This window comes from Callospermophilus lateralis, chromosome 11, assembly GCF_048772815.1.
Source record: "Callospermophilus lateralis isolate mCalLat2 chromosome 11, mCalLat2.hap1, whole genome shotgun sequence".
Lineage (NCBI taxonomy): Eukaryota > Metazoa > Chordata > Mammalia > Rodentia > Sciuridae > Callospermophilus > Callospermophilus lateralis.
In genome coordinates this window covers 61,330,177-61,399,159 of record NC_135315.1, presented here as the reverse complement: position 1 = coordinate 61,399,159, position 68,983 = coordinate 61,330,177, and the positions used below count along the sequence as shown (strand labels likewise).

The 68,983-nt window shown below is 48.7% G+C and overlaps 4 protein-coding genes across 10 annotated transcripts; 2 read left to right on the top strand and 2 right to left on the bottom strand.

Annotated features, from left to right (window-relative positions):
• Window positions 1-1,750: 1,750 nt before the first annotated feature.
• On the bottom strand, window positions 1,751-6,414 carry Rnf112 (ring finger protein 112). Of its 3 annotated transcripts, XM_076871009.1 has the most exons (15): window positions 6,361-6,414; window positions 6,153-6,193; window positions 5,968-6,039; window positions 5,009-5,294; window positions 4,625-4,831; window positions 4,343-4,474; window positions 4,060-4,164; window positions 3,749-3,799; window positions 3,381-3,437; window positions 3,224-3,298; window positions 2,986-3,106; window positions 2,701-2,870; window positions 2,567-2,620; window positions 2,336-2,410; window positions 1,751-2,221 (listed from the first exon to the last, which is right to left on the bottom strand). In XM_076871009.1, the coding sequence occupies exons 1-15, from the start codon at window positions 6,412-6,414 to the stop codon at window positions 1,751-1,753; spliced, it is 1,971 nt and encodes a 656-aa protein (XP_076727124.1). The 3 variants fall into 3 exon arrangements, with proteins under 3 accessions (XP_076727124.1, XP_076727125.1, XP_076727127.1); XM_076871010.1 differs by lacking the exon at window positions 5,968-6,039; XM_076871012.1 differs by lacking the exon at window positions 5,968-6,039 and having other exon boundaries at window positions 2,989-3,106.
• Window positions 6,415-27,785: 21,371 nt separating this feature from the next.
• Mfap4 (microfibril associated protein 4) lies at window positions 27,786-31,210 on the top strand. Of its 2 annotated transcripts, XM_076870554.1 has the most exons (6): window positions 27,786-27,830; window positions 28,141-28,225; window positions 28,517-28,671; window positions 29,254-29,350; window positions 29,426-29,608; window positions 29,956-31,210. In XM_076870554.1, the coding sequence occupies exons 1-6, from the start codon at window positions 27,825-27,827 to the stop codon at window positions 30,201-30,203; spliced, it is 774 nt and encodes a 257-aa protein (XP_076726669.1). In that variant the 5' UTR covers window positions 27,786-27,824; the 3' UTR covers window positions 30,204-31,210. The 2 variants fall into 2 exon arrangements, with proteins under 2 accessions (XP_076726669.1, XP_076726668.1); XM_076870553.1 differs by having other exon boundaries at window positions 29,254-29,608.
• Window positions 31,126-36,121, bottom strand: Mapk7 (mitogen-activated protein kinase 7). 3 transcript variants are annotated; one of them, XM_076870550.1, is made up of 7 exons: window positions 35,971-36,121; window positions 35,452-35,752; window positions 34,659-34,824; window positions 32,955-34,033; window positions 32,193-32,854; window positions 31,721-31,854; window positions 31,126-31,553 (listed from the first exon to the last, which is right to left on the bottom strand). In XM_076870550.1, exons 2-7 carry the CDS (start codon window positions 35,681-35,683, stop codon window positions 31,400-31,402), a joined length of 2,427 nt encoding a protein of 808 aa, XP_076726665.1. In that variant the 5' UTR covers window positions 35,684-35,752; window positions 35,971-36,121; the 3' UTR covers window positions 31,126-31,399. The 3 variants fall into 3 exon arrangements, with proteins under 3 accessions (XP_076726665.1, XP_076726666.1, XP_076726667.1); XM_076870551.1 differs by having other exon boundaries at window positions 35,452-35,688; XM_076870552.1 differs by lacking the exon at window positions 35,971-36,121 and having other exon boundaries at window positions 35,403-35,593.
• An 18,741-nt stretch (window positions 36,122-54,862) lies between these two features.
• Window positions 54,863-68,425, top strand: B9d1 (B9 domain containing 1). Of its 2 annotated transcripts, none has more exons than XM_076870825.1 (7): window positions 54,863-55,049; window positions 56,621-56,689; window positions 59,356-59,467; window positions 63,815-63,911; window positions 64,293-64,355; window positions 67,699-67,766; window positions 68,139-68,425. In XM_076870825.1, the coding sequence occupies exons 1-7, from the start codon at window positions 54,987-54,989 to the stop codon at window positions 68,246-68,248; spliced, it is 582 nt and encodes a 193-aa protein (XP_076726940.1). In that variant the 5' UTR covers window positions 54,863-54,986; the 3' UTR covers window positions 68,249-68,425. The 2 variants fall into 2 exon arrangements, with proteins under 2 accessions (XP_076726940.1, XP_076726941.1); XM_076870826.1 differs by having other exon boundaries at window positions 68,105-68,192.
• Window positions 68,426-68,983: the final 558 nt, after the last annotated feature.

Here is a 68,983-nt window from a genome sequence, read left to right as displayed (position 1 = left end):
CTCTGCCACCTCCGCAGTTTCCCGGAGCTGCGCCTGACCAGTCAGAAAAAGAACCTGAATAGGAGCGTCTCAATTTCGGCAGAGCTGATCTTAACAGCACAGCATTGTCTTTTGATTCCTGAGGATAGCACCAGACTGGACTTTTAGGATTCCCCTGCTGTTTCATTGGCCAGCTGGACAGTCTTATCTGAGATGCCCCAGCTCTGGGTTTTCATCCATAAAATGTAGGGTTTGGCTGCAGTGACCACCGTTGTCATCCCGAGATGGAGAGCTGGAGTTGGGAGAATCAGGCCAGCGAACTCTCAATTGGCTGAGCCCTACAGAATGGGTCCTGGGCTCCTCTTTCCTCCAGGGTCTTAACCAGAATCTCCCTGCTGTGGCCTCTACTTGGCCCCCTGCTAAGACAGATGGCAACTGACTGCGTATTGCCAGGGTCTTGAGGGGCTTTTACTCAGAAGAAAGACAAGATCAGGACCCTAAGTCCTAGTGACAAGCCAACGAAGGTGTGGCCATGCATTTGGCCTTTGTTCGGAGCACTTCTGCCACCACCAAGCAGGGACCTCCGACACTTGTTAGATTGCTGTTGAATTCTAGTGTCCCTTTCCCATCCACGAGTTTCAATAATGGAACTCCTTGGTTTGCCTCCTTCTGCCCTGAAGAGCTCCAGGATCTGAATTCTTATTTCAGTAACATACTGGGAAGCTGACATTCAGATACACACATTTTTATTTTTAATAAAATAAAGGGTCATGTTCTCAGCATTCGTTACAGCTTAATAGCCCAAAAGTCTTCCTAGTAGGACTTTACATCCCCCAGGGAGAAGTTCCCGCTCTCAAGTTCCTTGTGGGGCCTGACACTGAGGGAGTTGCAAAGATGGAATAAAGTGGTCTCTCACACAAGCTCAGGGGAGAAAGTGTCTGTTTAAGGAAAGAATCTGCACACTTTGTTTTCCTTTGCAAGACTTTGACAGAATCTGGCATAGACTTATTAGCACAGAATGCGATTGAAGTGTGATTCTTTGGCATTTAATCGATTGTGGTGAGGGCATTCCACAAAGAACATGGGCACTTCTCCATCTGAATAGGCTTGACAAAGGGCATAAGCCCAAGAGAGGCCTGCAGAGAGGGCTGGGTGCAGGGGTGGCTCAGGATGCACAGACAGACATCTAGCCACAGAGCAGAGGGCAGGCAGACACCTTAATCCAGCTGCAGCAGCTATGGGAAGAGTCCCGAAAGCAAGTCTGACTCTTCAGGGGTTTAGGCCTCTCTCTTATACCCTGTCTCTTTGGCTCAGTCCTGCATCCCCTTCTTCTCTCCCAGCCCCTTGTTAGTGCTCCTGCCTCCCGAACATCAAGGTCAATCATCCTGGGGCCTCTCCCATCTAGGAAAGGACAGGGGTAGACTTCTAGGATGGTATCTGCTCAACCCTCCTATAATCCAGGATCGTCCAAAGAAATAAACAGGAGTCAAGTTTACCTAGGACTAGGAGGGCAGCAGATCAGCAACCATTACTGACCCAGGCACGATGCTCTATTCACTGCCTCCAAGTACTGCCTCCTGACCCCAGGAAGCACCTCCAGATTCCTGGAACCATCCTGAGTCCCCAGCTCAGCCAGCTCCCTGGACACTGAGCATTCAACAGGGGCAGGATGGTACTTGTGGGGCCCTCAGAACCCCTGGATCGGTCCCACCCCCACTACTTTCTTCCCCCACTTGACATCTCTCCTGCCCTTTAACATGTCCTAGGCTGGTCACTCTTCCTGGAGAAGGGGCTCTCTGTCCCCTCCGAGCACCCTTTCATCCTCCTCCTTCTCCATGCAGCCCACAGTGGCAGCCAGCCCAGCGCCCACACCACCCCCAACCACAGCAGCCCCTGTAGCTCCCACTGCCGCCCCGGCTGCCACCATCCCAGCCTCTGCAGCTAACGCAGCTGCAGCCATGCCCGCACCTACCACGCCCCCTGCTAGGCCCATGAGCCCGGCCCCTACGGCACCCCCCACGGCAGCCAGATGGCCACAGAAGCGCATAGTGTAGGAGTCCATGAAGGCCTTGGCCTTGGCTTGCAGCTCAGCCTCCAGAGCTTCCAGGGTCTGCTCTCGCTCCTTGCACAGTAAGGCCACACCATGGCGGGCCAAGATGGCGTCCTTCTGGGTGGAGAGGAGGTTCCGCATGGTGTCAGGCAGGACCCGGAGAGCAGAAAAGATGCGCTTGGTGGCTATGTCCTGTTGTCAATGGGGAGGAGAAAAGATGTCCTAATCAGGAGACCCAGGTGTCCCCTCCCCTCTGTGGGCCCTGCTGGCCAAGCCCCAGCTTCCCCTGCAGGCCCAGGGGCTTACCTGCTGCCTCACATACTCCTCAAATTCCTTCTTGGCAGCTTCCACTTTCCTCAGGTCGTGCAGCTGAGCAGCCATCTGTCCACGGGAAAGCCCAGGCTGCCTCCCTCCTTCCTCCTCAGCCAGGGTGCAACCTGTTTCCTCATCTCCACTCCCAGGGCATCTGAGTCCCCCCACCCCTTGCCAGTCCTCCCTCACAGACCGCCCCCCCGCATCCAACCCGGGGCTCCGTACCTCCTCCGGAGAGCTGAAACCTGGCCCCGTTCTCCCCATCCAGCCTGAGAGGTTCTGCAGAGACACCACCACCGCTGGGTCAGGGAGAGCAGGGGCCTGCGGAGAGAGCTGGGGTCTCCGGGGGGTTTTCACACCTTGATCTCCTGAGCTAGCTGCTGCCCCGTGAGCAGGCGTCTGTCCCCCCTGGCCACTGTGCGCCCCTCGCTCCAGTATCCCTGGCAGCGGCTCTTTGCGTGCTGGGGAGCTGTGCTCAGAACATCAGAAACGTAGGGCTGAAGAAGGTGGCAGAAATCCTCATCTGCATCTGAGGAAGAAAACTCGTCATGCTTAGGAGATTGGGGAGTTTGCAAGGAGAGAGAGGTTGGGAGCTGGGAAAGCTTGGGAGCCCCTGGGAGGTCTCTGTCCCTCGGGACACTCACCACCTCCTGGGCTTCCTTGGCCTTTGTTCACCCACTGCCTCCCTGGCTTGGGCAGGAGGTAACAACGGGCTCGTTTCCCTAGCAGCAGCTCCTGGACCTTGGGGTATTTGCTGGACAATCTCTGAGAGAAGGATTGAGGAGAGCATTCCACGGTGAGTTCCCTTCCAGGACCCTTAGAGCCCCTTTGTCTTCCGCCCTGTAGTGGCCCCTTCCAATCCCCTCCCTCTGCACCACTCACCTGCAGGATATCACCCACGTGCCCCTGCCCTGCTTTATTGGAGATGGATGAGTCACGAACTAAGAGGTCCAGATGCTAGAAGAGAATATACCCTTGACACCCAAGCTGGGCATGTGGGGGGTGGGGGTGCTGATGTTCAGAAAAGGGGGTCTTATACCTGGATTGGCACCATCCCATAATGTTTGCCCATCACTTCGGCCACGTGTACAAACATCTGGGATAAGCACAGAGAACACCAGGGTTGGGACTCTCTGAAAGCTCCCATCTGTCTCAGGTCCTCTCACTCCACCCCCACCCCGGGCTGCCCTGCTATAGGAAACAATCTTGCCACTTCCCCAATCCAAAATCCCCCTGCCTCTCTCCAAAGCAGGCATCTCGTGCTTCACCCCTACCCTCGAACCCTTTGACCTAGTTCATGTGTCGTAAAATTCTAGACCAGAATGAAAGGGCATTAACTTCCTCTTGTCCAGCCACTGGCTCTGTGGGCAATGTAGGTGACACCTCCAATATCAGAGGCCTCCTCACCTCTAGGTAATCCAGGTCTGTGTCCCTCAGCTCCTGGGAGGTATTCAGGATCTACAAGCAAGGGCACAATAAGATGCCAGGGGCCCTGTAGAATGGGTTTGCCTTCCAGCAGGTCTTTTTGATTCCACCAGACTTCAGCTGCCCCCAGGGACTGTCAGCCCTTTGGGAACATCTGCCCCTCTCCATAGGCAATCCCAGAATATGCAGGGACCCACAGACACCAAAGCCTGAGAGATGCCCTCAGCTTGGAGGGGGCTGAGCTGGAAAAGGGCACATGGGGTGGGGAGACCTGATCTCAGCACCTCTCTCACCTGGTAGGAGCTCAGCATCATGGTGAGAGCACAGAGCTTGATCCTTGTTTCCCTGCTCAGTTCAGGGCTCATCGCATCCCCTGTGTCCACGAGGAACACAGCCACCTACGCAGGGGGTTGAGGAGGACAAGCCAAGGGTTCAGCCTGGCCTCGCTCCCTCACGTTCTTCCCCCTGACCCAGGCTTCTTGTCCTCACCCCCAAAGATTTCCTTCTTTATTCCCCTCCTCTTGGTCCATCCCCCCTCTTTCCTCCCTGACCCCCTTCTGCCCTTTCTTCTCTTACCTTCTTCCCTTCTTTCCCCAGCAGGAAGGGGTGACTCCACATCCATATGCCCCTGGTAAGGCCATTGGCACCCCACCTGAATCCCTGCAAGAAACCCTCTCCTCCTCTGGGCCAGCTGCCCTCACTGGACTCCTGCAGGGAGAGAAGGGGGGGTGCATCAGCTGGTCCATTCTATGTCCCCAGAGACTAGGCTCCAGAATCAGCTCCTTTCCCAGAGCCAACCTGGGACCACCCCCCCCACCTCGCCACCCTCCACCTCCTGCCTGCCAGCCCTGCCCTCACCAAGCCCGGCAAGCCTCGGAGCAAGTGATCAAGGAGAGAGGACTTCCCTGAGTGCTGCTCCCCCAGGACAGCAAGGAGGCACACAGGGGTGTCCCTGGCCAGGGGGTGCTTCAGGCAGCGGTTGATGGCCCCCATCCTAAGGATGAGGCCTCCAGAAGCATTGATGCGGACAAGGAGAAGTGGCTCCGCCCTCACGGCACAGGTCTCCTGGGAAGGGAGAGAAGGTCTCCCTGAGCAGCCTTAATGGGACCCCAAGTCTGGAGTGCTTAAAACTTGGTGCTTCATCCTGATATTCTAAAACAGGGTCAAAGCCACCCATGCCTCTTGGATCTGATCCAGAGGTCTCCATACTCCCCGCCCACCCATGAGGCCTAGTCCCCGCACCTGCAGCACAGGGGGTAGAGGTCGCTGTGGCAGGAGCTTCATCTTCTCCCCCAGACTGCGGAGTCCCTTCTTCTGCTTGCAGATCTTTCTGCACTCGGGGCAGCAGGGCGGCTCACAGCCTGGGACCCGGTGTGTGCTGAAGCACCGAATGCAAAAGTCGTGGCCACAGTCCAATGAGATGGGCTCACGAAGTCTCTCCAGGCAGATGGAGCAGGCGGGCAGCTCCCGGGGTGCCGTGGGACGGGGCCCCAGGCCCAGCTCCAACTTGGGAAATGGTGCATGGGACCTGGGGGCAGGACATAACATTCAAAAGCAGGATATTTTATTAGATGCATAGGTTTTGGGGGGGCAGGCTGACACCTTGGGGGTGAAGGTTTCTCTGTGTCACCTCCATTTCTCTCAGGGTTCTCTATGGACTTATGGAGCTGCTCCCAGACAGGCCAAGATCTACCTGTTCCTTACTCACTTGTACCCTAGGTTCTGGCAGCCCCAAAGTGGGAACAGCAGAACAGTCGTAAAATAACACCCAAGAGGAAAAAAACCTGAATGGAACCCTGGCTCTGCCAGCTCCCAGCCATGCAACTGTGGGCAGGGTCCTTCCCGTCTCTGGGTCCCAATTTCCTAATTGTCCCAATGGAGAGATTAGGAGTCCCAAGCTCATGGGGTGTGGAGATAATCTCCAGGATGATAGGTGAGCAGCAGTCTGCTCCGTGCCTGGTGCCAAAGCTCAGGAAAACCCTCTCTGCTGACCTTTTGCAACAGGGACCCCCTCAAGAAGGTACTGATGTCAACAAGCCCCCCAAGAAGTAAGAAACTCTACAAGCCCCTGCTGCTGGGATAGTCAAGAGAGAATGGCAAGGTCCTGGTGCCCAAGCAGCCCATTCTGCAGCTGAGCAGATGGATCTGGTTCTCACAAGATTTCTTCCCCTCTCTGAGCTGAGCATCTGCCTCCCAAGCACCCATCTGCTTTTCCCTGCCCTCCCTCCACAGCCTGGTAGATCCAGCCTGGCACTCCTTCCCTAGGGATAGCCCTGTGGGTGCTTCAGCTGGTAGCTGCAGGGCTCCATGCTCCTGGACCAGCCCTTTCCAGCTGACCTGCCAGGCCCACTGCACCAACCCCTGCCCAGCAGGCCCCAGCACTCACCAACTGTTGCTGCTGTTTCCCATGAAGCTCCGTTTTCTCTCCTTGGAGAGAGGGAGGGGAGGCAAAAATTAGGACAAGATCCAGACTCCTGTCTTCATGCTGGGTTTCCAGGATGTCCCTCCCCCTCCCTCCCAGGCCCATCCCCCATCCCAGGTGGCTGCTTCCCACCCCCACCCAATCTCCCCAGATTTTAGGACTGAAGACTTGCCCGTTTGCCAAGCCGATGACAAAAGGAAGTGACTGACAAGGTGGGCCTCGGCATGGGAGGCTGGAGCAGAGAGGGGGTCCAACACAGAGAGAGGCCCACCAAGACCTTCACCGGAGGCAAGGATGGCTTTTCTCCCGGAGGGCTTGCTGGGCGGTGGCAGGTGGAGGGTGGGGCAAGGGATGGTTTCCCCAGAGGAGCTGACTCCCTGTCAGAGCTGGAGAATAAATGTGACAGTCCGGAAAGAGGAGGCTGCTGCTGGACTCACCCCAGGGGGAGGAGACAGGGCTGCGGGTACCAGGGCTCTGGAGGAGGGAGGGACAGAGCCCAGCTCCGAATCCCTGGCAGAGGCTGGGATGCAGGCGAGTCGAGGTGGTGAGTCGCCATGGAGACGGAAGGGAGAGATAAGGACAGGGAGGGGGAGGGGGAACGGGGAGAGAGAGAGAGAAGCCATGTGGGTGCACTGGCAAAAAGGAAAGGGGCTCAGAGTGGGATCGTGGGCCAGCACTGCCCCTACCGGGCCAGTTGGGGTCCTTCAGGGCCACAGAGAGGGATGCCCAGAGACGCTGCTGAGAGACACAGGAGAGAGGGCAACCGGAACAACATAGAGACAGCGAGGCTATTGGTCCATTCATTCGTATAACCTACTTTCACTGAGCACCAACTATGGGCAGAGCTGCACGGTGCCACCACGCTGTGCACGGTGCCACCACGCTGCATGTGGCTTGTACATCCCACCACCCTCCTCCAAGCTTACATCACTGATGCAGCTTTCCTCAGTACCTTTGAATGCTGCATGTATCCTGTCTATGTCTTTCCCTATCAGTGTTTTTTGTTCTGCTTCAAGCTAGTGAAGAGCCACCTCTGGACCTTCTACCTGCCTCTGGACTGGACCCCTCACCTTCTCCCATCCATTTGGCAGTATATAACCAGCACAGATGCTCCCAGCATCAGTGACCCCACACTGCTCAAACATCTTCCATGGCTCCCTACTACCATCAGATTATAATTCAAACTACCCAGCCTGCACCCCCAGGCCTGAATCTTCCTCTCTAGTCTTCTCTCTCATCCTCTCACCTCTCACCCTGCCCTGGTACCTTTGCTCCGTGTTCCCTCTGCCTGCTCTTCTTCTTCCCTCCTAAGACATCCTCCCCACACTTAGTTCAGGTGCCTGGAGACTTCTTGCCTCCCAACTGGATGTGATGTGCCTTCAGGTGGTTATGACTTGGAAACCTAACTTGGGACAGGTTTGGTGCAGCCCAGGCTGCCTGATCTGAGCCGGATTACCAGCTGGAAGGCCCTGATTATTTTACTCTGCCTCTCTGAGCTCTAAGATCACTTGCCCAGGCAGGGGAATTACTGGCAATTCCTAAGGGCTGGGATGCAGAGGAGTTAGGGTGGGGTGGGATTCAGAACCTGGAGAAATTCTGTAAGAGACAACCCCCAGCAGGCAGGGATGCCCCAGGAACTCAAAAAAAAACAACACAGGAAGGGCCACATTGAGCCAAGCCTGGTCTTGCAAGGTACACAGGCCACTAAGGACTAAGAGATGCCTTGAGTGAGAATGGAACCCATGAGGAGAATCGTGGGAAGGAGCTCCTGGGTTTCAAGAAGGCAGATTGACCTATGGGGAGGGAGGGAATTTGAGGCTGTAGAAATAGACTTGTTCATCATTTCCTCCATTCTTTTATTCATTTACGCAACAAATAGCGGTTAGAGTCGTGCAAGGTGCCAGGAATGTGGCCATAAGCAACTGCCCTCAAAAACTTGTACCGACTCCGAGAAATATGGGCCTGCTTGGCCAGCCATACCACTCACCTCCATTGTTTGCCCATTGGCCATTATTTGTTATCCATTGTTCCTGCACACATCTGTGTGGTGGGCCCAAGGAGGGCCAGAGCAAATCGCTGTGTATCCCATTAGTCCACAGCTCAGCAGCTGGCAGGTCAGAACTCCTCCCTGGAAGGAGAGGCCACTTGCTGCAGGCCTCACATTCGTGCAGTACTTCCTTCTGCCCACAGCACACAACCTGGCCCATGGTGCCTCTCCAGAGTCAGTCTCCAGATCCTGAAGAGGAGCTCTCTCGGTGCCTGCTCTCCTTCTGCCTCCTTCCTCCTGGTAGACAGTTTCCTGGTGGCATAGCCCAGGCTGGTAACCGTTTGGCCTCATGACCTCCGGCTCCAGCTTCCGGGCTTGGAGGAAGTGAGAAGGCAGAGTCATTTTTGGAAAAAATAAGCTTCAGAAGCCAAAAATACAGTCTCCCAGAATGTGACCCTGAGGTGGGCAAGAGAAAGCTTCTCTCTCTCTCTCTCTCTCACACACACACACACACAAATACAAGCATCCATGTGCCCAGTCACCTCCCACCAATATCCTACGTAAGTTCTCACATCGCACAAACCATTCCACCTACGCCACACTGTGTGTGTATCTAAACTGCAGCACTCACATACTCATCTGAACAGTCACACACAGACTCACAACTGCACTTGCACATCTACATACACTCACATGCTCCTGTATACATACTCGCAAACACAAATCTGTTGTTATGGTTTGGATCTTTAATGTCCCCGAAACAGTTCGCATATTAGGCACTGCAGGAATGTTCAGAGGTAAGATAATTAGATTATGGAAGCTGTATCCTCATCAGTGGGTGAATCCATTTCCTAGATAATAATTCAAACTGGGTGGTAAATGCAGGCCGGTGAGATGTGGCTGAAGGAGAGAGGTCACTGTGGGCATGGATCTGGGCTGCATCTTGTCCCTTGTGCTCACACGAGCACTCATTGCTTTCTCTCTCTCTCCCTCTCCATCCATCCATCCATGTTGCAGATATTTATTGAGCACTTACACTTATGAGGCCATGGATTACACTGATGAACTTGAGAGAACTTCTGGTCTACCAAAAAAGACAGAAAGGCCAACAGCAAGTAGTGTGTGATAAGCTCTATGATGGGGGAAAGCGGAGAGACAAGGAGGAGAATCAAGAAAAGGCATCTTGCTCAGACACAGGCAACTGGGAGGACTTCCTACCCAAGCCACATCTGAAGGATGAACATGAAAACATGTTCAGGCAAAGACATGGGATGAGCAGACATTTCTGGTGAGAGACGAGCCCAGGCAGTAACCCAGAAGTATAAGATAAACTAGCGGGAGGGTAGCTTGTGAAGAGAGGAGAGGTAAGGGAATGGGGACCCTCTTATAGGTACATATATGAGGCATCATCCCTCATTCCCTGCGCCCACAGTCCTCTTTGCAGGGTTCAGAGGCCCACTGTCCTGTCAAGCTAACAGCCTCTAGGTGTTGTTGCAGGTGATGAGCTAGAGGAAGATGGGCTGAAGACCCTCAACCACCCCAGCGCCCATGCCAACATGGCTGCCTCCAAGCCTGAACCCTCACCCTGGCCCTGTGGTGCAGCCTTCTCTGTTCCTAGTGCCTGCAATCTTCCTGCTCCCAGACCCGGGGTCCTTTTCTGCTCTTGTCCTGTCTTTTACTATGGCTATGTCCAAGCCAGGCCTCCACAAGTGAGCAACAGAGGCCAGCCCAAGCAGCTGGGGCCAAAGGGATAAGACCTCCTTCAGGCATATGAGGAGGGGTCTTAGAGAAGCAGGACAAGATCTAGGATCAGGGACAACAGAATTCAAGGTAGGCACCAGCCATCCCAGTGGCTGCCATATCTGGCTGGCACTTTTAATTTCAAATACAGATCAAGATAAGCTGGGTATGGTATAGAATTCCTGCTGGTGTGTGTGAGAAGAGAAAGCAATGTTTCAACTCTGACAGTCCCTGCCAGGGGTCCTCAGTGTCCCTTCCCATCACAGGTGGCCCCAGTCCTGCCATAGGACAGCCCTTTTAGGAATTGAAAGGACCATTCCTGGGCACAGTCCAAATATCTGAAACTCTCATGACTTAGGGAAGGCAGCTATCAGCTCAGACTCCCCACAAATAAAGCCACTTGTTCTCAATGCACCCTCAAGGGCCATGATGACAAGAGGGTACCTAGTTTCAATCATGGTGTTCAAGCTGCAGCAGTCGGTAGGAGCAATCAGTAGAAGGGATACTGAGGTTCAGTCCCTGAACTCTACAGCTGGGCGAGAGACAGCTGTAGAGAGCCCAGGGTCCTGCTCTAGATAATGCACCCATAAGTGTGTCTTCTACTCAGTGTCCTGCTTACAGCTTCTCGGGACGTCCATCAGCAGTTGGAGGAAAATTTGATTTCCCCAGATCTCCTTTCAAAGCTCCCCACCACCAATCTGGTCTTGAGCTTCCCGAAATAACTATTAAAAATAATAACATAAGGGGCTGGGGTTGTGGCTCCGTGGTGGAGTGCTCACCTAGCACATGTCGGGCACTGGGTTCGATCTTTGGCACCACATAGATAAAATGAAATAGAGATATTGTGCCCATCTACAACTAAAAAATACATATTTTTTAAAAAAATTACAGGGCTGGGATTGTGGGTCAGCGGTAGAGCACTCGTCTAGAACGGCAGGACCCAGGTTCGATCCTTAGTACCACATAAAAATAAAAGGCATTGTGTTGTGTTCATCTACACCTAAAAAATAAATATTAAAAAAAAACCACATGATTTTCCAACATTCGCTTAGCAATTTAGGTTTCACAGTGTGTTGTCATGGGAGCTATGACCTCAGTCACTTTTCACAGTGCAGAGACTGGTATCCCTGTTTATCCAATGAGGAAACGGAGGTTCAGAGACTCAGCAAACTTCCGGTCACAGTCCTGGAAGGAGAAATCAGACACCTGGACTCCTAGGTCTGTGCTGTCCCCTTCCCCCGGGCCTACTGTGTGCTGAGTTCCCTACCTCCACATTTTGTCTGCCACTCCCCATGCCTGGCAGGCCCTCACCATTCTCTGCCTGCCTACATGAGACCCATCCTCCAGGCCCAGCTTGGCTCAGATTTCCTGCAGTTGAAGCCAGAATTAGACAGGCAGTCAGTATAGACAGGTGTAGATAAAATGGAGGTCATAGCTCCCATGATTGCTTTGATAGTCAGGTTGATCAAGGAGGCCAGTTTTGAGTGAGTCTGGCAAGTTGGAGACTGTCCCCTGAGGGACTGAAGTGTTAATTCCTTCAGAGCCCTTCCTCCACCCTTATTAAGAACCTCCCCCTGCTCCAACCAGTGGCTAAGGTAACCTATCCCAGGAATTGCCCCTCCCTACAAGGAGCTATAAAGTTGTTAATTAATGTGTCCTTGGCTACTCCATCCTGCCCTTCCCCCTTCAGCCCACCTATTTCCCACCCTTGGTCTGTCCCACCCAGCATTCCTGGGCCTAGTCACCAACTCAGGAAGGAGAAAGATAAGGGGAAAGAGAGCAGGAGAACAAAGGAAGCCTAGGACATATAAAAAGGGCAGAGCACCTCGCTTCTGGGGATACCAGGATACCAGCTATGGCCTCCTTCTCCCTCCTGGGAGAAGTCTATGTTACCCCTTTTTAAAATAAATCCTGCTCTATATGCTTGCCTCAGCATGCTCCTCTAATGTTCAAACTTCAACGTGAGGAAGCAGAACTCGTCACTGATAACTGAAGGTATCACGGGGAACCTTCTCGATTCTTCTCTCTCCTCCCCTTTGTTTTTCAATTATAAAATGCTTTTCTATATATGGAGGATGGTGCTGGACACGGGGATATTATGATTTGAATATGAGGTGTCCCCCAAAAGCTCCTGCATTAATGCAGGAATGTTCAGAGGTAAGTGATTAGATTATGAGAACAATCACCTGATCAGTGTAAGGTCAGGCTGTAGCAGCGGGGGGGACCCAAAAGAGGCACATTTTCAAAGGCCGATGACCAAGGTTTTATTGAGATCTTGCTCCCAGGCAGAACTCTATCAGACTGGCAGAGCAAGAAGAGGATCTGAAGAGAAACCGCGTGGGGGCTCAAGCGGACTGGAATTTTATGGGGCTTAGGGCAGGAAGGGAGGGCTTGGGGCAGGAAAAGGGGATTTTACAGTCCCTTGTCCCACTGGAGTTGGTAGGGGGAGCTGGCTAAGATCCAGGATTGGCCAGGAGACCCCGCTGATTGACAGTGATTGACAGGCGGTTCCGTCAGCGCCTGATTAATGGCTCTTTGGAGTGCATGGGCTGCTTGGTGCTTTGTTCCTAAGTCACCTTCATCGACCAGACAATCAGTGAATTAATTCATTTGAGGGTTATTAACTTGGAAGGACTAGTTTTCCGGATGGTTAACTATAGGCAAGTTTACTGTGGCTAGAGGAGGTGGGTTCCTGGGATCACGCCCTTAGGGATTATATTTCATCTCCCTGACTCTCTTCCTTCTCTCCTTCTGCTTCCTGGCTGCCAGGAATTGAGCAGCTTTCCTCCACCATGCCCTTCTGGCATGATGCTGTGTGCCTCATGACAGGTCTGGAACTATGGGTTGGCTGACCATGGACTGAAACCTTCGAACCCTGGAGCCAAAAGCAAACATTTCCTCCTCTAAGTTTTTCTGATCAGGTATTTTAGTCACCGTGCTGAAGAGCTAACACAGAGGGCTACAATAAATAAGATACAGCCTGCCAATTAAAATTCAGAGGAGGCCATGGATTGGAACTGAGCTTCTGCGCTAAGCCCAACAAATCAAGTAACATCGAGTTACTCACGCCACCAAGCTGAGACTAAGAGATTTTTCTGATCTTTCAAGAAATCAGGAGAGAGAGGTAATAGCCAAATCTCCAAATGAGCCAGTTTTAGTACACACAATAATGTCATTCCCCTCTTCTGCTTTAAGCATTCAAAGAAAATTAACTTTGAAACAACCAATCCACTTTTGGTTCTATTTATTCTCTCTTCAACCCTTTTCTGCCTATAAAGCCAACCTCAAGCTCAGCTTGATTTTAAAACGGCAAATAAAAGCCAATTCAATCTTTAAGTATTTTGTAATTGTGTCTTTTGGTGGACCCCGACCTCAGGAACTCAAAGGCTATATGCAAACGAGGAAGCATCAGCTGCCCTCTCAGTGAGACTCAGACTGGTATGGAGGAAGCCCAGGGAACTGTGGGAGCCCAAAAGGAACTCTTCACCCAGACTTGGGAATCATGTGGCTTAGCCTTGCTGGTTGAGGGGTGGTTAACTGGGAGAAATGTGCAGGGGTGGGATTCTAGGCAGAACAGCATGGGCAAGGGCCTGGCAGTGAGTCTCCAAAGTAGGTTCAGTGTGGGTATAGTTCAGGTGCCAGGCAAAGCTAGAAAGAGGGAAGAGCAGAGGCAGGGCAAGGGGACTGGGGTTGCAATCAGCAGAGAAGAGATCAAGCGGACACACCTGGCAGACTTTGGATTTTATTTTCATAACAGTGGGAATCATAATTTTAAATAGGGATGCATATGACCAGATTTAGTGTTTAATTTGAACCTGGAATGTTCCCCAAAGTCTCATGTGTTGAAGGCTTGGTTCCCAACTGGTAACACTATTGAAAAATGATAGAGACTTTGGGAGATGGAGCCTAGTTAAAAGGTGGGTCACTGGGGACCCTTCTCTCTCTGCTTCCTGGCTACCATAAGGAGAGCAGTTTTTCTCCGCCCTGCCCTTCTGCCATGATGTTTTTGTTTTACCACAGGCCCATAATCAACAGAGCCAAGTGACCAGGAACTGAAACTTCTCAAACTGTGAACCAAAATAAACCTTTCTTCCTTTAAGTTGTTATTCTCAGGTATTTTGTCACAGTATGGAAAGCTGACCAAGATAGTGTTCTTGAGCCATGACCCTGAGTGCCCACCACCACCAGACAAGACCACTTGGCATGAGGCATCTTCAGTATTGACTAAGTCCTCCAGCCAGTCCTCTAGTGACAGACACCAGGAGTGTCACTAACATTTTTCTATAGCAGACAGTGCTCTGACAAATATTCTTTTCCTTCCACCATTTTCCACCTGGTGAGTCTAATTTAGGGATATCCTCACCAACACACAACATCACCAAGCATGACTTCCAGGACTGGCCAGGATCGGCCAACCCACCTCATCACCAAGCATGATCACCGAGCAAGGAAAATTGCTGATTTCTGCCATTTTCTTCAGTATTTCTAGTTTGTTTTAGTTTTGAGGTTTTCTAACTGCCATGTTTCCAAAAATAGAAGTTGGGGTGTTTTTTAACTAGAAGGAAAGAATTAAAGCAACCTCAATGTCTAACTATAAACAAATAGGTTACAATTAACCTCTTAGTGGACACCTAGAAGCCTTTCCATTAAATTGGATGTACTCCTGATTGGAAATAAAGGTCTGTTCTTGATTCTCATACACAGAAGAATATGTGGACATCTCTGTTGAGTGCCAGCCACCAGCCCCTTGCCTGAAGCAGACACAGCCCAGGCCTCATTCTGATAGCCTGTCCCACAGAGCTGACTGCAACACCAGAGTTGTCTGCCATGCAGGCAGTGAGAAGACCCCACAAGCAGCCATATCCATAGAGGATCTCCAGGAAAGAAGAGGACAAACAGAAAGGAGACAATAGGGATTCCAGGCAGAAAGAAGATCTTGGATACTTTCAGTTTGAACAGTTTCCAAAATATTAATAAATAAAGTAATAAATACCATAACAAGGTTGCAGAAGCCCAGACATTTTTTTAAGTTTATAATGAATGTCTTAACCAACAAAGAATCTGCCCGGTAATAAAGGTCTAAGCTCTAAATTTGGGGCCCTTGGTTAGTGAACTATGATAATTTAAGTTGTTATTCTCAGGTATTTTGTCACAGTGTGGAAAGCTGACCAAGACAGTGTTCTTGAACCATGACCCTGAGTGCCCACCACCACCACCCTTTCGAGTCTGCTAGGACTGCACAGCAAAGTACCACAGACTGGATCAAACAAGAATTTATTTTCTCACAATTCTGGATATCAGAAGTCCAAGATCAAGGTATTGCCTCTTTCCTTTGCTTGGATGGGGCAGTCTACCTGTGGCCCTTCCTCTATGTGTGTCTGTGTCCTGATCTCTTATATGCACAACAGCATGCTGGATTAGGACCCACCCTCAACACCTCATTTTAACTTAATTTCCTCTTTAAAAAGACCTATCTCCGAAGAGAGTTGCATTTGAAGGTACTAGGAAATAGGATTTCAACATATTGATTTGGAGGGCAGTACACAGTAGACCCGAAGTGGATAATTAGCATTTGAATGTGGAGAGGCGGTAGGGATAGGGTAAGGATCCTTAGAGAGGTATCAGGGACCAGAAAGGCCCTGGAGGCTGAGAAAGTTGGCCTCTGTAATTTAAAACTACATGGGGGAGGGGGCAGGGGACACTAAGCCCCAAAGCAGAATTACAGTAGAGTTTTTGAGCTCTTACTGTAGCAATTGCAAAGAGAGAGGGATCCGAAGGTGAGGAGAAAAAACTGGGGACCAGTGTATGAGGGATGGGGGGAGGGACAGGAGGCATATGGAGAGGAGATGGGAGCCTTCTCCCAGCAAGGCTCACAATCCCCTGAGGTAAGATCAACCCATAACTCTCACTACATACATTTTACAATGACGACACTGAGACTTGGAAAGCTTAAGTGACTTTCCCAATGCTCACAACAGTTTCTTACAATTGAAGTTTCAACTGCTAAAACAATCAAGCCGGGGGTGGCCCTTCAAACACTTGCCAAGCAAGTGTATTGAAAACAGTAGGGAAGACAAAATTCAAATAGGGGGTATCCACCTTCAGAGGTGCAAAGCCCAGGGGATGGGGGATGGGGAATGGGGAAATTGAGCCAGGAACCAAGGACAGGTAAGTGGGATTCTGAGGCAGACAGAGATGGATGTGCAAGTTGGGGGGCACTAGCTAATGTTGGGGACAGCGGGTAAAAAGGGTGAAGCTAGAAGCCACCTTATGTACTTTTTTGGATGTTCCACTGGCTGGTGGCAGGGGTAGGAGAGGGTGTCCCAAGCTGTGGCAGCCAACCCAACCTTACACATTACCTCTCACTTTCCAAAGAATTGACATTGCGCACCATGACCCTAGATCAGAACACCCAGGCAGTCATCCAGGAAGTTAAGAAACATGGCTGGCTGGCCCCTCTGGTGCAACCACACACACACACACACACACACACACACACACACACACATCAGATTCTGCCCAGCTGAACCCAGGCCCCCTAGACCCCTCTGAAGTGAGAGGCGTCCCATGCAGCTGGCCTAATGGGCAGATAGCCAGAAGGTCTGGAGCCAGGGAGCCAGCTGCAGTCCAGGCCTCTGCATATGGCCCTCCACCAGCCAGCTGGCCTGCACCCTCCTTCAACGCAGACCAGATCAGCAGGATTACGTAGGGCACTAGGCAACACCCAGGCTTTGGCTCCAGAGAGCCTCGGTTCAAATACTGAGCTGAGCTACCCATTTCAGAGCTGAGCTGCTTCCATTGCTAAGCCCAGTTTCCTCAGCAATAAAACTGAAGCTATGATTACTCCCATGCAGGGGCATGGCAGAAAGCCTGGTATACAGCAGGTGCTCAGAACATGCTATTTCTGGACCACTTGCTTTACTGTGCCTAGATCTCCCCAGTCACCAGCAGGCCCTGCCTTGTGTCTCAGACCTCCTTCCCCAAGACTTTACCCCTTCCTCTTTATTAAAGGAAAATCCTAGAAAGTTCTATAGCAGCAGGACCTTAGGGAGTTAGCCTAAGGACAGATGCCCAGCAGAAAAAGAAGCATACTTCCCATTAGGTTATTACACTGATAATGATTATCATGTATTTAACTGGCCTCCTATTATATACTAAGTTCTTCATCTGATAGAATCTTCAACCTTCCCTGCCCTGTTCTTCCAAAGGTAGAAATAGTGGCCCCATCTTACAGATTAGGAAACTGAGGTCAGCAGCTGCAATAACCATGCCCTTAGCAACCTATCACACAGCATGTTGGTTGACCAAATGAGTGTGGAGTCACTGTGAAGTTAGGCAACAGGAAAAGAAGAGCTGATCTCAGATATCCAAAGGCTGAAATTTGCTTCTGCTTCCTGACCATGAACCTGATAACAGAAGGACTAGGACCTCTCTACCTGCATCAGATGGCGCTGGCCTGCTGGACTCCATCTGATGACCCAAGCCAATGAGGAGGGACAAGGTCTGTCAGAAGCCTGAGAAGACTTGGAAGTGATCCACAAAGTCCAGGCCACCCATACACCACAGGGACAGATGACCCAGTCCTAAGAATCTCTGGTTGCCACCCCTTCCCCTGCCTCTTACCAATCCTTGGCAGCCAGACTTTTTTAAAGATGCAAATGATAATGCATCTCTCCCTCCCAGGAAAAGGGAGCCTGCTGGAGTGCCAGGAATGTTTTCTCTCTGTGATGGTCCCCAGGTACACACATAGAAAATCGATCCATTGCACTGTTTGTAAGTTATACCTAATTACAATTTTAAAAGGGAATTCTACTTGCAAGAAGATAAGAGTAAGTGTATTTCTTCCTATTCCTTGTGCTAAGTGCAACTAAAAGCCCTGGATGTCATGTATAAAACAAACATAAGAAGACTAAAAGGTGGAAAAAAGAAGGCAGAGTGGCTGGGACCCAGGACCCAAAGATAGACATGGTAAAGACTTCCTTAGGCTTCTTTTGATCTCATTATCCCAGACCAGGTTCAGCAACCAGGGACTACCAATGGGCACATACAGGAATAATAATATTTTTTGAAAGCCCCTATATAGCCCAAAGACCAGGAAAAGTATGACCCAACAAGCAGAAAAACTCTTTGAAAATAAATACCCTCTCCCAGTCAAATGCTGCAGGAAAGATTGCAGCCTCACCCTATCCATGCCACAGGCTGGGTAGGGAGCCAGACCTTCCCTTCCGCAAGCAGGAACAAGGGATAAACACCCCTTGCCCCTTGTTGGCTATCAGAAGAAACCAAGTAGGGAGCAGAGACTTTCCTCCCAGAAATGACAAGTGAACCCCCCAACTACAGTGTTGGTGGAGACTGTGGGGAGCTGAAATTCACATACCATCCAGCAGTACCAGGGAGCCCCCCATTGAGTATCAAAGGACTTCTGCCTGCCTTCCTCTGGCAGCACTGAGTCAAATACCACCCCTTCTCCTGCCAGAGGGTGTCAGAGGAAAACAACCAAAACAGGTTTAAATAAGACCCAGTGTTTCCCAACGTAACATAAAATGCCCAGGTTTCAATCAAAAAAACCCTCATCAAATCAAGAACCAGGTAGATCTCAAACTGAAAGACAAAAGACAATCAATAGATAACCAACATTGAGAGAACAGATGTCAGATAATCAGATAAAGATTTTAAAGCAGTCATGAAAAAATTCTTCAATGAGCAACTGCAAACGCAGCTGAAACAAATGAAAATATAGAAATATAAAAAGCCTCAGCGCAAAAAAAAAAAAAAAAAAAAAAAAAAAAAAAAAAAAGTACAGACACTATAACCGGATGGAAATTTTAGAACTAAAAAATACTAAATGAATACCAAAATAAAAAGTCCAGTGGATGGGTTCAACAGTATAAAAAAATATACCACTACCAAAAATATAATTTGTAGGATTATAAAACCTTTAGGAAAAAGTTCAGGGCCCAGGACTAGGCAAAAAGTTTTTAGACACTATACAAAAAAGCACAATCTATAAAAGAAAAAAATTCATAGATTATATTTAATCAAAATGAAATGTGTGCTGTATGAAAGATCAAGCCCATTATGAAGATGAAAAGACAAGTCACGGAGTGAAAGAAAATATTTGCAAATCATTTATTTGACAAAAGACTGGTATCTAAAATAAATCCCTGCCATACAAAAGCATGTAATGCTAGATCATGGGCAAAAGACATGAACAGGTAATTCACTGAAGATATATAGATGGCAAATAAACACATGAGAAGATGTTCCACATCATTAGCCATTAGAAATTCAAATTAAAGTTACGATGAGACACCATTATACACCAATGAGAATGGCTAATATTAAAAAATGACAATACCAAATGCTGGTAAGGATGCAGAGCACTAGGAATGTTCACTCGTTGCTGACTGGGAATGCAAAACGGTATTGCCACTTTGGAAGATTATGTGACAGTTTCTTACAAAACTAAACATACTCTTTCCATATGAGCTAGCAATTGTGCTTCTTGGTATTTATGCAAATGAGTTGATAACAACATATGTTCACACAAAAACCTGTACATGGGTATTTATAACAACTTTATTCACAATTACCAAAACTTGAAAGCAAACAAGATATATAGATGAATGGATAAACTGTGGTATGTACAGACAAGGAAATATTACTCAGTGCTAAAAAGAAGTGGACTATCAAGTCATGAAAAGACATGATGAAATCTTAAATGCATGTTACCAAGTAAAAGAAGCCAACCTGAAGAGGTTACATACTATATGACTCTAAATATATGACATTCTAAAAAAAAAAAAAAAAAAAAAAAAAAGGCAAAACTATTAAAAATACCAGTGCTTACTAGGAGTTAGGAAGTAGAAACAAAGGTAGAGAGTAGAGGATTTTTAGAGCAGTATACGTTAATAGCACACACATTATTATATATTTTTATTATATATTTTTCCAAACCCATAGAATGTACACCACCAAGAGTGAACCCTCATTTAACTATGAACTCTGGGTGACAACCATGTGCCCATATAGGTTCATTTATCGTAACAAATGTGCCATTGTGTACCATGTTGATAGTGAAGTAGGCTGTGCACATAGGAAATCTCTGTGCCTTCTGCTCCATTTTACTAGAACCTAAAACTGCGCTGAAAATAGTCTATTTTTTAAAAGGATTAACTGTTGAACCATGCATTTACAATAGCTAAACTTTACAACACGTAAAGCACACCCAAAACAGGCTTTAAAAAGGAGCAACTGAGAAATTAGAATAACATGATAGCTAATTTTTTAAGTCAATGGAAGTCTTAGAATTTAAGGATGTGTTCTAGAAATTAGAATTTAAAAAGAGATGGGAAATGTCAGGGATGGGGGCCAAGGGATAATTTGAGACATACAACATCCAACAAATAAAATTATCAGAACAAGAACAAAAAAAAAAAAAAAAAAAAAAAAAATGGAGGGGAAGAAATAGCCAAAGAAAAAGTAATAGGGAAGAATATTCCCAGAACTGAAGGGCACAAGTCTCCAATTAAAAGGCCAACACAAGTCTCCACAAAAAGGCCAATCCAAGGTTTATAGAACACCAGGACTGGAGACCTCTGTTTTTTTCAATACAGTAGCTTTGAATGCCTCCTTTCTCTCCAACTGTGTACATATATTAATTTGATTATTTTAAGAAAATCTATGTTTTCTTCTCAATATGCAGCACCCACACTTCAAAGTAAAATCAGGCACCTAAATTATGTATTTCAACATAACCTTCATCCCAAAGGCCTTCAGGATCAACTTCAAACATTTTAGCCTGGCAAATAACACTCTCCTCATCTCCAACCTGCCTTTTCTCTGGCCCACACGCTGAACTCTTGTCAGCTAACCTTGCTTCTAACTATTAAAAAACAAAAAAGTGAGAAGAGATATCAACCCTCTCCTAACGTCCCTCAATTTAGAAAAGAGAAAACTCAGGGCAGGAGGGTATTTTCCCCCACCACAAAAATTCTGGGCCTGGCCCTGGACCAGGAACTGACCATTACTATGAGCCTCTCTAGCTGTCATACTCCAAACTGTAACTCCCTATTTTAAATTTTTTCAGTACTTATAAATTAACATTACTTATTTTTGTGTTTTCTTTCTAGCTCTAGGAAGGGCAAAGTGTGTATTTTATTCTCTATCGCCTATGTAGAGGTTAAAAAGTGCCTGGGCATTGAAGGTACTTGTTATGAGCTGAATTGACTCCCTCCAAAATTCATGTTGAAGCCGTAACCCCCAGGACTGCAGAGGGATACTATATTTGGAGACAGAGCTTTTAAAAAGGAAATTAAGGTAAAATGAGGTCACAAGAATGGGCCCAAATCCAATCTGACCTGATATTCCACAGCACCCACCAGGCCCCTAGGGGATGCCACAACCTTGTCCGGCCAAAACAAGAACCATGCAGGCCCCAGGTCCCTGCTCTGCCATCCTCCATCCCTCCAACTCAGACAGCCCCAATCTTTCAAATCGTCTCTTACTTTGCCGCAGCTGCATCCTCCTGAAGGGGGCCCCTGGGTTTGGGCAGCTCAGCCAAAGACTTTCCTGGCAGACATTCCCATCTCTCTTGGAGCCCCCTTGTTTGGCCTGGGTTGGAGGGACACACCCTCTACCTCCCCAAGTGCTCTCTGCTGGGATGAGTGCCTTTCCAAAGCTCCCCTCCTCAGGCTTTTCCACTCTGGGTAAACGTGAGCTGATCATCAAAGGAGGAGTTTGGCTGCCTACTAGCAAGACCTATGGGGGAGCTGTCAGCACCTGCAGACATGTGGGGATGTGCCCTTAGCTATTGTCTGAGACAACAGAAAAGTTCCATTCCACAGGCTGATGTGCTTTGGAATAAACCAAAGGGAGATCGTATGTCAATCAGGGTCCTTGAAGGAAACAGAAGATGAACTCAACTGTTCTATTTTGTTTTTAAGAAAATGTAATGAAGGCACTGTTGACTTGGGTGTGGGCAACACAGGGTGTTGAAGCATCCTGGGACTAGCAAAAGTGAGACCATTACCATGCCAGACTGGAGGGATCAGGGGAGGACACACAATCACTAGAGCCAGTGAAAGGGGTTATGGCAGAGCTATAAGCAGGAGGTGGAATGGGTGTGGGGCCCCGGAGAACTATTGCCAAAACTGCAGTGCCTGGTGGGGCAGGAGCCAGGGAGAAACACCCCAACCCTTCTCTTTTCCCATTTCTTGCCAATACTTCCCTTGGCCACATCCAGCTGGAAGCCAGGGGCCATGTGAACCCCAGTGGTACACTCCACACAGGGCGGCTCCCCAGCAGAGTAGACAGTGAACCAAGGAAGGCAAGAAACAACCAGCACAAGCCGAATCCAGGGACAAGAACCATCCAACTTGAGCAGGTGTCCCACCAAAAAAAAAAAAAAAAATTAAGGGCCATCAGAATATCCTAATCCATCTGGCTTTGACATTATTATGTATAAATGACATAACAAATATTATGGAGGGTAGTTAGTAAAGTCCTTTTTGAAACCTTGCATTCACTTCCCCTCCTAATCTCACACTAATTTTCTGCATCAGAATATGTGTGCTATACTTATGGGGCCCCCTCTCCCTGGATCAATCTAGTTCCCCATCTCCAACCTACCTTTTCTCTGGCCCACATGCTGAACTCAGTCAAATCAGAACTATTTGAGCAGTATCTAATTAAAGGACAATATAATGAGGTGTTAACACTCTATAGTGTGACATTACAGAGTGTCCTTCAAAGGCTTATGTGTTAAAGGTTTTGGCCACCAGCCTGTGGCACTATTGGGAGGCAGCAGAACCTTTAGGAGATGGGGCCTGGTAGAAAAATGTTAGGTCCCTGGGAATGTGCCCTAGTAGTGGATACTGGACCCCAACCCCTTCCTGTTTCTCTCTCTCTCTCTCTTGGCTTCCCAGCTGCCATGAGGTAAATAATTTTTCTCTACCAAGTGCAGACATTTCCATCTCTCTTGGAGCCCCCTTGTTTGGCCTGGGTTGGAGGGACACACCCTCTACCTTCCCCAAGTGCTCTCTGCTAGGATGAGTGATGTACTGTCTTGCCACAGATCCCCAAAGAAATGGGACCAAATGACCATAGACTTCTGAAACTATAAACCAATATAAACTTCCTATAAATTGATTTTTTTCCAGTATTTTGTCACAGCAACAGAAATCTAACATAAAGCAGGTGTTATAGTTCGACTATGAAACATCCCCCAAGCATCCTTGTGTTCATGCAGAAAGTGAAATGATTAGATTATGAGAGCTGTAACCTAATCAGTAGATTGTTCCATTTGATGGATTAATAATTTGAAAGAACAAACTGGATGCTAACTATATATGTATTTATGGAGTGTGGCTGGAGGAGGTAGGTCACTGGGGACATGCCCTTAGGGATTATACCTTGTCCCCCCTTTTCTCTCTCCACTTCCTGTCCAGCCTCCAGGTCCTGAGCTGCTTTCCTCAGCCATGCCCTTCCACCATGACGTTCTACCCCACCCCCCTTAGGCCCAGAGAAATGGAGTAAGCCAACCTTGGACTTAATCTCTAAAATCATAAACCCAAAATAAACTTTTCTTCCTTTAAATGGTTCTGGTCAGTTATTTTGGTCTCAGCGACAAAAGGCAGATTATCATAATAGGAGATAGTCCCTTATCTCTAGTTTGGTAATACCACCCATAGATCTGAAGGGGCCTAGGAAGGAAGCCATTGCCCACACTGGGTCTGGGGACTGCGGAGAAAGGTCACTCTCCAGGACCTGAGACCTCTGGCTGAGGAACAAGCCAGCTTGCTGGGACCCAAAAAGAGATAATGAATACATAACTTTACTCGCCTCCCTCCCCCCAAATCTTGCTGGCCCTTCTCATTGACCTGACCCAATCAGAAGTCAGAGGGCTGAGACCAGCCACCTGGGGCACAAAGCAGGATGGAGAAAGGTGGACAGGTGAATGAAAGCTGTCCCAAACAACCCAAACAAGGCCAAGGAGGTGGGTGTTTTCCTGTTCTGCAATCTGGCAGACTAACATAAAGTTCTAGGCCTGTCCATGGAGCAGCATCACCCTAACACTGTCTCACCACCAAGGGGCTGCTTCCCAGAGCAAGTGCAAATCCAGCCCCAGTGCAAACTCCCAGCAAAGCTTCCCAACAAAGTCAGAGTGGGCATCTGTTGCCAGCAATGAAAGAATTCTGATTTAAACCTGTTATAAAACCTGAGATAAAAATCTTCATGGGGCTAGCAATGTAGCTCAGTGGTAGAGTATGTACTTAGCATGCTTGAGACCCAGGGTCCAATCCCCAGCAACAAAAAACAAAATAATTTCATGCATGAGTTGGAGTCTTTCACACACAAAAATAATAATAATAAAAATGATGATAATAATGGGCAGAGCAAACCAGTTATCAGGAAAACTAAGAACCAAGCTCAGGCAGGATTTTACAATCTGAGCCCCAAGCCAGGACCACTTAGTAGTACATATGCAAAGCCACTACCAATCAGCCAGAGACCCTGAGATCCAGGCCACTGGGATCACCACCACAAGAATAGATTTTTTTCTGCTTCTGCTTCTCAAATCATCATTGCCCAAAATGAAGTCCAGGGCATTGGCTTTTCTGGCTATACCAAGGTCATCTGCCTTATGGGGAACTGCAAGAACACCTGGGGAAGTGAGCATCAGCATTCTAATTAGGAGGGGAGCCCCTCAGACCTGGGAAGTTTGCCATGCTGAGTAGCCAACAAGTAATGTCTGCGCACTATTCACGTGACCTTTTCAATAGGCTCAAGTATGTGATTTTAAACCGTATCTTCAAAGCAGGATTACTGGCTCCTGGTTACTGCCAAATTTATTTCCCCAAAGAGTTAAACTAATTACAACCAGCAAAGGGTCTGCTTTTCCATGTGTGCATATATTACCGCTGAAAAGTTTTAAAACTAGTTTAATAGATGAATATGATGGATAACTCACAGCTTAATTCTCGTGCTCTCTTATTTTCCCCGTGCTTTTTACTTTATTGTATTCTCCAAAATTCTCTCATATTTGACTTTGGACACATTTTATTGTGTTTTGATAACTGAGGTTTTTTTTTTTTTCATTATTTTTCTTTTTGTAGTCTTGTACTAAAATTATCTGGCATTTGCTGAAAGAAGAGATTAGGATTAGCTGTAGTTGCGTTACAAGAAAAAAAAAAAATCAGAAGCTTAAACTAGATAGAAGTTTCTTTCTCTTCCACATAAGAGAGGCCTAGAGAAGAGTAGCCCAGGCTGGTCTTGGAGCAACTTCATAAATTCAGGAGGGACCCAGCTCCTCCCTGATCACTTCTGTCATCCTGATGAGAACTCAGCTCCACTGTCCAAGGTGGCAGCAAAGCTGTGGGACAGGGGGAAGGAAGAAGAGGGGCTAGCCACCTACCTCTACAACACTTCAGTTTGCATCTTATTGGCCCAAACTGAGACGTGTGACCTCATCTAGCCACAGGGGAGGCTAGACATGAGCCAAATAAAAATCAGGATCTTATTCTTTAGGACTAAGGGAAGAAAGACATTCATATGAGAACAATATGATGTTTATAATGATGACAGTGATTAGCTAATCTTTTCTAAATAATTACTATAGTAGGTTAAATACTGTGGGAGGCCATTGATTCAAATTAAGCTCCTACACTAAGCTTAACAGACCAAATCAATATGGAGTTCAACCACAATATCTGAGCTTTAGTTAATTGCAAGAGGCTCTGTAACCAATTAACCAATTGAGCTGTAACCAATTAAGCTGTCTCTACACCACACTTTTGTTTCCTATAAATGTTGTCAGAGTATGTTATTGGAGGGAGTTTTCTGAATCTGCCTTGGTTCTGGGAACTGCCCAATTCACAAATCATTTTTGTTTTGTGTTGCTTTGTTCTCTTTCATTTCTAATTGCTCAAATGAACTCGATTGAATTTAATTAGTTTAAGATTTTCCTCTTGACAAGTAATTGTGGGCACTGTTCTTGGCACCTGACATGTATTATGTAATCCCTACCACACCCCTGTGAGATAGATACTATTACTATCATTGCACAGAGAAGAAGCCAGGGCACAGAGAGGCTAGGTAACTTATCCAAGGCTACCCCTAACAGGTGGCAGAACCTGGATTTGAACACAGGTAGCCTGGCTCTAGAATCCCTAGATCAAGACACAATAGCGAACAGAGGTATCTCCTCTACCAACAATCAGAGAACCAAGTTAATGAGGCCAACTGAGGTTCTTCTAAGTGGCTTATCTACTAACTCAGGAGCAGAGACGAGACCTAGGTCAGAGCTGCTGTCTCACTTTGCTCTGAATATTTCATGTGTGCATACATTCAACTAATTTTTTTTTCATAACATATATTACACTTGCAATCCACTGTCTGAAGCCTGTGTTTGCTACTGGCTGGCGGGAGGGGGGGCGGAGGCCCAGAAACTGTATCCTCCAGCAGTGGGTATAAAGCACAGCACATAGTAGATGCTCAAAAAATACTTGTTATGAGTGAATTGGCATCAGCCCTACTCTGTGCCAGGCTCTAGGATGGGTACTGGGCATGCAGATATGAGAAACACAGATCCTGCCCGTGGCTTCTCTTGGAGAAGAAATGGAGACAGATGAGCACGGGAACAGTGTAGGCAAAGACACAGGGACCTGATGGTGAGGGTTTGGGTGTGACCCATGTTGTTTAGTTGTCATAAGCAATAAGTGATAAGATCCTGAAGTCCTGAAGGGAGGCCTGCTGTAGGCCAGAGCCAGACTGGACATTCCTTTCAAGCCCAAGGTAAAAAAATTTAGCCTCAGTTCTGAGGCAACAGGGAGCCACTGAAGGTTTAAGCAGAGGAACACGGAGCAGCCATCTAGGGCAACTCTTCTGGTGTGCGGAGGAGGGAAGGAGAACAAAAAAGTAAAAGCACAGAGATCTGTAAAGATGCTGGAGCAATAAGCAGCCCTGTCAGAGGAGGGAATGGGAGAGAAAGATGGTTGGGAGGCAGAAAGAGACGGAGATTTGATGAAAGGCAAGAAAGACTAGGTGGGCTCTCGGGGTGGAAGAAATAGGAAACTGGTTGAGAGGGGCCTCAGAGCAAGGCTGAGGTCTCAGGGTGGGTACCAAAGTGAGGGTTTGGAAAAAGGAAGGAGGGGTGGGGCTAAGAGAAACAACAGTGGCCCAGATGGGAACTGTGGAAGGGGAAAGGAGGGGGCCCAAGTGGCCAGAGCAGGGGAGTGGGGCTGGAGAGGGGCCCTGGCTCAAGCTGGCGCAGACAGAGCATTTGGCCGCCTGCAACCTTGTGCTCATGGCTTAGAAATGTCCCAGTCCTGCCAGGAGACGGCCTGGCCCCTGCTACCCCTGTCCCCCACCAGCCCACGCAGACTCCCACATCAGAAGCTCTCAAGCTCTCCCACCCCCAGTCTTCTGCTCCCCTAGAGTGGGACCCTCCTGGAACCCAGGCACACCTACACCCCCAACCTCCCCGCTCACTCCTCCCCCTGAATGGCTGATGAAACAGCCCAGGACGGGAGGGAAAGAATAAACAGACATCTGCAGGGGGGGCCTGTCAGGAAAAGGGGTGGACTGAGGCAGGCTGGGGCCAGCTGGGGGTGCCAGGGGCCCACAGGTCCAGCCGGCCGTTGGCGGAGTGGGATCCAGGCAGCAGTCTGAGCCCAAGCCAGGAGGGAGTTGACTGTCTGGTTTGCAGTGCTCTGCCGACAGGCCTAATGAGACCCAGGTGGTCCCCTGGCCCCTGGTAGTGTAAGCTGATGCTGGTCGTGTGTGGAGGGGGGTGGTTCTGCAGCTTCGGGAGGCGGGGCCGGGGCGGCTGGCCAGGGGCCCAGCACATAACTCCAGGCAGCTAACAGTCTGGGACGCAGACACCAGCAGCTCTGAGCCGAACTGACAGCATGAAGGTACTGGGACCAGGGTGGGGGGTTCGTGGCATCAGAGGGCCCAAAGCCACTTGGCCACTCGTGGGGAGAAGTCATTTGCCAGAGAGGGGACTGTGAAGGCAGAGGGGAATCTCTTGCAAGAAATTCTTTTAAGCTTAAAGGGTAGACAGCCTTTCCTGAGAGTAGGGTTGCTTGGGAAGACAAAGAGGGACCAAAGGACAGGAAAAGGTTTCAGGCAAGGAGCGGCATGTGTAAGGGTGCAAATGTAAAGAGAACAGGGGGTGCCTGGGGCTGGGGCCAGGGCTGAGCTGACTCTGTTTCCTGCCACCAGGCCCTCCTGGCCCTGCCGCCGCTGCTGCTGCTGCTGCTCTCCACACCTCCCTGCGCCCCCCAGGCCTCTGGGATTCGGGGAGATGGTAAGCAGCCCCCCAGTCACAGATGCAGCACCGTGACCAATAGGCTGGGCTAGAAGAGGCTGTTCGGAAAGCCAGGCCTCAGCGCTGAGGCCCAGCTCTGCAAGGTTGTTTCCTTCTCCACAAAGTTGGGCAGGTGGATGAAATGATCTTTGGGCAGTCCCCCTCAAACAAATCTCATGATTTCCCACAACAAAGCCCTCTGGCCCCAGGGACTGGGACAAGCCATGGGTGCTACGGTATTCTCTATGCTGTAAGCCTCTCTCCTCACTGTCCCCACACTCTTACTCCTAGCTCTGGAGAAGTCTTGCCTTCAGCAGCCCCTGGACTGCGATGACATCTATGCCCAGGGCTACCAGACAGATGGTGTGTACCTCATCTACCCCTCAGGCCCCAGCGTGCCCGTGCCTGTCTTCTGTGACATGACCACTGAGGGTGGCAAGTGGACGGTGAGTAGGTGGTCCCAGTTGTGTGAGCCTCAGTTTCTTCATTGTAAAAATAGGGATGATGATACCCAAGGCACAGTTTCTGAGTAAGTGTCACTAATTGCTTAAGATACACTAACACATGTGACCATCACAATAGTCCTGGTAGTTGCTTTTCTAGATGAGGAACTAAAGCCCAGAGGTGAAGTTACTTGCCCTAGATCATGAAGCCAATACCAGGACTCACACCCAGGCACCTGAATTCTAGAATACCCCCCTTTATTTATTTAGGCAGTGCTGGGGATTAAACCCACACATCCCATGCTAGGCAAGAGCTCGACCACTGGGCTACACCCCCAGCCCTGATCACCTTTCCTGACTCTCATGAAACTGCATGAAGGGCCCAAGTAGGTGCCAGGGCACAGCCGTCCCTCAAAGAGGAGCCTGGTGGCAGTGTGCACCTTGTTTTAACAACCTTTCCAACTCTCAGTCCTTTAATCAACTAGTCTCACATTGCAGAGTCCATGCCTGCGTGGGCAGGGTAGGACAAGGCCCCTACCCACTGGACCTTCAAATCATTCCCCTTCCTTGTCCTCTCGGCTCCAGGTTTTCCAGAAGAGATTCAATGGCTCAGTGAGTTTCTTCCGGGGCTGGAATGACTACAAGTTGGGCTTTGGCCGTGCAGACGGGGAGTACTGGCTGGGTAAGGCATGGGCCTGGTGGGAGGGGGGACTGCTCCACAGTCAGGTCCTTGCTAACCAGCTCCCTTCCCCCACAGGGCTGCAGAACATGCACCTCCTGACCCTGAAGCAGAAGTATGAGCTGCGGGTAGACTTAGAGGACTTTGAGAATAACACAGCCTATGCCAAATATGTCGACTTCTCCATCTCCCCGAATGCGGTCAGCGCTGAAGAGGATGGCTACACCCTCTATGTGTCGGGCTTTGAGGATGGTGGTGCAGGTATTGCCTCCTGAAAGCTTTAGCAAGGACTGCTGAGGGAGATGGCTGGGCCGGCCCCCTCCAGGGCCCTCCTTCAGCCCTCCTGGGCTTGGAAGAGCCACAGCAGGCTCCAAGCCAACTCCAGCCAGTGTGTGCTTCAGCCACCCTGGCCCTGCTCCAGGCAACCCTGTGGAGGAGCAGCTGTTTCTCTGTGCTGCAGAGGCCCATCTACCCAACATTTGGCTCAGAGAGGGTGCCCCCGTCCCACCATAATGCCACGTATGTCCCTCACTGTTGTCACCCTCTCCCTGCTAGCACAGAGCTCAGCTCCCTGCCTCAGCAGTCCCGTCCTTCCTCCTCTCTGCCAGGTGACTCCCTGTCCTACCACAGCGGCCAGAAGTTCTCCACCTTCGACCGGGACCAGGATCTCTTTGTGCAGAACTGTGCAGCCCTGTCCTCAGGAGCCTTCTGGTTCCGCAGCTGCCACTTTGCCAACCTCAATGGCTTTTACCTGGGTGGCTCCCACCTTTCCTATGCCAACGGCATCAACTGGGCCCAGTGGAAGGGCTTCTACTACTCCCTCAAGCGCACCGAGATGAAAATCCGCAGGACCTGAGGGGCTGGCCCCCTCAGGCTCTTCCTCCCCGGCAACCCCCATCACTATGAATACTCCCTCTGATCTCTGATGCCCTGGGACCCCTATGTTGCTTCTGCTGCTCCCTGAGCACCAGCTTCTCAAGAGGCCTTCTGACTCTCAGCCATGGCTGATCCCTATCACACACCCTGGGGCAAATATTTCTAAGCCAGGCCCTAGGAGCTCCCTTTCACCTGCAGCTAGCTACCAGCAGCACCCAGCCCTTTTCTGAGGTACAGTCACCCAGCCTGGACCTGGCTAGCCTCCATGAGACTGAGCTGCCTACACCCTGTCCCAATAGCTGAGAGCCAGGAGCCACCTCCCAGGAATGCACTTGTGTGTCCCACTTTAGCCAGCTTCTCTACTGTGGGCCCCTGTGTCTGGGAATACTCTAGACCAAGCAGTGTAATCTGACCACCCCTGGGTGTATGCCAGGCCATTCATGCATGACCACTGCCACACCCTGGCACCCCCTCTGGCTATTTGCAGAGTACCTTCCATCCTTGGCCTCCCTATCACTAATGTTCTCCCCTGTGGTGAACATCATGGACCTCACAACCATACTGCTTCTACCACCTGCCTGTCCTAGCCCCTGCAAAGCTCAATGACAAAACAGTATTCACCACAGGTACTGTATGTCACCCTGAAGTAGACATGGGCAAGGTAGGCATGGAAATGAGGTCCCCAATGGGGGGCACCCAGGGATTGAGGTTTGGCCATGTGAGAACACAGAGAACAATCTATGGGGCTGAAAGTGGGCAGGGCATGCAAGGCTCAGTCATGGACCTAAACAAATTGGCTTTGTGCACAAAAAATATTGCTTGGGTCCCCAACTGGCTCCTCCTTATACCCCTATTGGTGGTATACTGTCCCCATCTCCAAAAATGACACTTGGAGTCAGGCATTAAAAGGAACCTTGTATTTCACAGGCCTCATTTTGATGTCAAAAAGACTGTGTAATAATATTACAATAATAAAAATACAATACTGAAAAGGATTGCTGGGTGGAGTAGGGGTCTCCCAATCCTGTCATGGCTCGGTGGTGGCTCAGGTGGCTGCTTAAGGCTGAAGGGTGGGTCTGAGATGAACCTACAAAATAATCCAAGCTGAGCCTCACCTGCTCCCATGGGCCCTGGAGCTGGGTCCCGGAGCTGGTGGCAAGGCAAAGGCTGTGGGCCTTAGGGCTCCTGGAGGTCAGGCAGGTCAGCCAGAAGCATCGGGGAGTCCATCTGAATTTCACGCTGCAGGGACTCGATATCAGCAGGGTTCATGCCATGGCCCTCAAGCCAGTCAGCAAGGAGAGAAGCTGAGAGGGAGGCAGAGTCTGCCTGGCTGCAGGGAAAGGGAATCAGGAATGGAAAAAAGAGAGGTTATAGCTAGCCTCAGCCAGCTTTGCACCCATCCCCATCCCACACCAGGATGTGTGGGATGTGGAATTCTTCCACACCAGGAGCCCCTCCCCACCGCCCCATTCCAAGAGCTGGATCCAGTCATCTTACCCATCCTGTGGCCCGTCAGCCACGCCCATGTCAAAAGATTGGTTTAAGAATTCCTCCAGGTCAAAGCCAACACCATAGCCAGCCCCACTGCCCTTTGGAGTGCCTGAGAACACAGGGGGCAGGGGGTCCTCCACCTGTGGGGGATGATGGCAGGTTACAAACTAGCAAAGGCAGACTGAGGTGTGCAGGGTACCCTATCCTGAGGCTGCTGACCACCCTGTTTGAGTATCCCAGTCTCAGTAATCACCAAGTGCCAGCTAAGGCCCATCTCAAGACCAGGTATTTTCCAGAAAATATTTTTGTCTCCCAACAACCTCTTCATTGGTATTGTTCCTTCTTCTAGCAAGAGGACAAGTTCAGAGACATAAAAACCCCTTGTTGCTCAGTTTTCATGGAGCAAGGACAACTTCCTGAACCCATTTTCCCTGGGCGCAGATCCAGGTGTCCCCAAGGTCTGGATCTTTCCTCTCACCTGGGACTTAGACAGCTGCTGGGTCACCAAGTTGACATCGGGTGATTCTGATGTAGAAGGCTGAGGTCCCCCCCCAGGGTCTAGAGGTGGTGGGCCAGATGAGAAGTAAGGCAGAACTCCTGGAGCACTGGAGCCAGGCAACCCAGGGGGTGGCACAAGTGACTGGGGGGCCAGAAGGCTACTGGAGGTGGCAGTCTGGAGTGCAGCAGGAATAGGTATGGGTCCCGGAGGGCCAGCAGGATGGGAAGCAGGACAAGGAGGTGGGCAGGGAGGCTGGGGTGCAGGACCTGTGGTGGAGCCTGCAGGTTGTGGAGGAGGACCTGTGGGCTGGGCTATGGGACCAGGGGGTGGACTGGTGGGCTGGGCTGGGGATGGCCTTGTTGCTGGGGCTGGGGCTGGGGCTGGGGGCTGGGCCATGCGAGTCCAGCGCTCTAGCAGGCTTCGATCATTGTCACTAAGCACCAGTCCAGCCAGGGGGTCAGTGGAAGGGCCCCCCGAGGTCCCAGCCCCCCGCTCCTTTCGCTCCCGCTCTTGCCGCCGCTTTTCCCGCTCCTTGGCTCTCTCTTGCCGCCTCCGCCGCTTCTCCTCACGTTCTCGTTGTCGCTCCTGGGCCGTCACTGGCTTCCGTGGCTCAGGAGCCTCCAAGGGTGCACTAGGGCCATCTACAGGGAAGTTGAACAGGTAAGAGCCTGCAGCCATGTTCAAGCCAGAGCCCCCCACTAGCACCCCACTCCCCAGTCAGTCACTGTACCCATAAGGTACCTTTCAGCCGGCTCCGCAAGGACTTGAGCAGGGCAGCTTTGAGGGCTGCCTTGGTATTGTCTGAGATGGCGCCCTCTTTCTTCGGTGGGGCAGGCTCACTGGCTGGTGGAGGTGGCTGCAGGGTCAGATCAATGGTATCAGGTGCAGGGCCAGGGCATGGTGGTGGGGCTGGTGGGGGCGACTCCATGGCACAGTCCCCACTGGGAGCCCAAGGACTGGGCATCTCAACATCTGGACAGCCAGGCTCACTGGCCACAGGCTGCAAGGAAGGCTGGAAGCGGATCTGTTGGCGGATGCCTTCCCTTCGTGCATGGAAGTCCTCAATCTCTGCCACAATGGCCTCCTTAATGCGTTCCCGGGTAAGGGCTTCACGGTCAAAGGCAAAGTCAAAGGGTGGGGCACAATCAGGCTCATCATCAGGGTCATGGTACTTGGCCAGGAAAGGATGGCGAAGAGCAGCAGCTGCTGAGATGCGGGCACTGGGTTCGAAACGCAGCATGCGACCCAGCAGTGAAAGAGCCTGGCGGTCAGCACCTGGGTACACTGTCTCCCAAGGCACAGGCTGGCGTGGTGGCAGACTCTGGATATAGGCCCGCACCCTTTCAGCCCCGACAGCTTGAATCACAGTTGGCGATGGGGTACCCAACACCATCATAATCAGTTGAAGCTGGTGCACGTAGTTTTTGCCTGGGAAGAGCTGGCGCCGGGCAAGCATCTCGCCAAAGATACAGCCCACAGACCAGAGGTCGATAGCCTGTGTGTACTCATGTAGGGACAGCATGAGCTCAGGGGCCCGGTACCAGCGAGTGGCCACATACTCAGTCATGAAGTACTGATGTTCAGCAGGGGAGGTACACAGGCCACGGGCCATACCAAAGTCACCAATCTTGAGCTCACAGTTCTCATTCACCAACAGGTTAGAGGGCTTGAGGTCACGGTGGATGACCTGAGCTGAGTGCATGTACTTGAGGCCCCGCAGCAGCTGGTACAGGAAGTAGCGCACATGCTCCAGTGTGAGTGGCTGTGAGGAGTGGATGATCTGGTGCAGGTCGCTCTCCATCAGGTCCAGGACCACATAGCTGAAAAGGAAAAGGTGAAAGAGGCATGTCCTAGCCTACCCACACCATAGAGACAAGCCCCATCCTCACTAGACTCTCCTGACTCTACACAGACCATGTTACCCTGAGACCCCAAAGAGCTGACAGCATGGTAAAGAAGCAGCAGCACACCAGGTTCTAGATTGCTCTATAACTTTTCCACGAACTTGGTTAAATCACTTTTCTCCCCAGACCTTCTAGTTTCCCCATAAAAGATGGGGTTCAACTATATCAGGACTGGCGAGTAGGTTTCATTTTGGAGATAACTCCATTGTTTGGTAGTGGCTGCTTGAAGTACTATGTTGAAAATTGTGAAGATTTGTCCATTTTCTGTAAGAAAGTATTCTGTGATCAATCTGCTATAGGGGTAGGAAGATGCAGTAGGAGTATGAACATCTTATGTCTGCCTTCCTATATAGTCTATAATATAAACTGTAACATTTGCACTCTTCTTGAAGAATAACAGCAGTCCCTCAAAATGCCCTAAAGGAGCACTGGCCTGGAACCATGTGAATTTTCTAGCCTGTCCTTCCAGAATTTTAGCAATAAGGTCCCTGCCTTCTGAAACAGTCCCAATTATGCCTCCCTCTCCTATCCCACTCCTTACACAGATTTGAATTCTCCATAGGGTACAGTGGGCCTCAGGATGTCCTTGATAGCAATGATATTGTCATGTTTGAAGTGTTTGAGGATCTTCAGCTCCCTGAGGGTCCGTTTGGCATTGGTTACCACATCAAAAGCATTCGGGATCTTCTTGATGGCCACCTGCTGGCCTGGAGAGCAGGGAAAAGGCAGATACCAGAGGGTACCTTGGAGGAACTGCAGACCCCTCTCAACACCACCCTTCTAGGATGCAAATAACAACAGCTACCATATACTGAGTACCTGCCATATGCAAAGAACTTGCTAAGTACTTTACATTATCAAATTTTACCTTCACAACTATCTTAGGAGGCATGAACTAATAGCTCAAAGTTACAGATGAGAAAATTTGGCCCAGTAACTTGTAGCTTGCACAGTTAGTTGGTGGGAGTGCTGGCTCTAATGCCTGGGCTCATTATCCCTCCCTACACTTTCTCTCCATCTCAGATCTCACCATTCCCACCATGCAATCTCTTGCTCTGGAACACAGCTCTCTTTTAGACACCAAGGAACAAGCTCTCCATCTTGACCTAACCGGGCTATCATTTTTCGCAGGAGAAATGGGCTGAAAGTACAGCAAAACCAGAGTTCCTGAAAATGGTGCCTAACTGGGATCCTGGCACCTAGTCAGTAAGTGCTGAACTGAACAAAAATTCACAGCCCAGCTTTCCTTCCTGGAAACCTGGCTGAGATCGGGCAGGTTTCTCACCACTTCTGGGAACCAGTTTCCACATCTGTGAGAGGCTCAGGAAGCTCACCCGTGAGGCGGCGGCGAGCAGAGGACACCACCCCGTAGGCTCCATTGCCTATGGTCTCGATGATCTCGTACTCATCTCCCACGTCAAAGGTCACATCAAAGGAGCGGGCTTTGAGCAGAGCTAGGTTCTTGGCCGCAACAGAGGCAGAGGTATGGACGGGTTCTGCCTTCACCGGCCCGGGGGGCTCCCCAGAGCCGTCCTCGCCGTCTTCCTCCTTTAGGGGCTCGGCCATGATGCCTATATGGAGACGCTTGGTGAGGAGAGGTCCGCCCCCCGTCGGCCTCAGTTTCCCCTCTGTGAGCTGGGAAGCAGAACCGGAGAATCTCTAAGTTCCCCAAACCGAGCACGGCGGCAAAGGGGGCAAAAGAGAGAGGCTGGCAAATAGCAAGCATCCTGCAGCGGGAGTTGGAACCCCGAAGCCCAGAGCCCAGGTCGGGGTCCGAGTTGGGGGAGGGTGCGGTACGGTCCAGGAAGAAAGGGAGGGGCGGGGCACCCGGGTTTCCTCGGGGCCATACTCACCCAATGGCGCCTCACCCTCACGCCTCCTCAGGACTTAGACTTATGGAGGTCCCGGGGCTCGCCGACCTCCGGTCCCCAGCGGAGGAGGTCTCCACGACTCGCTCGCTTACTTGTTCAAGGGCCGCCACCACCACCCCAGCGTCGCCCGCTGCCCAGCCAGGGCCCCCCCGACCCCGCCCCCCAAGACCACGCTCCCTCCAGTCTCTGACCAATCGCTGAGCAGCCTCCGAGGAGGTTCCCACCCCTTCAATTTGCTGCTCCCAATCCGAGTTTATCAGCTAAGGAAACCACGCCTCCATCCTTGCGCGCCCGCGCGCCCGCGCGTGCCCGCCGCTGTCCAGCTCGCCGGCGGGAGCCGCCCAAAGGGGGCTCAGCACTTCGCAGGGGTGCGCTCCCCTCCCCGCGCCATCCTCCAACGCATGCGCGCTGGATCCTCGGGCGCCGAGTGAATGGAGGACAACGCCCCTGCACGTGTGCGCGCGCGCTCCCGTCAATCGGCTCGACCTCCTCGGGCCAATCACAGCTAGTCCTGCAAACTCTGGGAAGAGCCAGGCCCCCAGGAGGGGCTGCGAAGCCTAGATCTGTTACCTTGACAACTAACTCCCGAAATCCCTCTCCTTTTGGCCCCTTTTTCCTTCTCAGTACTCATGCCTAAGGCATTGTGCCCCCACTTTATTGGTCCCGGGAGTGACCCATCTCGTCCAACCACTGAGATCCCAGTCCTCCGGGATTCTAGAGTGACGGGCCTGATGTCTCCACTGACTTCCGGTGGCTAGTCTCCACACCGCTTCCTGCGAACCTGTTCTCCGCTCTCGGGTCCTTTTGGAGCGTTTGTCTCATCTGGTGATGACAGCGCTTTGGGAGAGGCGTAACCAGAACCCGGTGGTTTATTCATTCACGGAGCATCTGTAAGGAGCACCGTTCTCTGCGGCTCTGGGCGGAGGAGACAAAGGCGGGGCTATGTTTTCAGCAGGGAGCTCAGAGTAGAGCTGTAAGAAGCGATCTGGGAGTTGGAACTCCAGAGATGATTGGGTTTCCACTAAGTGAAATGATATAGAAGGGCCATGCAGATAGTAAAAGTGTGGAGATCGAAGAGTGGAGGGATACGAGCTTTTTACAGACTCTTTGACCGGTAAATGGAAGGCTGCGGATACAAGGATGGAACCCAACTGAGTCAGTGCCAGATTGAGCACTTATTCCTTAGGTCGCAAATGAAAGGTCCAAAGGTGGATCCAGACCAGAGGGATTTGTTTACATTCTCCACTGTTTTTTTTTTTTTTTTTTTTTAACTTTTCATAAAGTATACATAAAGTTCCACATATAATTGTACAACTCAGTAAACTTCACAGAGTTAACACACTTACTTATTCCGGCCTCGCCACCACCGCCTCAACCCCTGGTGCTGGGAATGAAACCCAGGGCCTCAAGCCGGTTAGGCCAGCCCTTTACCACTGAGGTTCACCCCCAGTCTCTTCTGTATTGCAGTCAGATTTAAAAACAAAAAAATAACGTTACCAATCTTTCAGAAGTCCCTTCTCTGAAAAATATTGTTGTTACTTCTGTTCTATACTTGTTTTTGTGATTTGGCTTTTTTGTTTGGTTGGTTGGTTGTTTTTTGTACCAGCCATTGATCCCAAGGCATTTAACCACTGAGTCACATTCCTCAGCCCCTTTTTATATTTTATTTAGAGACAGAGTTAGCTAAGTTGCTGAGGCTGGCTTTGAACTCCCAATCCTTCTGCCTCAATTGTAATCCCAAGCAGCTGGGATTACAGGTGTGCACCAACCTGCTCAGCTTGTGGAGTTTTTTTTTTTTTTTTTTTTTTTTGCACTGAATTTTAAGTGACTTATCAAGATCTGTGTGTTAAGCTAGAAACTTAGACATTGCATTTTTTTTTTTTTAACACAACATCAGGGAAAGTATATTTAGGAGTATTTGGGAAGCCCCAGGGTAAATAGTATTTGGTATTTAGACATGTAAACTGTAGGGGTAAATTATCATATGGGTCTTCTGAGTTGAGATTAAACTGTAGGGCTGGGGTTTCGGCTCAGCAGTAAAACCCTTCTCTAGCATGTGCAAGATCCTCACTACCACATAAAAAAATAAAGGATTGTGTTGTGTCCATCTACACCTAAAAAATAAAATATATTTTAAAAAATAATAATAGTAAATAAATAAAATAAAGGTATTGTGTCCAACTACAACTAAAACACTAAAAAAAAAAATAAACTGTGAATTTATTTCTGACAGCATAACAAAAGCCAAATTATCTTACTTGATTTCCATTAAACATTAATAAATCATGCCCATGGGAAATGGGCAATTTCTATCACTAAGGTCTGACAATATTTCTTTGACACTCTTCCTTTAGATGAGAAATTTGACACTCTTCCCTAACTCTGAAATATGTGCAGTACAAGGCCCAGCTATGTCTCTCTGTTTAAGTAGAGGGCATTCAAAACCAGAAAACATTAAACACATTTTTTTTCCAGGGGACCAAGACGATATCTGTCTGATGATCCTGTCTGACCCAAGAATAAAATGTAAAGTGCCAGAAGAAATTAATAAACAGGTATCCTTTAAATACTTCATAAATATTTCATCTAGCCTGGATATACAAGTGGCAAACAGTTCTACACTCCCTGGTTAAAAACTCCCTGATTCCCGTTTACTTTTCAAAACACTATGAGCTAATTTGCTTCTACCCCCACTAGGCCCTGATTCTGTCCTAGAAAAGTCATCAATTATCTTCTCTAATTATAGTCAAGCCCAAAGGACATTCTTTAGTCCTTGCCTCATGGAACTCTCAGTTGCATATGACATAACTTACCACTTCTTTTTTTTTTTCTTTAATTTTATTTATTTATTTATTTTAGTTGTTGATGGGTCTTTATTTTTTATTTATATGCGATGCTGAGAATCAAACCCAGTGCCTCATATATTCAAGGTAGGCACTCCACCACTGAGCCACAACCCTCGCCCACAACTTACCACTTTTTTAAGAGAATAATTGAGTCTACTGAGTTAATATTAAACTGCAGGGGTAAATTATCAATAATGCATTCATAAGTTTCAAAATTCTAAAAAGATTAATACAGTGGAAAATCTTGGTCCCACTCTAAGATTAGAAAAAAGAAATACAAATATAAATTCTTACCCACCTTCCCTTTTGCATATAAAATTTAGCATATACAGTTTTCCTGAAGATCATTCCATGTCAATAACTAAAGAGATCCTTTACTTATTTTTAGATTTTTAAATTGGTTCTAATTAGTTATACATAACAGTAGAATGCATTTTGATACATCATACATAAATGGAGTATAACTTCTCTCTGTTTTTAAAATAACAGCTTTCAGAGATTATAATTCACATTCCTTTAAATTCACCATTTTATTGTGTACAGTTCAGTGTTTTTTAGCATGTTCACAGAGATGGACAAACATTGCCTCTGCCAAATCGTAGAACATTTTCATCATTCCAAAAAGAAATCCATTACTAATCACCCTCCTTCTTCTGAACCCCAGTCCTGGGCAACCACTGAACTACTTTGCTTCTCCGTGGAATTCCCTTTTCTGAACGTTGCATATAAATGGAATCATGTAATAGATGGCCTTTTGTATTTGGATTTCTTCACTTATGTTGTGTTTTAAAGGTTCACTTCCGTTGCATTATGAATCAGTACTCCATTACTTTCTTGAGTGAATAATTTTCCATTTTTTATCCATTTATCAATTGATGGACTTTTTACTTTTATGAATAATGCTGATAAAGAAGATCTGTGTACAAGTTTTTGCTAAGATGTATGTATTTAGTTCTGGGTACATACGGAGTAGTAGAATTGTTGGGTCATAGGATAATTATATTTAACTTTTGAGGAACTGTCAAGTCATTTTTCCCAGCAGCTGCATCATTTTGCAATCTCACCAGAATATTTAAGAGCTTCAGTTTCTCAACATTCTCACCAACACTTGTTATTTTTCTCTTTTTGTTCATTACAGCCATCCTAGTGGGTGTGAAGCAGTATGTCACTGTGGTTTTGATTTACATTTCTCTAATGACTAAGAATGTTGAACACCTTTTTATGACTTATCAGCCATTTGTCTTTGGGAAAATGCCCATTCATCATCTGTTCAAACACTTTGTCCATTTTAATTGGGTAATTTACCTTTTTGTTGTTGAGTTAAAAGAGTTCTTTGTATGTTCTTGATATAAGTTCCTCATAAGATATATGATTTACAAATATATGTTTCTATTCCTTGGATCATCTTTTCACTTTCTTGATAGTGTCCTCCATAGCACACGTTTTTAATTTTCAGTTAAATTAATAACTGTTTAATTTTTTAACAGTTTCTCTGTTTTGTCATTTGTCACTTATGGTATGGATGTTATATCTAAGAAACCATCTCATTTTTTTTGCAGCTGAATAGCATTATTTTGCAAATGTAACGTATTTAACCAGGACCCTATATGTAGACATTTAGATTAATTCAAATCTTTGATTTTGCAAGCAATGCCACAATAAATTTTCTTGAACACAGCATTTTGTACACCACAAGTATATCTGCAGGAAAAATACCCAGAGCAAGAGTGCCAAGTCAAAGAACATTGCACTTGCAATTTTAATAGCTAATGTCCAATTTCTATCCTTAGACATTATGCCAGTGTACACACCCACCAGCAGTGATAGAGAATGACTCACATGGTGCTTTTTCAAAGCATGGAATGATTTGTCTATGTTAAAAATGGAGCATATTCCATTCCTTACAAATTCTGATTTCTGGCTTCTTTTGGAAAATCAGAAGATCTGTCAGCATCAGACTTTCAGTTCCACATGGAACTGATGGGATGGAACCCCACCAATGAAAAGGCATGGGCTCTCCAGTTCACCCCACCACTCCCTAACTGGTATAGTGTTTGATGCCACTTAGGACTGGACTTAAACATTATGCTCTGCATCTTATTAAAATCAGGAAAATAAAACAAAGAGGAAATATGTTTGAAAAAAGCAAAACCATGCATATTTCTTTGTGAGACTGAAGACTATTGATGTGTTGACACAAAATCCAGCTCTCTTGGTTCACATCTCCTACCTGGCCACTATGGACATTTGAGCTCAAGATTCCTGGTGTAGGCTCCTGAAATACCCCAAAGATTTTCAAGTAGGAGAATGCCCTGCAGAGCTATCTTCCTGAGAGACATTTCTGGCAAACAGCATCAAAATAAACTTGATGGGCAGAAGCAAGAGGCAAGGACAGTCCAGGCTACAGCCCCAGTGGGGGCCTGGACTAGTCAGTGGCAGCAGGAAAGCAGAGGATGTCTCCATGACAGAGGTATGTGGGAAGAGGTAATACGGGAGGTATGGATGGTGTCAATGATTCTGGGTAGACAATGGAGATGTCATCAAGATGGGAACTCAGGAAAAGCAGCAGGTTAAGGGGTAATGATGAACAATGAACTCAACAGTAGATGTTTCAAGCTTATTTAATCACTTTATATCAAATGGAGATTCCCATCTCTGATCCCATTCCCTAGACCTTCCTGAGCTCTATAACCTTACTTATCTTCCAAGATCCCCCAATGTTGAACTCCCTCACATAACCTTGGAAGACCCTGTGGTGGCCGTGGGCCATCCCTTTTTGTCAGTAGTTCCAGCATAGGCTCCAATGTCTCCTCCCACCGGACAGGCTCAGCCAGGAAATGGAGTATGCTGGTTGGCCAGACCCGAGTCACCTGTCCACTTCTTGAAGTGGAGGGTACTCAGCCCAGCCAAATTCCTCAGACTATGTGCCAGTGAGAACCCTTTTCTTAAAGGAAACCTGAGCTTTAAGAATGGTATGATGGGGGCTGGGGATGTGGCTCAAGCGGTAGCGCTCGCCTGGCATGCGTGCGGCCCGGGTTCGATCCTCAGCACCACATACAAACAAAGATGTTGTGTCCGCCAAATACTAAAAAATAAATATTAAAAAAAAAAAAGAATGGTATGATGGACACTGAGCCAGTGGAAATAATGGAGGTGACCTAAGCATCACACCCCTCTTTTCACTGGAGTGGGTTTTTACAGTTTTGTGGAGCACAGTGGGGACTCTCCACTGGGGAAAGCCACTCTATCCGTATTATTACCTTCCTCCTATCCCAAGCTCCTAAGGTTTAAGAAGACACACTTTGATATCAACAGCACTGGGGCATAAATCCTTTCTCCTTTGTGATGTGTGTGTCAGAGGATGAATTGGGGAATGCATCATTAGCTCCAGTTACACCTGGAAAAAAAAATGAGCTCAGATGGGAAAACTGACCCCAGTCAGAAAGCATGGGGGGGGGCACCTTTGCTTCTAGGATCACCTGCGCCATTCTACACACACACACACACACACACACACACACACACACACTTCATTGACCAATACTGACAACTGTGAGTAATCTGGTTCATTCTCGCAGCTTGTAGGAGTAGCCAGGGAATAGGGGGAAGCCTAAGTGTTGAAACCACAGGTCATGACCTCGCCTGCAGAGGCTGATGACATCCCCTCCCAAAGTCTTGATGTCTAGGGCAGAGAGTCATCAGTCTGCAGGACTCCACCCCATCTCTTCCCTGAATTCTCAGTGATCTCTCCTGCTCTGCTACCACTTACCTGACAGGATGGTCTTTGGAGGTCTCAGGCAGAATGTCCCTTTCCAAGAAGGGAGACCACTTTAAGGAATGAACCTGCAAAAGATGCTGCCTGTTGTCAATGGAGGGTGTTCCAGGCACCAGCAGGATAGGTTGGGGAAGAGAGTTTGGGACCAGTAATTTCCCTGTGGGTCCTTAGAACCCATCATAGAGGCAAGCACTGAACTATACTCCCATAAGATGGTGCCCTTGACAAGCTTCAACCCTCTGAGCCTTGTTCTCATTTTCTACATAATGGGATTGGTGATCTGTTCCCTTATCATAAAAAAAAAAAAAAGGAATCTCCTCATGAGCATGGTGAATTGGTCTGAATTTCAACACGATTACAGGCCTGATTTGAACATGAATCGTGTTAATCATGCAAATGGTGACAGCTAGTCTTAGGCAGGACTCTGAGTAGAGTGAGGAGCCCCTGGCTGGAGGCAAGGCAAGCCAGGGCTACTGGTCTCCCTATCCTCAAAATGGGAAGATCCTTGAAGGCTGTGTCAGGCTCCAAGTAACAGAAACTCACCAACCATGGCTTAAACACTTGAAGATTCATTTTTTTTTTTCATCATTAGAAGTCCAAATGACTTTGCTGACCCGGGTTTAGCAGCTCAGTAATGCTTATCAGGAATTAGACTCTTTCCACTTTGCTATCATTCTCTTAATACTCTGCCTCTCCTGACTCATGGTTAAAAAATTATTGCTTCATTCCTACCATCAGGTGGGAGAGGGACATGGTAGCTCCATCTGTTCCCTATCATCATGAGTGCAAATGCCTTCCTGGTATTCCCCAGCAGATCTCACTCAGAGAGAACTGTGTCACATGGTCACTTTCAGCTGCAGAAAGGCTCAGAAATCATTTAGGTAGGAATATTGCTGCCCCCAATCAGAGCTTATTAGAAAAGAAGAGGTCAAGAATAGACATTGAATAGATGGCTCACAGGCAAAGGGAGACAAGCAAGAGGGTAGGTGAGAGGCACTCAAGTGCTCAAGACCAAAATTAGGCATCTTCAAGGGGGCCTTACAGGCTGACAGCCTGGGGTGTCAATGGGCCTGGGTTCCCCAACAAACCTCTACAGACTTGTCCATTCTGGGTTGATTCTTGCCAAGGGCACCAACTGATTGGATTCAGTTCAATCCTTTTTAAAGGCCCACAAAAGGAGTTCCTGGTTCCAAACTCTCCTCCCCAACCTGTCCTTTTGGTGCTTGAAATACCCCCATTGACAACAGGCAGAGAGGTGAAGCTTCCCTCTCCTGGAGCCCAGGGTCTCCTGGGAAACGAGCAGTAGGGCCAGGCATGGCTATGAGACTGGCCAAGAGCATTCAGCCCGTTCCTTGATCTCCACGCCCCCCACCGCAAAACCCAACACTCTCACACACACAGTCACACCATGACACACGTACTCATATATCCACATGTCCACATTCACAGAAGTATGAACATGTTCGGACCCCCATGGGGATGCCCTCAAAAATACAGGGACAGCACTCTACTCATACATTCACACCCACGGATACACATTGCTCTTACATATACATTTACATTCTCACACATAGGGATTTGCAAGAACACACAAATTTGCATAAATACACATACACACAAAAGCACACCGTCACACTCAGGGACCGTACATACAAGTGCCTGGGACAAACTCTGGGTACACACACAGGAATCTGCACTCAAGGACAACTCATACACAGGACACGCAGACCCACACACACATTCCTCCTTCTTCCAGTTCTCCCTGATCTATCTTTGCCTCAACACAGAGAGGCCATGACAACCTGTCTTTCCCCCATGTGTCCCAGAAAATAGGAGGGAATGATTTCTGCCTAAAAGTGCCTTACACATAGGGCATGGAAGCATATTCCTTCAAAGAGGCAAAGGCCTGCTATGAGGGCCAGGGATTATAAAAATCCCAGATCTGGGGAGCCTGCAGTGGGCCCTTGGCCTGTTTGGCGGGAAGGTGATGGAATGGGGGTTCTAGAGGCTGCTGCCTGGGGCTCAGCTCCAAAGCAGTGAGGCTTGATGAGGGCATAGGCTATATTGTGGGTGATCTGCTCACAGGATGTATAGCAGCCCAGTGGGCAGCATTTGCATGCAGCCATCCCTACAGGGACAGAATGATGAGGAATATGTTTTTGATGGAGGAAACAGCAAGAAGCAATATCCAGAAACTATCTGTCCCTGACTTCCAGAGGTCTAACTGGATGGGGTGACCTCATGAACTGATGGCTCCAGACACAGCCTGGGGCTTCCCCCTGCTTCCACTGCTCTTCACAGCCAGTCCACTAGGATCTGGGGACAGGGAGATGGAGCTCATTTTGTCTCAGTGCCTTACGTTCCATCCTGAATGCCTATATCAGTCCTGAGGCTAAGTACTTTATAAAGAAAATAGGTTTATTTAGCTCATAGTTTTGGAAAAGCTTGAAGTCTAAGATGGGGTGGCCTCATCAGTTTGGCCTCTGTCAAGAGCCCCCAAACTACATCCCATCGTGGTGGGTGGTATCATGGCAGGAGTACATAGAGAAGAGATCACCTGGTGAGACAGGGCCAGAGAGATTCAAGGGCCAGGCCCACTCTTTCACAACTACCCATTCTCAAGAGAACTAACTCACTTCTTAAGACCTCCAAATTTTGAGCGCAATAAACCTCTTTTCATTATAAAGTGCCCAGAAAGGATTAATACAAGTGTCATTAATCCCTTCTAAGGGCAACACCCCCCAATGACTTAATTGCCTTGTATAGGCCCCACCTTTTACCAGGCCTATATTACCTCCCAATCTTGCCACCCTGAGGACCACACTTTCAATACACCTATCCTTGGGGGGATAGGCCACACCCCAAACCATGGCAGCACCACTGTCCTCAGTGGTTGATCCTGATCCTGATGTTACCCATCACAGAACATTGCCCAACACTCTCCTTGGATGAAGGGGGTGGAGAGTTATATCTGCTCTCTATCCTCTGAAAGAATCCAAATCTTTGAGGGACGCAGACAATAAATGTCATCAGAGATGTCAACCCATAGCCAAACGCCCGTCCTCTTGGCTTTCTTTCTCCTCCTGGTCCTCCCCATCTCTCTGGCATGGTGGCACCTGAAGATTCAGACCAGTGTCCTCTCTTCCCCTCCCTCTGCTTGCTCTCTCTCCATCAGACCACGTTCAACCCTCCTCCAGATCCACCTCCAATGCTCCCCAGACTTCTCCCCATGGATACCTCTAGAGCTTCCTCTATACACCAGTCTTTCAAAAAACAACATAAACCATTTTCCTGCCATAGCTTGCCCATCACATGAAGTAAACCCTATTACAGAGCCTGTGCATGAAGAATTAAAGGAGGATGACTTCACGGTGTCAGTCAGCAAAGGGACAAGATTCCCCGAGTCCAGGGTGTGGTGGCAATTCTAGCTTGTCTGGCTTCCTGTGAGATCATCCCTTCCATCCGTCTGTGATCTGTTCCCTATCCCGTTTCCTCTCTCAGATTTTCAGGAAATGACTGAGGAGCATGGCAGGTCCAAAGGCAGTTGGGGTGTGGATCAGGATGGGGGTAGCTAGGAACCCTGCTCTGAATATCCCAGGAAGAGAAAATGGCCCAAGGACTGGGCAGGCCAAGTCAAGCAGGGACCATCCAGAAGCAATTGAGAATCTCTATCTTCTCTCATCAGGCACCTGGATGTGGGGTTGCTAGATAAAATATAAGATGCCCATTTAAATTTGCATTTAAAAAATAAGAAATAAATTTTGAGTTATATATATCCTAAGTATTGCATGTGCCCTATATGTTCATTTTCTTGATGTGATGGCCCTATCTGGATACCACATCCTCCCAGGTGTTTTCCTCACAAGGGATGCTATAAAAACCCTCTGCTCAAACCCTCCAGCAACTCAGGCCTTGTGTTACCTGGGTCTGCCAAGTTCTCTGATCTCATCTTCTAGGCCAGCAGTATGCTGACAAAGTGGCTCTATGAAAAAAAAAAAGTAATAAAGTAAAAATATTAAAAAAAAAAAATAAAGCTCTGAGTTTAGCATTGGTCAATTTCCATGGTGTAAATATTCCTTCTTTGGCTGACTCCTAGTTGCCAACACAACATCACTGAATGCATAGATGGGAAGAGATTCACAAATGTCTCCACCAAGTCAGTGGAAGCTCCAAACTCCCCAGCCTCCCAGCCCACTTTCTTAGGAAGAGCCAGACACACACACACACACACACACACACACACACACGCACAGATTCCAGACCAGCTCTACTCTCACCTTGCTTGTGCAATCTTGTTAGGGCCTGTTGAGTCTCCTGTACAAGAGTTATTAACTTCCACCTCCTGTGGGGACTAGAGTGGGGACTATGTGGCTAAATAGCCGAGAAAGTACTTGGCAATCTCTGCAGTCCCTAAGCAACACAAGGAACCCGCCCCACCCCACCACACTCCACTATTTCTTGGTGTGGGGTGGGGAGTGTAACTATTAGAACCAAGTCTCCTACAACTGTCAGAGGTACTTATGGTCAGCCACAATGATGTGAAAGACATAAGTCATGGTTCTGTTGATTTTTCAACTGCATAAAAAATCAAAAATTTTCATCAAGCACAAAAGAAAACCAGGGTCACTTTGATTCTCCACTTAGATTCTCCTTGACTACTGCATGGATATGGAAACATTTTATTGATTTTACCACATCTGGGACATGCTTGTTTTTTTTTTAAGAAATAAAACCATCCTTCTGTCTTCCTCTATTCCAGCCTGGGCAATTTCAGTGCATTTAACAACTATGTTTTTCTGTGTTCTCCTTGTTCTCAGCAGTGACTTCTCCCAGAGAGCCTCTCCCACTCTTTCCACCACCTCTCTTTGGTTGTAATTCCTGAAAGAAGATGGAAGGAGTGGTATCACAGAGGAAGGAAAACCATCCATCCAGGACCCTAGAGAGCAGCCAGTAGTGCCACCTCCCACAAGCTACATGACCCGGGCCACACCAATGCCATACCATGCCCTCAAAGTGAGAAATTAGCCAGGCATGATGACATGTGCCTGTGATCCCAGTGGCATGGTTTAAATGAGGCAGGAGGATTGAGAGTTCAAAGCCAGCCTCAGCCACTTAGCAAGGCCCTAAGCAACTCAGAGAGAACCTGTGCTAAATAAAATGATTTTAAAAAGGGATGGGGATGTGGTTCAGTGGTTAAGCACTCCTGGGTTCCATCCCTGGTACTAAAAAAAAAAAAAAAAAAAGTGAGAAATTAAAAATAACCAAAAATGACTCTTCTTTGATTTACCTAGTGACTTTTAAAAATTTACCAACATGATGAAATAAGGAGATCTCCAGAAATGTGGAGGCTTAACATCTATCTTTTAAGAATGGGAAGTTCAAGCAACTGTGGACCCCAAGGCCTACAACTGGGAGTGGTGGCCTAGTGGTACATGAAGTTATGGCCCATCAACAGGCATTCCTGCAGACTGGCTGGGCATGTTTCAATCAGGCATCTGATCAGATTGGCTGTTGCCTGTGTTGTGTGTGCGTGTGTGTGTGTGTGTGCGCGCATGCGCATGCGTGTGTGTTGCTAAGAATTAAACCTAGGTCCTTCTGCATGCCAAGAAAATGTTCCACCACTGATTTATTAGCCTAACCAACGATATTTTAAATACCTCCCAATCTCAACAATTATTGGGTTCTAAAACACACCCTTTTATTCCTCTGGTTATTTTTACAACTGAACTGTTATGTTTTCTTAAAGAAGATAAATACTTCTGTTGGTCCTGGCTTTCATTAGAGGAAGAAAGTGGAAACTAGATGTGGAGATCAGCTTTTTAAACTCAACAGAAGCAGGCTGGGGATGTGGCTTAGTGGTAGAACACTTTGCCTAACATGCAAAGTGAATTTAGACTTGTTGATTTTAGACTGGTTCTTTATGGAAGTGAGGAATCAGCTAACTCAACACTTCATTCTAACTGCCCTTGCCATCCCATCCTATGACCCTGGAATGACAAATACTCAAGTTCCCAGACTCCCTGGCTGCTAGAGGTCTCCATGAGGCTAATGGGCTATGTGTGGAAGTCTTCATCCAACCAATGGTGCATGTCCCATCCTACATGGAGTCTTGCTGGGAATCCCCTGGCTACCCCCTCCTTCTGCCTGGAACATGGGCACTACATCTGGAGCAGAAATAGCCATTGTGGTCATGAAACAAAATCTGCATGCTAAAGAGGAGGTGGAGAAGGAAAATGGAATGTCAAGTTCTGGTCCATCTTGTGTTTGAGACAAATGATCCATATATATTTAAGCCCTAGTTGGGTTTTCTGTTACATGCTGTTGAATTTTGAGACTAACTGCCATGTTATGTGCCCAGCATGTGAATTGCTGGCACACTTCACATATCTGCCTGGCTTTGGCCAACATGGAGTTTGTATCCATTGGATTAAGGATTAAAATTTTTTAAGGACATATAATGTTTTTAAGAATTTGGCCAGTGATTCAAATTGCCTGTCTACACTACAAGTTGGATCCCAATTGCATCATTACCTTTGCCTTCATTTACTGAGCTCTGCTAGAGAAAGTCTTATGATTCCCACTTTCCTGGAAACTAAGATTCAGAGAGATTGAGAAATCAGTCCAAAGTTACACAGCTGTTGAAGGTCAGAGTGTGGATTGGAACCCAGGCTGCCTGGCTTCTCTAAAGCTCCCTCTGCTGGTTAACTCCTAGAATAAGCTGCTCTATGAGCATCCTTCCTTGAATTTGAGGGATTAAGGGGTCATGCTCAGCCCCTGAGTGAGCCCCTTCAAATGTCTTAATGGGACAGTGAGATAGTCCAGGCAATGCTCTCCTTTACTAACGAAAAATATGAGCTCCACAATAAGGCAATAACTGGCCCAGGGTCAAACTCCATGACAGGGATAGGCTGAGGGCCCTGTACCCTATTCTCTGTCCCAGACCCATACCTGCTTATGCTGTTGCTCTGCCAAAGCCTGGGAGCTCTGAGCATTCTCTCTCTGCTTCTGATTCTAGGCCCTTCCTCTAGCTGAAACCTGAGGGCTCAGGTTCACAAGGTCCTAGAGTCCTCCAGAGTGTTCTCAAAGATCCTCCACTTGTCCATTCATTCATGAACAAGCCCTTAGTGGTGGTTCCAGTGCACCCACCATCCACTGGACACCAGAGAGCTGAGCCTGGTCAGGGAGAATGAGTCAGACTACTAGTGAGATAGTTTGTGACTGAGGGACAAGGGGAGCCACGAGAAGGTCCCTGAACCAACTTGGAGGGTCTGAAAAAAAAGGCATCCTGGACAAGAGGGCATTAATCTGTCTCTTGAAGTTCATTAGAAAGATTTTAAGCAGAAAAAGCAGAAAGGACATTCCAGGCACCAAGGAATAGCATCTGCAAAGATGAGCGGTGCAGAAGGCTACTGAATCATACACTTCAACCGTGGTGGACTGTAGGGTATGCAAATTTCTCCTCAATAAAAAATAAACCCAGGCTGGGGTTATAGCTCAGTGTAGAGCCCTTGCCTAGCACTTGTGAGGTACTGGGTTTGATCCTACATAAAAATAAATAAAATAAAGGTATTGTGTTCATCTACAACTAAAAATATTTTTTAAAAAATAAAAATTAAAACCTCTCACCATTGCTAAGAAGGTGGTGCTCAGGTATCTGGGGCTGGGAGACGGAGGTGGAGGCAGAAAGAAGGGCCTGAGGGATCCACCAAGGATAGGCCATAAGCCTGGTCTAAACCCCAGGCTGTAGAGATTCCTAGAAGAAGTTGCTCTGGGGACTTTCTCCCTTGAATTTGAGGGAGGAAGACTTCACACTAAGTTGGGTTTTGAAGGTTGAATAGGAATTCTCCAGGTAGATAAGGTGTGTCCCCTCCACAGAAGGGTAACAAGCAGAGGCAGGAAGAAAGAACGAAAGGTTTTCCAGAGGAATGACTTGGGGACTTGGAGTTACAAGGATCCCCCAATTCAATTCCCCACTCTGCTTCCAGCTCACTGTGATCCGGAGAAGTCATTTCCTCTAAGCGTCAATTTCCCCAGCTGTGCAGGGGAGTTAGGAGCCCTGGCCTTGTGGAGCCCAGCAATCAAGGGAGCTCAGAGCTTCACCGGATATACAGATTATGAGTGGTTATTTATCTCAGCCAGTCACTCTCTCTGCCTCTCACCTTAGACAAAAGGCAGGGCTAAAAGGAGTCCCTTGTCCCTTATAACCAGGATGGGATCCTAGCAGGAAGAGCTGCAAAGCCCACCAGTACCAAGGTCTGTAGGCAGGATGTCTACCCATAAGTCTGAGATCAGGCCCTGCTGGGACAGCTTCCTCTTTCCCAGGTCAGTTCTCCTTTGCCCGGTGACATGGGCCTTATGGGGACAGTGAGGAGGAGACACTAGAGGAGTTAAATTTCCTAGACTGACGAGGAGGAAGCCAGACCCAGCTGGAGATTCAACCCAAGACAATCTACAGATATGGCTCCTGCTGCTGTTGCTGTTATTTGGTAAAAAGCTGTGGGTGAGGGTGGGGAAGTGGACAGGAAAGGAAAGAACTGTTACAGAGGGGACTGTCCAAACCCAAGGTCTCTTAAAACCAGTAACCTGCTAGGTGGTGGTGCACATTTGTAATCCTAGCTACTTGAGAGGCTGAAGCAGGAGGATGGCAAGTTTGAGGCCAGCCTGGGCAACTTAGCAAGATCCTATCTCAAAATAAAATTAAAAAGGCTGGGGATATATCTGAGTGGAATAGTGCTCCTGGGTTCAATCACCAGAACCACCCCGCAACTGATACACACAATTTTTTTTTTAAACCAGTAACCTGATCTCTGTTCTGAGTCCAGAACAGAGAAAGTGATAGTTAGCCGAGGTGTCTAATGTAGAGGGAGGAGCTCCATGCAGATTGGGCATGACCTTTGAAGATCCCAAGGGGGGGGGGGGGTCCTGATTAACAGTATGTAGTAAATGGAGGGTACTCTAAAGGAGGCCCAGCTGCCTGAGTAAGGAGTGAGTTTCCTGTCTTGACAGAAAAGCAAGCAGATGTAGACACTCATCTATTATGCACCTCTGGGTAGGAAGAAGGGAGCAGGTTGTGGGGCCATGGGGGTGGGGAAGAAGTTTAAAAAAGATTTCACAAAGCTGGGTTTTGAAGGTTGAATAGGAGTTCTCTAGGTAGATAAGTCAGGGGATGAAATGCTAGGTAGAGGGAGCAGCTTGAAAAACCATAAACATCCCAAGAACTATGTTTAGGAATAAAAATAGCTAAAAACATGTCCAACTTCAGTATGTTCTAAGCACTGGACATCTTTAATTCTCACAACACTTCTCTGGTTGTTACGAAGAAGCTGAGATTCTCCAGGACACCAGTGCAGGCAGTCAGATTTCAAACTGGAGGTGTGAGTGGGAGCTAAGCTACAGAGGTCAGCAGGGGATGGATGGCAGGTTTGCAGGGCCCCAGGACCCAGAACTGAGTCCTGAGGCCTCATTCTTCTAAGTAGGGCCCAGACACATGGCCTTGGCAGGCAAGCATCTTCCTAGACAACCAGTACCGCTGTGAGGGGGCCCTCATCTCGCAAGACTGGGTGCTCACAAGTGCCAGCTGCTTTGGCAGGGGCAGCTCAGGGTGATGGTCAGCTGGACCAGGATAGAGGCCCTCAGCATCTCCACCTCCCCTTTACCCACTTCTTTCCACAGCTGGCCTCAGTCTCACTTCATCATGACCCTGGGTCCAAATCGATTGTGGTTGAACACGTGTGAGATCAAGTCTGGCATAGAGGAGCTGCTTCTGTTCCCAGAAGTGCCCGATGGCTCTGGGTTTGGTGGTCTGGCCCTGGCACAAATACCAAAACTTCCATTTCTCAACAGTTCTATGCAGCCTGTCCCCCTGGCCACCCGGCCTCAATCTTTCCTTCTGTGCGGGGAGTGCCAAACCCAAAGGTCTGGACCTGATATTCGTAAGGATGGGAGCAGAGGCCGGGGATGGTTGAGAGTGGTGGTAAATGCTGGGTTGGAGGAGGTAGCCAGGATGTAGCTGGGGAGTTTTCAGGGGTAATAATCCTCAGAGTCCCTGAGCCCCAGATAATGAGCTTGTCATGGATAGCTGCCTGTTAGCATCACAGATATGGAGATGCAGGGGGAGAGGATGGGAGGGACACCCGGCTCTGCCTCAATCTGCTTCCAGCCCCATCTCTGTATGAGCAGTTTACACTGGCACTACCTTGCCAGCCTCAGTGTGTTCCACATCCTAATGGTCTTCAAGCCTTCCTGATGGTCCTGTGTGAGAGTTCAGCAGAGGAGGATTTGAACTAAGAGTGAGGTGGCAATAGGGAGTGTCAGGACTGAAGGGAGTCCAGGGAGGTGTCTGGGGCCAGGAAGCCAGAGCACTGGAGGGGATGTGGGTAGGGAAGTTTCGCATGTATTAATAACCAGCCAAGCTGGACTGGTGCACAACCTGAAAGTCTGTCTGGGCTGAAGTTCTGCCTCCACCTCGTGCAGATTCCTATGTCCCACCCTGCGAGCTGCACAGTATTCAATTGAAATTGTCTGCACATCACAGACTGCAGAAGGGTCTTTCTTCATCAATTTGACTGCCCCAAACTTGATGATGTTCTGCCTTAGGGCTCCCATTGCACAAGGCCTCCTGAAGATCCACCTGAACTGGTGGTAAGGATTCCAGAAAATCCTGAGACTCCTTGCTCAAAGTCCCTTCTAATACCATTAGCCTCAGACCAGCCACCTTCCCACCCTACTCTGGTGTTTTTCATTCCCCAACACCCAGGAATCAGACTTATCTATACCCCTGAGAGTCATCCAAAGCTTCTGCCTATTGGTAAGATTCCCCCATTATGTAATCAGGTTCCAAACTATTGGCTGTCCCCAGTTTTTTGATAATGCAAGCATTTTGCCAAATTTTGTGCAATACCAAGCCTCAAAGCCCACAGTAAGGAAAGTTGAGTGAGGCTGGTAGAATCTGTGGGAGAAAGCATTGTAACTGCCAAGCTTTGGTGTGAGAAGGAGAGGAAGGGGGTATGAGCAAGTCCCTGGGGAGTTAGACAGTTCTTCCCTTGGGAACATGTGTGGCACTCGGGTCCCAAATTATCTGGCAACCCCTTGTTATCAGATGTGTGACCCCTGGTTACCCACAGCACCCCCCTATCAGGTATCCTTGCTCACCTAGCAGGAGGAGGGCTTCATTTGTTCAGGGCTGGGCTGTAACCACACCGTCTCTCTCCTACACAGGTGGCTATTGGGACTCCCTTGGTCTGCAGGGGTGTGATGAACTGGAGTCCCTGATGGAGGCTAGGTCTCCCTTGACATCTACACATCTGTTCCTCCCCTGATTTCCTGGATCCGAGATAAGGTCTCTAATGTTCTCTTTGACACCTCCACCAGGAGGCACCCTTGGATCTAGCCCAGAACTGGGCATTAGAAGAGTGACAGTCTTGTGAACCCCATGGGTGTGAATCATGAATTGGCTACTGAAGTGCTGTTGTGATTTGTCACCTCTCCTAAAACGAAGATGTGTAATCAATTATTCATTCACTCAACAAGTGGTTACCGGGAGTTTACTATGTGCGAGGCAACGAGGATGCAAGACTGATGTGGTCTCTGGACTCGGGGCTAGCATTCTAGTAGCAGAGGCAAGTATCAGCCCTAATTATAACAATAAATAAATGTGGAAATACAAACTCCGGTGAGCACCAAGAGCCGCTGGATTCTTGTGTTAACAGCAGCTGTGACCTACTGGGGAGGGGTGTTGGTGGCCGGGGGGTAACTGTGATTTGAAGAGTCCTGACAGATCCGTGAGCCCTGGCTGACTGTGGTGCCAGGTGCTGCCCCTCGGTGGGTCTCAGCTTCACCAGTTTCACACCAAGGACCTTGGATGTAAGGGTTCTTGAAGTCCCTTCCAAGTTTGTTTAATAAACACTTTACAGGACGAGGGTCTCAAAAGCCATAAAGGCACATCCCCTTTGTCTGAGGCCGGGATCTGCTTGGTTCTGAGCACCCCACCTTCAGCTTTAACCCCGACGGCTTGTGGTCGCACTGTCTGAGCACTGCAGCAACCTCCCTCCGCTTGGGTCTTTTGCATTCTTCGGGGTAGTGCCACAGCGACACCTAGGGGCTAATGAGCATATGTTTTTTTTTTTTTAACACATGGCTTCCGGCAGGCCTGAATTTGGCCTAGCTCCTCCCCTTCTAGTTCCGCCCTTCACAAGTCCCGCCCCCAGAAAGCACCCTCTGCGCCTGCGCAGCATTCCACACCCGACACTCTTTCGCCAAATTGCCGCTGCCAACAAACGTGTCCCTTGCGCCACGCCGTCTGTTTCCACAGCGATCCGGATGCCTCCTAGCAGCCGCGCTTGCGGCCAGGGTGGGTCTTACGAGCCCCGAGCCCTGCGATGGCGGCAGCGAGTCCTAGCGTCTTCTTACTCATGGTCAACGGGCAGGTGGAGAGCGCCCAGGTGAGCAGCCAAGGACCCCCGCCCGGGCCTGCCCCCAGTGTCCCCCCAGGACCCTTTCCGCAAGCCCGCTGGCTGGAGAGCCGCCGTGTCATTCCGCGGAACCTCTCAGTTACGCGGGGAGGAGAACCAGAACTTGAAGCTGGGCGCCAAGTTGCTGGGGATCCTTAGCTACGACGTGCAGGAGTGAAAACAGACCTCGAGAGGTTGAGCTGGCCCATAGGCTGCACGCGGCCAAGCCTGTGGCTCCGGGCTTGAACCGTGGCCACTTGGTTGAGTCACTGGCAGGAGCCTCCGGGGAATAATGGGAGCAGCGGTGGCCCGACTAGGACGCAGGGCCGCTTCCCAGAGTGAATGTGCCTGGGACGTCAGGACCGCGCCCCATCCTGGAACTTGGGTTAGAATCTGATGCTTTGATGAGTCAGATTTAACCTTGACAGCTTGGAATGATCCAGGGGACATGTGCCTGTCAGATCAAAGGGACGCTACTCTTCACCCCCTACACTTTATAAGAACCATTTATTACAAACAAATAAAGGCCAGCATTCACCAAGTACTCACTATGTACCAGACTCAGCATTCAACACTGTTCTTCATAACAATCCTTTGGTCACCATTGTATCCCCAGCACCCAGAAGACTCAATAAGGTATTACTAACATCCCCACTTTACAGCTGGGAAAACTTGCCAGGAGTAAAGGTGAGATTTGAACCCAAGGCCTTTCTGACAGCTTTACTGCACTGTCCTTCCAAGCTGTTTGTTGGAGGTGATGGTTTAGAGATAGCTTTCCCAGGCTTGATGCTCAGTAGGTTTTTTTGTCTGCCTTCCTGTTTCATCAGGATATTGCTCCATATGCCTACCCTGTCCACCCCAACTTTGGCCTATTGCCCAGTCTTATCCTCATTTCCTTCTGTCCCTTTCAGGGCTGGGTGCTCTCAGAACTTTCCACCCCCCATTATTCTTCTTTCTCTTCTTTGAACCCCTCCCTGTCCTCAAGCCCTTAGCTCCAGCGATATATATATGCTCTGCGATCTGATTGGCTCCCTGGATTTTCAGACCTTTTGCATCAACCCCATTCCCTTAGATTTTGTCTGTGCCCACCCCTGTATCAGGCACTGGGGACACAGAAAGGCATGAAACCTGTTGGCTCTTCACAGGTAAATGGAGTGATGGACATTGGCATAAGTATCCAGTGCCTTAATGGAGGGAAGTACAGAGGCTGATGGAACCAAGAAGTGACCCTTAAGTCAGACTGGGAGTCAAGGCAGGCTTCCTCAAGGGTGTTTTGAAGAATGAGTAGGAGTTTGCCCAATGATGGAATGGGAAGGGCATATCAGACAGAAGACAGAAACAGCAAAGAGGTTCAGGGGCAGTGACAGCCCAGGACTTTTCCCTCAGACTCTCCCATCTCAGTCTCCAGCCTCTGCTGAACTCCATGTCTACATCCCCAGCTGTCTCTTAGACCCCGCCCCTGGTGCCTCATGTTCACAGTTCCTATCATCTTCACTAGCATAGCCAATGTGCAGGACTCAGCTTGAACCCCAGTAAACAGAGTCACTATGGTTTTTCTGCAGTTTCCAGAGTATGACGACCTCTACTGCAAGTACTGCTTTGTGTACGGACAGGACTGGGCCCCCACAGCGGTAAGCTGGACTCTTGGTCCTCCTTTACTCACAGGCTTCATGACTGTTAGGGTTTCTGAAGGTGTCCATCCCTTCCAGAATCAACTGAGAGGTAGACACAAGGTCAGAAGGAATCCAAACATTTGTTCCTGGTAAAGCTGGAGAGGAGAGCACAGCTATCATGGAGCATCCCGGAAGTATGCACTTACCTGCATACTTTACCCTGTGAGTGCGCCCATGTCAGCAAAGAGGAAAATTGGACAGTGCAGGCAGGTCAGCCCTAGAGAGCTGTCTTGGTGGTAACCAAAGTCAGACAAAAGTCCCTGTCTTCCTGAGTATACATCCTTGGGATGGGGAGGATGGATAATAAGTAGTACAATATTGTGGTGTGTTAGCTAATGAAAAGCACAGGGGGTAAATGAAGTCAGGACACAGGAGGTATAAAGGAAAAGAGGGAGGTTGGAACAAGGTAGCCAGGAAAGGCCTCACTGAGGAAGTCACTTTTGAGTAAAGATCTGATGGATCTGGTTTTGGTCACCACTGTATCCCCAGCACTGGGTTCTATTCCAAGTACCACATAAAAATAAATAAATAAAATGAAGGTCCATCAACAACTAAAGGAAAAAAAAATATTAAAAAAGGCTAGGGGTATAGCTTAATGGTAGAGCACCCCTGGTACAATCCCTAGCCCCCCCACTCCCCAGAAGATGTTCCTCTGGCTTCTATGCTAAGACTAGACTGGGAGCAAGGACTAGAGCAGGGAAACCAGTTGACTGCTATAGTAATACAGATGAGAGAATGGTGGCAACAGTGGCGGTGATGAGAGGTGGTTCAATTTCAGGTATACTTTGCAGACAGAGCCACCAAGTTGTCCTGTTGAACAGAGGTAGAGTTTGAGATAAAGAGGAGTGAAGAATAAGACCAAGGCTTAGCCTAAGCACCTAGAAGTAGCATAGCCATTGTCTTTCTGCAAGAAGACTATGGATAGAAGTCTAATGATTCTTGGGAATCATCACCATATGACCACAGTGAAAGCCATTAAACCAAGGAGATCACCATGTACAGGTAAAGGAGCAGTCAAAGATGGAGCTCAGGACACTATGACATTATAGAGGGACCACCAGGTTGACTGATAAGGAGCCACCATGAATTACAAAGCCCCATAGGTGATGGCACAGTGATGTACTCTGTAATCCTAATGACTCAGGGGGCTGATGCAGGAGGACTGCAAGTTTGAGGCCAGCCTCAGTAACTTAGTGAGATCCTGTCTCAAAATAAAAACAAAAAGGTCTTGGGATATAGCTCAGTGATAAAGTACCCCGGGTTTAATCCCCAGTACAAAAAAAGAAAGAGCCAAAAAACAAAGCCCCATGAGACTATGGTGCCCCCAGAAACCAAGGGAAGAAAAAATATCAAGAAGCACATTGATCAGTTATGGTGACACATGTCTGTATTCCCAACTACTCAAAATATTCCTGGAGGTCCTAGGCCAAAGGTCTGACTCCGGGGGTCCCAACAAATCAGGCCTGGCCATTACAAAAAGTAATGATGAATAGCAGGAAAGAAACTTGACTCAATGTGGCCATATTGGGGAAATAAGTGAGATGAAGCATCTTAACCCAGGGGTACTGCCATGAGCTTCCAGGTTATATAGGTAAGGGAGCCAAAAGTAGCTTGAGTCAAATGGTGGTCTAGTTGATCATTATCTCAGGATTGGGGGTGGGAAGCTTGTGGGGATAAGAAAGTTGCTGTTGACAGGGGAGTAGTTTCTACTCATTGGAAGATGTTTCTCAACCAGGCCTGTTCCTGGAATCCAGGGTGACTCAGGGAGGAGACAGATGCAAAACGGGGGCAGAGATACATTTGCAGGCACAAATGAGGAGTCCAGTGTTTTTTGGCAAAAGCAGCCTCTGAGTCCTCATGATAGGAAGACTGAGGCAAGAGGATCATTTGAGCCCAGGAATTTGGGCCAGTCTGGGCAACATAGCAAGACTCCACCTCAAAAACAAACTAACAACCAAAAAAAAAAAAAAACATGGAGGAGAAGGAGAGAAAGAGGAAAAAGATCAATAACTTCCAGAAGACACCAGCTCTGTCAAATGCTGCTAATGGGTCAAGTAGAATGAGGACAGAAAAATGGCTTGGAGACAGCAATGTCAAGGCCACTGTTGTTATTCATAAAAACCCCTTTGGTACAGTGATGGAGCCAGACTGGAACAGGTTCCTGTAAGAATGGCCAGTAACTCCCAGCAGAGGACAGACTGCAGTCAGTGAGGGCAACAGCTCTTTCTTTCAAGGAGTTTGCTGTATGGGAAGCAAAAAATGGGTAGGTAGAGGAGAAAGTAGAGTCAAAAGACTGTGGTGGAGAAATAATGCACATATATGGGAATGACCTGGGAGGACTGGTGCTATAGGAGTGAGAGTACAAACACTGCCAGTGCCACTTCCTGCCATAGCAAGAGTAGATCAAGTACCTGGTGAAGGGCTAGCCTTTGGGGTCACCACATCCTGATGGGACTCTGCATAAAGTTTCCAGGCCTAGGAGGCTCTCCATTCCCTCTGGAGGCTCAGGTTTGGGTAGAAGGTAGATGAAAAAGCAGTCCTTCTGACTGCCTGCCCAAGATAAGGGGTGGGAGCTGTGTGATGCCTTCATCTCAGGCCAGCTGTCACTGTCATTGTCCCCACAGGGTCTAGAAGAGGGGATCTCACAGATCACATCCAAGAGCCAAGATGTGCGGAGAGTGCTTGTGTGGAACTTCCCCATCGATGTCACCTTTAAGAGCACCAACCCCTATGGCTGTGAGTCTGGGGGGCCCTGCAGTGACCGGGGTGGGGGTGGTGGCTAGAGCTGTTACACATTGCCCCAGGACAGCCTCTGCGTCATCTTGCACACCACTGTCCACGTCAGATCCTCACTCCTGTCATCTGGGCACCGGCTTTTGATGCACTTGCCCATTTAGTGCCACTTCTTCCTTACTCCCCCTTCCTTCTGAGTTTATTTGCTGCATGTTGTGCTATGACTTCTGAAAGTTCAGAGGTGGGTCAGGTTAGGCCAACTTGAGAGGAAACCTTAAAGAGCTGCCCTGCTGTAAGGAAAGATGGAAACTGAGCTACCTCAGTATTGCAGCCCCTGATTTGGTATTAAAGTTCAAGACTTGTTACAGCCCAGCACCTAGAAAAAGCAAATAAGAAATCTCTTTGGAAATTACTTCCATGTTTTTTTTTTCCAAAAATAGTATTTGATATACAATAAAGAGGCACACAGGAATCAAGACAATATGAATGATAAGACAGTGGAGACAGTATCTCCAGATACTGGAAGGTCAAGTACATTCTTAACATGATCAAAAGAGATAAAACACAGTACTTTCATGCTCTGCATGATGATACTTCTGTCATCAATGGACTGCTTAAATGATGGTGGTTCCAGAAGATTACATTGGAGCTGTAAAACTTTGCCTAATATTTTTACTGTACCTTTTCTATGTTTAGACTTTTTTTTTTTTAATTGAATCCAGGGACACTTAACCCCTGAGCTACATCCCCAGCCCTATTATTATTATTATTATTATTATTATTATCATCATCATCATTATTATTTTGATACTGGGTGATGAACCACTCAGCCATATCTCCAGCCCTCTTATATCTTATTTACAGACAGGGTCTCACTGAGTTGCTTAGGGCCTTGCTAAATTGCTGCAGCTAGCTTTGAACTCTTTTTTTTTTTTTTTTTTTAACATTTATTTTTTTTTAGTACTTGGCGGACACAACATCTTTGTTTGTACACGGTGCTGAGGATCGAACACGGGCCGCACACATGCCAGGCGAGCGCGCTACCACTTGAGCCACATCCCCAGCCCCAGCTTTGAACTCTTGATCCTCCTGCTTTAGATTCCCGAGCCACTGGGATTATAGGCATGTGCCACTGCACCTGGCTTATTTTATTTTCAGACAGGGTGTCATTAACTGCCAAAGCTAGCCTTGAATTTGTGATCCTCCTATGACTGCAGCCTCCTGAGTTCCTGGGATTACACAAACTCATACAAGAGAATTGAAAATCCCAGAGGCTAGGGAGGCTGAGGCCAGAAGATTGTGAGTTCAAAGCCAGCCTCAGCAACTTAACAAGGCCCTAAGCAACTCAGCGAGACCCTGTCTCTAATAAAATACAAAGACACTGGGGATGTGGCTCAATGGTTAAGTGCCCCTGGGTTCAATACCCGGTACGCTCCCCACCCCCAAAAAATTTGATTTCTGTGTGCTAGCAATAAATTTTAAAATGGTATTTAAAAAATATATTCTTTATAGGGCTGGGGATGTAACTCAGTGGTGGCATGCCTGCATAGCATGCATGAGGCCCTGGGTTTACTCCTCAGTACATACCAAAAACAACAAAGATTATGTAATTTATAATAATATCAAAATTAACTGGTCCTACCAGATATCAAATGTCAACTATAAAGCACAATAATAAGATAGTGTAAATGGTTTGGGCATGGGAAGAGATAAGCATATTCCTAGAGAGCACCAGGACAGACTTAAGTTTATGTAGAGTTGATTCACAACTAAGGTGGCATTGCAGAGTGGGAAGGAAAAGAGGACCTTTTCAATAAATGGTGGTGAGACAGTTGGATACACATAGAAAAGATGAATACTGACCTCAGGTGAATCTAACCATGAAAGCAAAACAAGCTTTGGGAGGATAGCCAATGGCCATGATACCGAAGTAAGGGAAGGTGTTCCAGGAGCATTCTGTAATGGAGGAGTCAGTGAACTTGATCATTAAAATTAAGAGCTTCTGTTCATCAAAATACATTAAAAGTGCAGACAGGGCTGGGGTAAAAGTAAAGGTGTGGTTTCTACCACTCTCCGCGGTAGAGCGCTCACCTAGCACTTGTAAGGCCCTGGGTTCAATCCTCAGCACCACATAAAAATAAATAAATATATAATAAATAAATAAATAGAATTAGGACTCACACACATCCGTACTATAAATTAGTAAGAAAGCGGCCATCTAGTAGAAAACTGGGCAAGAGATTTGAACAGGGTTAGCTTTTTTGTTGTTGTGACCAAAATACCTGACAAGAACAACTTGAGGACAAAAAGTTTATGTTGAACTCACATGCATGGGATTAATTAAACTCAATTGCTCTGGACCCAAAAGGGCCACAGGGAAGATGCCCCTTTCCAGGAGATGCCCCTAGTCATCCACCCCCTCCAGCCACGCCCCACGTGCCTACATTTACCACCCACAGTCCATTTCAAACTAGGATGCACTGATTAGGTTACAGCTCTCACAGTCCATCCATCTTACCTGGGAATATTTCTGCATTAACACAGGAGCTTTGGGATCCACCAGATATCCAAACTACAAAAGGCAGGTTCTTTACAAAAGAAGACATTCAAGTGAACAAGAAACAGGGGAAAGTCTCAACCTTATTGAGAAAATCTTTAAAATACTTGGGGGCAGGAAATGTAGCTCACTAGTAGAGCACTTGCCTTACCTGTGGGGCCCTGGGTTTGATCCCAGGTGGACGGCCACTTTCTTGCTGATAATAGTATGGATGCATGCAAATCCTGTGACTTGTCTTTGCACTTTTAATGTCTTCTGATGAACAGAAGCTCTTAATTAATGCCTGTAATCCCAGGAGCAAGAAAAGATAACAAAAAAGAAAGAAAGAAAATGTAAATTAAAGCTACAGTGACCTCCCACTGTTCACTCCCCAGAGTAGCTAAAGTTTAAAGAAAGATATGCCAAGACCAGTGAGGGTGTTGAGTAGTAAGGACTCAGCAAGCACTGCTGGTGAGCGGGGCATGTTGACACCATCCTCTTGGAAAATAGATATGCAGGCCTGCTCTGTGCAATTCCCTTCTTGGGTTTATACCCAACAGAAGGGTGCACAAACATGCCCAGAGCCTGTGCAAAGATGGTTAGCACCTCACTGCTTATAACAGCCCCCAAAGAAGGACTAGCATGAACAGTTAATGCCTTATATTCCAGTGGTGGAATATTATACAGCATCAGAAATGAACAGACCCCTGTACATGAAACCATTGGGTGAATCTCACAAATATAACCTTGAATTAAGGAGTCTGGGTACAAAAATGTATATACTGTATGATTCTTTTTATATAAAATTAAACAGTGGGTAAAACTGAAGTACTGTGTTTGGAATACATTCTTTGGCAGGGAAAGCTTAAAAAAAGTGAAGGTGTGGTTTCATAAAATTCAGAATTGCATTCATCTTTGGTGCAGGAGCAATGATAGGAAGAGAACAAACACCTCTGTAATATTAATCGAGGGCTTTCTATGCACTAGGAACTATTCCAAGGGATTTGTTGTTGTTGCTGTACTGGGGACTAAAGTCAGGGGCGTTCTACCACTGAGCTACCTCCCTTTTCATTTTATAGAGACAGGGTCTCACTAAGTTGCCATCCAACTTGCTATCCCCCTGATCTAGCCTTCTGAGTAGCTGAGATTACAGGCATGTGCCACCAGTCCCAGCTTCCAATGATTTAGAGATAAGCCAAGGAGCTGAGAGGTTAGATAACTTGCCTGAGGTTGCTCAGTAGTGGCTGTAGGTTGGAAACTTGGCCAGCCCATACACATAGAGACAGAGGAACTAATTAGGTGAAGGCACTTGATGGACCTTCTTTGGTGTCAACAGAGGAAAGAACATTCCAGGTGTAACTTAGTATAAAGGTAGATACTTGCAAGTCCTCTGTCTTAGACATCTCCAAGAGAGCACCCTCCACCAGGGCCAATCAGAGCCAACAGAGGGCCAGTTTCTCTTACGCTGGGAGCTTCATCTCTGATGAAGGTGGTCACACTCAGGTATAATCTAATGGGCTCCTGGGTTCTGAAGCATTTCTGTATCCATCAAGTGTCAGAGCTGGGACAGCATTTTGGCTTCATCTCCCCATGCTGTGAGCCGAGATATGGAAAATACCTGCCCAAGTACCAGCAGAGGCACGGGAAATAGCAGGGTGGGCAGAAGCCCTCAGTGCAGTTGAGGTTCTCATATCCCTTCCTCAAGCAATCTGCTGTCCCCAAGGCTTTGAGTGCCATCCTCTGGACATACTCTGTTGCCTGCCTTGCACCTCTCCTGATTCCCACCTGCTGACCCTGGTCTTGTCTTTCCCAAGGGCCTCAGATCGTGCTCAGTGTGTATGGACCAGATGTGTTCGGGAATGATGTGGTCCGTGGCTATGGGGCGGTGCACGTGCCTTTCTCACCTGGCCGGTAGGTCCTAGAGTCCCTGGGCCACAGCCTGTACCTCATGGGTCCTTCATTCTTAGTCTTCAGGCTTGTCCTGAGGCAGTCATCCCTGCCGCTTCCATCTTGAGCTCAGACTGAGTCCCCAGTGCCTGGGCGGCTCAGCATGGAATGTGATTGGTGTGGCCTTTCTGGAAGGAGGCCACAGTGTGAGGCTCACACTGTCAGCCAGACACAGGTGGGAGGGGAGGAAATGGGTCCTGAAAAGAAAAGGACTCTGACCTCCATAAGGCTGCAGCCACACAGCCTGATCTGTGAGGATTCCCACTCACGGCCTGGTGGAGGCTCTGGAAGGGCCTTTACTTTCCTGTTCCTCACTATATCCATGTGGGAACACATTCATTACAGGCACAAAAGGACCATCCCCATGTTTGTGCCAGAGTCTACATCTAAACTGCAGAAGTTCACAAGGTGAGTTCTCTACCTGTAGCTAGATCACCTCCTGTTCTAGTGGGTCAATGGCTGTCATAATCCATGTGCCTGGAAACCTGCCAGGCCTTCGGGCTGCCCCAAATACTGGGGACAAATAGGAAAAGGTTTCTGGGATTTAGGGGCTGCTCAGTTACCGGTAACTTTTCTGGCAGCATAAGGCTATGTATTTTGATGTTGTTTGTTTTGCTGTTTGTTTTATTTTTTGGTACTGGGAATTGAACCCAGGAACGTTCTTCCACTGAGCAGCATCCCAGTCCTTTTAATTTTGAGACAGGTTCTCATTAAATTGCTGAGGCTAGCCTGCAACTTGCAAACCTCCCTGCCTCAGCCTCCCTCATAGCTGGGATCACAGGCATATGCCACCACAGTGGCAAGCAGTGCATTTTTACTCTGTGCTCTGTTAAAATTTTGTGTCAGATGGAGCAGAGGAAAAATTCGTGTCAGAAGGGAAAATGTTCACTCCAGAGTGTGACACCAGGTACAATCCAGCAGTGGGAGTCTGCCTTTTTAAAACAGTAACAGTGATCCCCGGAAGCTTTTATCAGTCAGCTACTAAATCCTTTATGTGTGGGAGCTTTAGGGAGAAGGAGGCATTTGAGCAGAGACAAGTGGAGCCAAGCGGCCACCCTGGGAAGACGTGGGGGCAGAATGTTCCAGGCACAAGGAACAGCAAGCACTGGCTGTGCCCTGAGGAGAGTGTGGGCTTAGTGCATTAGGAGCAGCCATGTTGCTATGGCCAGTAAGTGTCAAGGTGGCGGAGTGTCGGGGGGCCATCTGGAAGGCAGGGAGGGTCTTGTGGGGAGAGCCCAGGGGACAGATGCTGGAGGAAGCCCAGTGGGAAAGACTCTCATCCCCTACCACATGTAGGTAGGCACTTAGAAGGCAAACCAGGCCTCAGCTGACTGACTGGGGATTGCAGATGGAAGTGCCCCTCTGCTCACATGGGTGCAAGCCACCACTGCTCCCCGGCAGGTTGACAAGAAATGAAGGACCACCAGGGTTCCCAAGCAGCAATCAGCAAGTGGCTTCCTGCAACCTGGCCAGGATTAGAGTGGGACCTGGTCAAACCCTGCCAGGAAGAGGGACAGCTCAGAGCAGAGGAAGCCATGCTGAGCTTTGAGGTCTGCAGGAGGAGGAACAATGTTCTCCACTAGCCTCAGCTCAAGGATTGGGAGCCCACTGCCCCTAGGATCCCCTCTGGGAGTCCACCAGGTGGAAAAGGGCTGCTTAGCCAGATGCCCTGGATCAGTGTCAGTTGGAGATGCAATACCCACCCCCAGGGGTGTCCAGAAAACCTGGGAAGGTCATCAGGCTTGGGGAAGGGCTTTGAGAGTCCACACAGCCATCCTGCCATAGTGTTGCTGTGCTCCGCAGCCTCCAAAGGGAGAGTTTGGGCCTCCTGATGAGGTCCCTGAGGAATGTGTTCCATGCTGAGGAGGTAGGCCTGACAGCCAGCAGAGCAAGTGATCTTCTTGCCTCTACCTGAGGGATGGCAGCTCAGTGCAGTGCCATTTCCTGCCCTTTGCACAGGCTCTCAACTGTACAAGGCAGTGTGTGCTGCACTACGAAAACAGTGCAGTATAGGGGCACATGCCTGTAACCCAGCAGTTTGGCAGGAGGATTGCAGGTCTGAAGCCAGCCTCAGCAACTTAGTGAGGCTGTAAGCAACGGAGCAAGACCCTGTCTCAAAATAAAAAGGGCTGGGATGTGGCTCAGTGGTTAAGCACCTCTGGGTTCAATCCCCAGTAACAAATTAAAAAAAAAAAAAAATTTACATAAACAGGAGGTTCTGATGACAGAATCTTCTTGGATGTAGTATCCATGGAGATGCAGTCCATCGGTCCCTCCCTCAGGAGCATCCTCCAGAAGCTCCCTTCTCTGCTGTTCTACTACCCTCCCCCATCCAGCTTCCTTCAGCTGCTGATTGGTCCTCAGGGTGGGACTGGTCCCCCTGGCTCAGCCCTCAGCCACCTGTGAGGTGCATGCTGTTAGAGCCTTGTTCTGTGATGAAGATAGGCACAGAGAGGTGGGGCCCCACCCATCCAGTCTCCTGGAATGGACAGCTGCTGGCAGGAACTCTGGCTTTCCTGTACCACTCTGTCCCTCTCCTCAGAGCCTGGAGTCAGTGAGCAACACTCCCTTGCTCTGGTCTCCACACAACCTCCTGTCCTGCAGCCTTGTAGAACCTGCAGACAGAGCTCTGAGCCCCAAGAACAGAGCCATGCTGGCACCAGGGGAGAGGGTGGGCAGTGGTGTGGCTCGTCACCGTTACCAGGGGGCCTACCTGGCACTGCTCGTGGTGAGGACAGAGGCTCAAGGACACGTGAGTTATTCTCGGGTGACCAAGCTGGGAAGAATCTGCGTCTGCCTGACCCACCCAGCTGGGAATAGTGCACCTTGTTTGGCTGAGTGGGTGTGGCTGTGTCAGAGGTGCAGCCTTCATGCCCAGTCCTGAGGCCCTGGAGCTGCCAGGGCGAGGCAGGTGGTGCCTAGTTACCCTGTCCCTGCCCTGCCGCTGCAGAACTGTGGCCTGGAGAGTCACCGGGCATTTGTAGAGCAAAGCTCCTGTGAGGGGAACTTGACTGCCGGGGCCAGAACCTGTGGCTGAGTGCTGCCCTTAGCAGGGCCTGCCCACGGAGTCACTACCATGGCTGCCGCTCACAGCATCCCAGGGCCAGTTCCTACCAAGGAAGGGTAATGTTCAGATGGCAGTTGACAGAGTGCCCTCACCTCACAACCCCAAGAGGAAGGTACCAATATTATCCTCATTTTACACTTGACGAAATTGAGATGAGAAGTGACTTGTCCTAGGATCCCACACTACTCAGGGATGAAACTGAGGAGTAGATCTGGCCCCTCTCTCAAGTGGGGCCCTCCTTCCCAGGGATACTGGAGTTATGCTGTCCTCTCCCCCAAAGTTAGCTGTCAGCTTTCAAGGATTTCCACCTGGGTTCAGGCTCTACCTAGCCCAGCCCAGCCTCACCCCTCAGCTTTCGTCCCTCGTGACTGTGACTTAGACCCACAGAAGACTGGGCCAGAAAAGCCTGACACAAGGTGTGGGGCTGCAGAACACCTGAGACCTGGCAGAAGCCCTAGTAGGCTTCCAGTGGCCCTGCGGCCCAGACAGGGGACACCACCACTCTTGGTGTCCAGTTGGACAGAGGGAGGTTGGGCCCAGGGAGATTCTGCCCAGGTCCTGGCTCATAGGGGATACATTGGAGGAGAGATACTGGGTTTTGAAGCCCGGAGAGCCCATTGCCAGTATCTGAGACCAGAATTCCCAGGCAGGGCCCTGCTCACCCATATTTTCCTGTGTTCCCAGCTGGTTCATGGGACGGCGACCCGAATACACAGACCCCAAGGTGGTGGCTCAGGGTGAAGGCCGGGAAGGTAAAGCTTGGTGCCCTCCACCCCCATCCCCAGCCCAGAGGCAGGTTGGAGCCTGGGGAGGGACTAGGTGGGCCTCGAGCCCAGGACACTTGGAAAGAGATGGGGGATGAAGGCCAGGGATCTGCCAGGCACCTGCAACCTGGTACTTGCGGGAGCTAGCCTGAGAATTTTCCAAGAGCACCTCCCAGATGAGCGCCTGGTTGGAGCAGAGGGCTTGCCATGTCATTTACCCCACTGCAGCCCCTTGAATCCCCATGAGCACTGCCACCATCATTTTACAGAAGAGAATATTAAGGCTGAGAGAGAAACTCAAAGTATCCTGGGCTTGTCTACCACAGCCCAGCCTGGTTGATGCTGCCCCTCTGTTTCCAGTGACCCGGGTCCGTTCTCAGGGCTTTGTTACCCTCCTCTTCAATGTGGTGACCAAGGACATGAGAAAGCTGGGCTACGACACTGGACCTGTGGACACACAGATGCCATAGGACATCCCCTGGTGAAGGCATCTTCCACCTGCCCACCCCAAGTCTGGCCTGGTCTGCCCTCAAATGACCAAGAGCTTCTTTTCAGAGTTAGCCACAGCCTAAAGTGCAGCCTGGTGCTGTCGGGGGTTTGGGGACAATAAGATTGTTTTGTATAATAAAGTATTACATTTTCAGAAAGCCTAGCTGCCTTCAGACCTCTCTCCTCCCCAGTCCTTCAGGGCACTGTGAGAGGTGAAAACTGCAGGGGGCTGCACACCAGGATGGCCAGTCAGGACCAGAGCTTTGATGTGACACTGGCTCTGCTGCTCACAGCCAGGGTGTGGCCTTTTTGACACCTCAGTTCTCATCTCTAAAATGGACACATCACCCACCTCAGGTATGAAGTAGAGTCACTTGCTCAATGCCTGACGCTGTGCCAATTGCACCCCATGACTACCTGCCTCCTTGGGCAAGGAGAAAGTCCTGTTGGCAGGAGTTTGATGGCAAGATACCCTGAGGACAGTGACCCCCAGCCTGCCCTCTTCCTGCCTCCCCCACACAGCCTGAGGACAGAGTCTGGAAACCTTCCAAAGGTGGGAGGCTGCTCACTGAAATGCAACTTTCTGGCAAATCCCACAGCCCAACACCCCTGGCATCCATGGGGTCCTGGGCCACCTGCAACAGGTCTCTGTGACCATAGCAGGAATGCCAAAGACTGAGCCTCCTCACCCCCACGCACATGTCCTGGCATATCAT

Excerpts from the sequence above, each read along its gene's own strand:
- Rnf112 (XM_076871009.1), bottom strand. The coding sequence starts at position 6,414 with ATGCCGAGGCCCACCTTGTCAGTCACTTCCTTTTGTCATCGGCTTGGC. Across the intron at positions 6,040-6,152 it reads GGAAACAGCAGCAACAGTTG|GGCTATCCCTAGGGAAGGAG; the intron begins GTGAGTGCTGGG and ends AAGCACCCACAG. Across the intron at positions 3,299-3,380 it reads ATGGGATGGTGCCAATCCAG|CATCTGGACCTCTTAGTTCG; the intron begins GTATAAGACCCC and ends ATTCTCTTCTAG.
- Mfap4 (XM_076870553.1), top strand. Across the intron at positions 28,226-28,516 it reads CTCTGGGATTCGGGGAGATG|CTCTGGAGAAGTCTTGCCTT; the intron begins GTAAGCAGCCCC and ends TCTTACTCCTAG. Across the intron at positions 29,609-29,955 it reads CTTTGAGGATGGTGGTGCAG|GTGACTCCCTGTCCTACCAC; the intron begins GTATTGCCTCCT and ends CCTCTCTGCCAG.
- Mapk7 (XM_076870550.1), bottom strand. The coding sequence starts at position 35,683 with ATGGCCGAGCCCCTAAAGGAGGAAGACGGCGAGGACGGCTCTGGGGAG. Across the intron at positions 34,034-34,658 it reads TATGGAGAATTCAAATCTGT|CTATGTGGTCCTGGACCTGA; the intron begins GTAAGGAGTGGG and ends TTTCCTTTTCAG. Across the intron at positions 31,554-31,720 it reads GCTGACGGGCCACAGGATGG|CCAGGCAGACTCTGCCTCCC; the intron begins GTAAGATGACTG and ends CTTTCCCTGCAG.
- B9d1 (XM_076870825.1), top strand. The coding sequence starts at position 54,987 with ATGGCGGCAGCGAGTCCTAGCGTCTTCTTACTCATGGTCAACGGGCAG. Across the intron at positions 59,468-63,814 it reads GAGCACCAACCCCTATGGCT|GGCCTCAGATCGTGCTCAGT; the intron begins GTGAGTCTGGGG and ends GTCTTTCCCAAG. Across the intron at positions 64,356-67,698 it reads AAACTGCAGAAGTTCACAAG|CTGGTTCATGGGACGGCGAC; the intron begins GTGAGTTCTCTA and ends CTGTGTTCCCAG.